Source organism: Schistosoma mansoni, chromosome 1 (genome assembly GCF_000237925.1).
Source record: "Schistosoma mansoni strain Puerto Rico chromosome 1, complete genome".
NCBI classification, from domain to species: Eukaryota; Metazoa; Platyhelminthes; class Trematoda; order Strigeidida; family Schistosomatidae; genus Schistosoma; species Schistosoma mansoni.
Window position 1 is genome coordinate 41,648,543 of NC_031495.1, and position 72,089 is coordinate 41,720,631.

Here is a 72,089-nt window from a genome sequence, read left to right on the forward strand (position 1 = left end):
CCAGACGATTGCGCTTCATTTCCGTTCTTTTCTCATCGGTCTTCTGCCAAAATACATTCTATGTCTGACCCACACCATATACTACTTATATGGATATAAGTAGACCACACCACACTCGTCCCCCCTTTAAAGCATTCGTTCATGCGGTGGTTCTGCTCGCCATGCCACTATCTTCTTTCACCGCAGTCTGTGCCAAACTCTCCGTCAGAATGTCGAGTCTGCGGCGCGCTGACCTCCATAGCTCCGTCGACCTGCCGGGGCACCAACATCCGCATCCACCCGGCATCTGGGACGTTCAACACCCGTACTCCACCGGCCTGCTGAGCCATCTACATCCGATGTCCGCCCAGCAGCCGCACGTCCCATTGCTCCTCTCCGTCGACAGCACCCGCTACAGCCAACGCCGCCCCGCCAGAACACTCCACTCGACGCCAACTCTCCGCACCAGACTGCCCCAACTAGCACCTCAACTCCAGACCCGCAGCGGCGTCCGCAGAACAGCACCCTTCCTCCTCCTGGTTGGCAGCGATACCAAATGTTGTGAATGAGAACACAGGTGAGGACAACCAACTACATATTTAGCACAAATTACAACGTTACTTGGTAAAATACGAAAAACCATGCTATGATACACTATTTGCAAAATGTTCTTCAATTGCTTCAGGCTTCATTGTTCCTGGATTTCCACACAAATTGCTTTTTATTTCTGTTCTTCTCTTCTTGATCTTCTCAATCTTCTGCTGTCAGATATTCTATTCCTTACTCACCATATATACTACTTATGTCGATATCAGTAGCTCATACCACAACCACTTTATCTACATACATTCATCCAGTCATGTAAAGATTCAAAAACAGTTTATTCAGATTATAATAGTAAATTGTTATCATTTACCCATCATTCATTCAGGAAAAAAGTTTACTTACCGTTTGATAGTGGTTTCATTCTCAATTATTATTACAAACAACAGTGCATTAATTTACTGGTTCAGTAGATTCATGTTTCTTCATATTTTTCATTGATTGATATGAAAACGTTCTTATCATGTGTAGTGATCCAACTTCTAGATCTTTTACCTTTCATAAAACTTATCAAGATTATGTTGTTTGTAAAGGCTACAAAGACTTCACACCTGAACCATCCAGTTACGAGATAAAAACATTTTTTAAAAATACTTAGTTTTTTTTTATTATTTATATATTGGATTTGATCACTTTAAAATGAAGCAAGTGCTTACAGCTCATCAATCGGTGGTAATTTCAATACTTTGGAGTTAATGCTACTCAAACTTACTCTATGAAGAAAGATATAGAACATTATTAATAGCGTTCTGGTATGAGACAGCTATAGTTAATATAGGTCACTGACTATTTGGGATTGATTGTTTATGCTACAAGAAAATTTCGATCCTTCGAGCGTTACTGGCCAATTTATCTTCGAGGAAATATGCTTGCCAATCTCTAATCAGGTTAGAATCAGTCATAAATTTTCTTATGTTTATTGTGAGTTAGTTTGTAGGAAAGATAAGAGTATCAGTATCGTTTTTTCTACAAACAATGGATATTCATTTTAATAATATCACCGTTATACATCATTAATTCGTAGGAAGCCCAACTGTTTTTTATTCAGAACTTGATCAGATAAGATAACAGTTCAGTTTAACAGCTAAATACACATTAACTTACAAAATATACGATTACTATTAAAACTAATTAAATACCTATGAAAAATGCAACTCATTTGATTAGAAAAGAAAGTATAGAATAATTTTGTCAATCCAAAGCTCAGTAAAATTTTATTTAAAAAATCTAAATATCAATGAATATTATCTTAGAAAATAAAATTTCTACTGTGCACGAGATCAATAGGTCCTGAGTTCGAATTCCGCGGGCTGGGATCGTGGATGTGAACTGTTGAGGAATCCTACACTAGGACAAAACGGCCATCCAGTGTTTCCAGGTTTTCCATGGTGGTCTACCTTCAATTGACTCATGAACTCAACTATTAAAATACATTTTCAATTGTTCTAATATTTAAATTATACAAAATTAAGAGATATTTATCACTTACCTTGATTCTGTATTATAAAAGATTGTAATAGATGAGGAAATATACTCCAAACTAAGATTTTGAACCATAACATTACTTGTTTGTTTAACCTATTCAGTTTAAAATAAATTAGTTTTACAAGAAACTAATAACATTATAACTGTTAATAAATAAATATTAATTTAATCTGATTGGTTAAATTTTCATTTTTTAGGAAATAAAAACAAAACTTTTTCAATAATACTGGCTTTTTTAAAAAAAAAATGAAATATTTATCTGTATTTATGTATAGACTGAGTATTATGTAATATCTCAATGTAATTTATTTACTGTGTTGATTGAATTTAAAACAAAAACACGTTTTCTGTAAACGAACAAGGAGAAAGAAACAAAACAAACAAACATAAATTTTGTTTTTTAATCAAAAATGATTTATCATTAGTTCAATTAATAAATCATTTTTGGGGGGTGAGGGTTTGTAGCTTATTTAGTCTACTTTAAATATGTTTGCTGACAAACATATGAATATAAATTGATTAATATAGTAAAGTATAACGTAATCATTTATATGATGACATTTGTGCTAAATTAAAGGTTTTGTTTTTTTTCAACACGACTAAGCTTGGGTATATAATATATTCTAATTGGTGATTGATTTGAGCCTCGTTTAAAATCTAATTTTTCGAAAATTCTTTGAAGAAACTAGAGTTTTCACTCTGAACATTAAGACTAAGCCAAGAAATATAACAAGAAATAAGTGAGGCAGAAAGACACTTGACTCGGTAAATTAAGGATCTTTCTCAGCTCATCACAAAATAACAAAGGGCTTTAAGGAAGCTGAGAGCTATTGAAAACTCAGTCATAATTTCAGCTGAAAAAAGGAGCTCTAGAGTAAATCTGTATTGAAAATATAACATTCAGAAGTTTGTGAAGTTACTTGAACATAAAAAATCACTAAACCAGAGAAAAGGAAATCTTATTCAAAAACTAGATAACCGAACAATAGGACCCATCAGTTTCGTCGCAGTTAGATAATTAATTTAAGAGAATCAATGGCGAACAAAGTCTAACTGGCCTGTTTTTTCTAGGTTTTATAGTAGATTGAAAATGAACAAACCTTTTAATTGGTTTGATTTGGTCAATGCTAAATTGGTAAAATTATTTCTACAGTATCAAATATTTGGCAGCAAACATATGTGTTAACTTAGTATTATTGATATGCCACATGTATGATGCAAGTTTATCAACCATATTCTTAACATGAGATATTGAAATAGACTCGAATAATCAAATTAAATGAAATAGTCTATAAAACCCGTCAATTTTAAGGAGACATTACTTTTCTAGTATGAAATAAATTGTGTGAATGTTCACTGACAATAATGATAAAAATGGGATTTATAGATATTCTTCCGTTTGAAGTGAGCGTTTAGCACATACTGATATCATTTAGAAATTTAAGGGTTACTGACCTCTCCGCCTGTAGCTCTTCTAGGGTAACTGTCGATTTCAAGCCCGAGTAAAAGAGTAGGGTTGGACACTGGATCAGCAACCCCATCCCGCAGAAAAAACCGTGATAAAAAACGCTAACCGAGATAAACAATTAAACTACTTAAACTTTGCCTAGGGAGTTAAAGGTTATTTATTAAGGAGAACTAGAAGAGTCTCATGGTGAAAGCCGAGAATCTTCGAACGTCTCAGGATCGATCCCTCTTCTGACAACCACAGCAAAAATTTTTATATGTACATGAAATGTCCGGACAATATGGGAAACCGGAAGGACCAGCGAAATAGCAACGGAAATAAGGAGATACGACACAGCGGTTCTCGAAACCAGAGAAACCGATTGGACCCAAGCTGCACGGCAAAGGTTAGGTACGGGAGAGATGCTGCTGTACTCTGATCACGAGGAAGAAAATGCTCCGCACACGCAGGAAGTTGCTATGATGCTGTCCACAGAGGCACGAAATGCACTTATAGGATGGGAATCTCATGGATCCAGGATCATCAAAGCGTTCCTAAAAACAAAGAAGGAGGGTATCACAATGAATGTTACCCAGTGTTATGCGTTCATCAATGACAACAATGAAGATCAGTTTTACGAGAGACTGCAACCCATCATAACGAAGTTATCAGGAAATGATTTGACCATCCTGATGGGAGATCTAGACGCCAAAATCGGAACGTACAACACCGGGTATCAAGATATCATGGGACGACATGGATTGTCTGGGAGAGAGGAACTAGAATGGTGACAGGTTAACAAATTGAAGTGCAGTCGACAAAATAGTTGGAGGCGGCACTGTATTCTCACGCAGAAGCATACCCAAAGCTACATGGGTCTCACCGGATCACACTACTCAGAACGAGATCGATCATATTCGCATCACCAAACATTAAGGTCAACGAAAGACGTGAGAACCAGAGGAGGAGGAGCTGAAACTGCTCTAGACCGATACCTGATGGTTGCTAAGACAAAAATGAAGCTAAAGAAGAACTGAACAACTGGACAAACAGCATTACAAGGTTCAATACAGCTTTCCTTCGAGACATTGACAAACTCAACGAATTCAAGATAACTCTCAACAACAGGTTCCAAGCTTTACAGAATCTATTGAAAGAAGAAGAAATTACTATGAAGGACAACTGGAAATGAATCAAAGAAGCACTAATTTCAACATGCTGGGAGGTGCTTGGTCACAAGAAGCATCATTACAAGGAATGGATCTCTATAAAAACTTGGACAGAATTCATGAAAGGAAGAAGAAGAAGACATCAATTAACAGCAGCCGGACAAGAGCAGAGAAAGTGAAGGCACAAGCTGAGTACATAGAGAAGCAAACAAGCAAGTGAAGAGGAGCATTAAAGTCGACAAGCAGAAATATGTGGAAGAGCAAGCACCGACAGCGGAAAAAGCTGCAAGAGAAGGAAATACGAAACAACAATATGACACAACGAAGAAACAGGAGGGGAAATATAGTAATTCAGAGAAACCAGTCAAAAACACAGGAGACAAGACAGTTACAGAGATTCAAGAGCAGAGGAACAGACGGGCAGAACAGTTTAAGGAACTCTTAAATGGGTCCGTTGCACTGAATCCACCGGACATAGTAGCAGCATCTACAGAACTTCATATAGATGTCACTCGACCAACGATCGAAGATATCAAGATGGCCACCAGACAAATCAAGTGTGGGAAAGCAGCAGGACCTGACAATATACCAGCTGAAACACTGAAGTCAGACATAGAAGTAAGTGTAAACATGCCTCACCTTATATTCAAGGTTGGGTTCAACTAGACAATATGGATTTTGCAGATCACCTAACTCTCCTATCCCATGCATATCAGCGAATAGAGATGAAGACGACTAATGTCGCAGCAGCCTCTGCATCAATAGGCCTCAACGTACACATAGGAAAAAGCAAGATCCTCAAATACAACATGGAGAACATCGAACCAATAACACTTGATCGAGAAACTCTGTAGGATGTGGAAGCATTCACGTACCTGGTCAGTATCGTCGATGAACAAGGAAGATCTGATGAAGATGTAAAGCCGAAGGTTGGCAAATCAAGGGCAGCATTCTTACAGTTGAAGAACGTACGGAACTCAAAACAACAGCCAACCAATATCGAAGTCAGAATCTTCAATACAAACGTAGAGACAGTCAGTCCTACATTACGAAGCTGAAACGTGGAGAACTACTACAACCTTTATCAAGAAGGTACAAGTATTTATACACAGATGTCTACGCAAAATACTCAACATTCACCGGCCGGATACCATCAGCAACAACCTACTGTGGAAGAAAACAAGCCGACTTCCAGTTGAGGAAGAAGTTAGGAAAATATGTTGGAAGTGGATAGGACATACATTGAGAAAATCATTAAACTGCATCACAAGGCAAGACCTAACTTGGAATCCGGAAGGGAAGCGGAAGAGAAGAAGGTCAAAGAACACATCACGCCTGGAATTAGAAGCAGATATGAAAAGGATAGATAGCAACTGGAAAGGATTATCCAGGACAAAGTTGGATGGAGAATGCTGGTGACTAGCCTCTGCTCCTCCACGAGGGGTAACAGGCGTAAGTAAATTCTCTGATATGAAGAGTCTGTAATCTCTCTCGAAATGCTGTCATATGATCACGCGTATATAGCCACTATCAGGGAAGTCCTATTCATTACCTCCTCGCGGCGAGGTTTGTGTTTTTGAAATAAAGAAGTCGAGAAGCTGAAGCTCGAGTTGGTGGATACGAAGGATTCACCTAGGGGACCAGAGAGACCCTGATTTAAAACCAACAGTGAACATATGCTAAGTCTTTGTACACCGGAATGAATATGTAAGGCAAGCCTAAAAACTGTGAATAGCGGCCTGTCCTTTAGGTCGCTGTTTTCAGATGAGGGGTTTAATCAAAACAAATTAAACTCTTCAGGAACCTTTGACACAAAATGTCAGCGTTAGCATGGTTGGTTATGATCCCTTAAAACTACTAAGCTTTTGGAAATTCACTAACACTAATTAATCTTTTAAGCAATTAACAATTAAATTTTTATCATAACGAAAAAGGTCTGTCATAGTGTTTTACACTGAGTTCACTTAATATACGTTTTCGAACGCATTAATACATCATTTTCATTGTTGACAAAATGAGTTTCCTTTCCACAAGTTTGTTTACATATGATATTCATCTAGTTCATCAAGTGTAAGAGAAAGACAATGAAAAAAACAATGTTGGATTGAAGACAAGATCCCTGATACCAGTGAGGAATGGACAACCGCTGAGTAATTGTGTTACCATCTATCAATTTTATTTATTATGTATACTATACAAAAATACTCTAAAACTTTCAGCAAATATTCATTATACTTTGAACGAATTTTAATGTTTATTTGAAAAAAATTTTTGCACAAAACTAAATTAAATGAATAGCAGTGAATGTATATTTTTTCTGAATTTGTGTTCATTATTTACACAAGCAAATAATTAATAAATGTGATCACGTATAGTTTAAAGGCGATATGAAGACGACTAAAAAGTTAAAAACGGAAGAGAAAAATTGAGAGCAAAATATAAATAAATAATTTATGAGGATAAATAATAAGTGAGCAGTATCAATAATCATAGTTATCAGTATTATCATCACAATATTTATCTCATTATACACAACAACAACAAAAAAACAAGTCAAGTAGTGAACAAAGTAACTAAGAAAAAAAATACAGTGAACATCATCTTGTCCTTTTTTTAAAAGAAAGAAAAAAGAAACACCATCGTTAATAGTTCATATTTGTGCAAAATTATTTTAATACAGATAACTTTAAAGAACGAATGGGGAATTTTATTTAGTAGCAAAAGAGTAAACAATTATATATATATATATATATATATATATATATAAGTATAGGTAATTTTCATTAGCAGTCAACATTCGGTTAGTTAAAAAAGTACTACTTTTTATTTCCACGCATCATACCAGTACTGTATAGATTATGCCCAGCAGTCCCATTCATATTATAACTTGGTCGCATAGGTCTATTATTAAGGGCTGAATGATATGGATGATGTTGCATAGAATGTGGATTATTATACTGCATCATATTTGGATTATTCTGATTGATATTTCCACCAGAAGGCATCATCCAATGGCCCATATTCCCACTATTATTAATATCGATGGATGATGAACCAGGAGCAGAAGATGAAGAAGACGATGGTGCTACACCCATGTTACCATAATCCATATTCATCGGACCCCAATTCGATGGTGGTTTAAAATTTGGTGCTTTATTATGACGCTAGATAAAAAACAAACCAAAAATGATCTCATTTTAAAAACATATAACCTAAACTATTGTATTGAAGCTCAAAGAAATAAGTTTTCAGTAGAAAATAAAGAGGACAGAAATAACAACACATTTATGTCAAAAACTTAGGACATTACACCAAACTACTTAGATGGTATGTTTTGTTGCATTTTTAAAAAAAAAGGGTAGTATAAATTAAAATGATTAATTTAAAGGTCACTTATATGACGAGATTATATCAATCGAAGTTCTGCTGAAAAACAGAGCTATTTGCTAGCCTGTTAACAGATGATTCGTAAATTTCCCTCATACCATAACTTCTCTATATCTTTCTATTATCATTGAAAAATATACATAAATATTAGTTCAATAATATTAAAATCATTTACTGATTAAGATTAAATATCAACATGAAGTTAATAGATTACAAAATTTGTTGCAATTTACCAGATTAACAAAATATCTTTTGTATACAATTAGGGCTCAATGCTATTATATCATTAGGTTAGTAGATATTTTGAATTATAAGGAAAATCTATTAATATTGTAGTAAACATAAAAAAATGGTAACCTAGGCCATTCGTTTTTACTGCCTTGAACCATAATATTATTCTATAGAATGATGACACAACTGAACAGATAAATTCCACATACACAAGAAAACAAAAAAGAAAAACACCACAAATCAGGAAAAGTAAATTTTAATGATTTTCTTGATTACCAAATTTGATAGATTGAACATAAAAATAAACTAATCAATTAGTAGTAGTAAATATTAAGAATTTACATTTTAAATCAATCTAGCGAAGATATCCGTATAATCTTATGACATTCACGGTCGAGTGATTTTTTTTTCTTTTTTTTAGAAAAAAAACACAGATACACATAAAAATATTTATGATTACAGTGTAGAATAAAAAAAGAAGGCTATATACTAGAAATTGGGATTTCTACAAAAGATTTGTACTGAGAAAAACCCACAAATCACTACAGGACAAACAAATTATATATATATATATATATATATATACATATATATATATATGGTTGAGTTATATTAGCTGTGATTAGTAGTAAAAATATTTTGTTTTGGGTTATTTATTACTCACTTTGTTTTTGTGCCAATATTCCTAAAAGAGGATCATAAGATTATAATTATTTATTATTATGTATTATGTGCTAGTCTTATAATGGAGTGATAATTAAATGATTACTTAGTATAATTTCTTAACTAATAAGTTACATGTTTCTAAACACATCAGTCAGTCACAACGTAGAACTTTGTACGTACATACATCAGTTCAAGCTGCCATACCACATTAGCACAGAGATGAAGCTGTCGATTCAAATCCCATAGTGGTAGAAGTAGTAAGAGTATAAGCATTATGTGAAAGATAAGGGTTTGAAGATGTTATTGAAGGAGTATAATACAGTGAAATAAATTTGGAAAGAGAAAAAGAATAGGGACATACGGAATTCAGAGGATTAGAATTTGGTAGAACACAAAGAGTGGATGCACCTTCGCCATTGCAAACGATTTTGAGCCATGTCATTCTAAACACATAATCTATAGTCTACCAAAGTTTAGGTAATCCAGTAGTATCTATAACCCTTATAGAAGTTTAACATGAAGTTGAGAAAATATATTTGTACTTGGTTACTGAGTTGTACTTTATTACTACACTAGAATATATAACATAAAACTATCAAAAAGGATAAAACAAAAGAAAATTGAAAGTATATGGACACGTTTCATTGGATTCACACAATGAAATATATGAAATTCAGTGCAATTCTATAGACAAGTTAAGATTCAGAAATCCAGCTTTGAGCTAAACTTGTAGTGTAAAAGGACTAGAAATATAACTCATGATTTAATGGTTGAAACTCGTATACTTGAACTATCAAGACATTTGCCTATGGAAGAATAAATAGAAAAATGTTACCAAATTTACGGCTACATTTAATAACAAACCTCAACTCTATAGTACACCAATAAAATATACTTAAAACATCTAGGAATATCTTTTTGAATGTACTAAATAACAATAGATTGATAGAAACCAATATTTCCTTAACAATAACAGACATTTATATATGTACACGCGATAAGCTGTTAACTCCTTGAATGATCGTCAACCGATTTTATCATAAGATATGGCTATGACTATATGAATCTAACTATCAAACGTATGTGTTAACTAAAAGCAACGACTGTTCACACTAGTATTAAAAATATGAGCTTCTCAAACAACTTTTCCTTGTCAAAGTTAAAAACACTTATATACCCGTACACCCAGAAATATTAATTTCATTAGTTGGGTAACGAAAATAATACATTTTGTTGCCTTGGTTGGTTTAGATTACCTTAATAAATACAGTGCATTGTGAACACATACAAATTAATATGTGCTTGATAAAACGACAATTTTTCTATCCGAGTTTTGTTTCGTGCTGAACGAATCTGAGCTATGTGTGACACATGTGCATAATAGTTTGTTTGATCAGGATTTTACCATGATTACTTGACTACAGAGCAATCGATTCAAATTGTGAAGTTACTCATTTGAACAAGCTAGTAAGAACACATGGAACAGTTAAATGAAGCAGAACGATACCAAGTAAACAAGTGACAAACAGATGCATAATATTAAAATTTCCACTGAGCAACAGGATGAGCGGAATCCATTTGAGCAATACTAGAAGTAAGTACACTATCAATTTACGAAGATGTAATGTTGATTAGATCATACTAACTTTTTAAATAATCTTATCTTCGAATACACATAAATGGCCTACAACTATAACAATGTCAACAAAAGCTTATCCCTTAAGTGAATTAATTTTGTGCAATCTATCATCAATTGATTCGATTTTACAGAAAGAATTCGTTGAGTAACTAGGAAAGGCTTATTTGAAAATCATTGTTTTATGCACTTTGCTGCCAAACAAAACTTCTAATTGCTCTATAACCTTGATTTCCGAAATATTATCAAACTTCACTTATTTGCTTTTGACGGCATCAAAAGTACGGAGTTTTATATTTTAGTAACATCTGTCTTTTAGCAACTACAGTGTGTTGTCTTGTTTGTTACTTTTTTAAAACTTGACATATTTAGGAGTTCGAATATGAATACAGTAAGAGTAAAAAACCTCTTCACTGACACACACGAGTTAACAAGAGGCATTCAGTCTAACCAATAACTTGTGATCAAAACGCAACAACACAACATTTCAAGCCATCACAAGGAAGTAAATTTTGATTACTGAGAAAAGAAATGATGTTTCAACAGCGAATTACAAACACAGGAATGTACTTTTGAACAAATGTGTATTACTGCTGCAGCCTTGCTTCACAGAGTATAAACTACTCAAAATGGAGATTATAACAAACTCTTAGTATTGAAGATGATTTAACAAAAGAAATAGTGATAAAAACTGAATTTACTGGATTATTCATTCCGCCACGTGGGAGACGATTTGAATGACCATGTACGCCGCTAGAATGACTGTAACTGAAAATTATCAGAAATAAAAATAAAAAAAGGAAATTAGTCAATACAATTTTAATTGTATACGAAAATGAAGAATATTACACAACTACAACGGCAGATGGTTGAGTGATTGTAACGACAATTTGTAGATCAACAGGATATTTTGAAGACAATTTTTCGTGAATTTAGTAAACAAAGTATTGACTATTTTGAATGATAAGTTAGGACCAAATATGCAATTAAACAGTTTACATACAAATATAATAATTATTGCATGAAAACTGATGACAATTTTTAAACAAATTAAATATGTGCAAACAGAAAGCATAGACAAAGCACTTAGATACGAATTAAACAATATGGGGCTTTCTTTTTAATATTCTATGCAAATTCCTAAATAACGCTACCGAAGAAATTGTAAATCAAAGGTTAAGAAATGAGGTGCAGAAAACAGTTACTGCAGCCAAACTGAATGAGATTTTCTACAATCGTCCGACAATGAAAACTATCAACAAAGACAAGTTGCCTGAATTCGTTACATCTATGTGTATTTGTCAATTTAACTGCTCTTGCCGAGCCAGTTATATAAGAGCATATAATTCAGCAAGGCTATCGTCACATGTTGGAACACCATATATCCATCTTGGTTGAACAAAGGACAGGTAACAGTGATTAAGAGTTCTATTCTCGATCGCTTGGTGGACACAGGAGATTTAAGTGACTTGAATAATGCTTCTAAGATAATCCACTATATTCCATCAAATTTATTACAGGGCTTACGAGTTCGTCTTTTGCATACTGCTGAAGCGATCAGAATCCACTTTCACAAATCTAACCTTTGGATCCAGAAGAAGTCTGCACAAACACTCTTCCTACCTTGGCCATCAGTATAAGAGTGAGTTTTGATAAACAAACAATTTTCTAATTTCTTTCACTTTGTGTTTTTACGTAATCTCAACAACCGTCTCTCGATTCTCACATAGATACTATAATACTGACCTTTCATCAAAGAAATTTGCTAATTCTTTTGATATACTATGTAATGAAGCAACTAACTTTTCAAATAATTACTTCCGTTATTATAATCCTCTTTTTTTCCAATTACTCAACATTATTTTAGAATCACTGTAGCATTACATAATTATTACGTAACTTAATTACTTGATGAGGATTATTTTATTGTTGTAAATCATATAAATGTTAATCTAGAGGTACGAAGAAAAACTAATTGAAAAGGAATTTGTTCGTTCATCTTTTTTCTAAATTTTAAAATGGGAATTTTTATTGTTCTGTGCATTGATGGAGGGTTATTCAAAGTCTAAATCAAGCAAACTTGGATAGGCAGCCAACACTGTTCTTTGTGTAAGGAATTTACCATGAAATATAAAAAGGTCTGTATACTACTTATTACGTTCCACTTCATTTAACAAACCTTTAAAAAAACATTACAAACTGTTAGCGTTTAGCTTTCATACATATAATAACAGTATGGTTTAGTTCGATCCAGTGTCTAAGGATGGATGAGTGATCAAATATCTCTTTGGATCATATAAGGGAAACGGAATGAATCCCAAGCGTACGCTGTATGTTTAGAGAACAGTTGATCTAGTGCTTTAAAGCAGAACCTGCTTGATACTATAACATATAGTTTGACCGATAGCAATGTCCTGGTGAGCAAATAATTTAATAATGTTCACAAAAAATTATTGTTTCAAGAAACCTCAGATAATTTCTCAGATAAAAAGGAATTATAAATATATATCAAAAAGTTATTTCGAATTCACATCAAGCTGATATTGTCAGATATTTACTCAAAGTTTAACAAAATGACTAATAAATTTTTTAAGATTGTTTCGATATGATTTAATTTGCGTACGGGGAAATACAAATAATCATAATAAGGTCAGTCAGTCAGTCACAACATAGAACTTCGTACGTACGTACGTACATCAGTTCAAGTTGCCATACCACATCAACACAGAGATGTAGTTGCCGATTCAAATCCCATAGTGGTAGAAGTAGTAAGAGTATAAACAGTAATCCGAAAGATTAGGGTTTGAAGATGTTATTCACGGAGTATAATCCAGTGAAATAAATTTGAAGTGAGTAAAAAAAAAACTGGATTACTTATTTCAACACAAGAGAGCACAACTGAAAAGGAAGGCATTAGTAAGAACTATACGAGATGACAAATTAGAATACAGGAAAACAGAATTTAACCTTATGTACCAAAGGTCAGTGAATAGGTTTAACGGAACGCGACATCTACGTCTTCTCTCTCTCTCTCTCTCTCTCTCTCTCTCTATATATATATATATATATATATATATATATATATATATATATATGTCATGCAACTAAACCTTCTATTTTATGTAAAATGAAATTACAAAACATATAATAGGAAAAAATAATAATTTTCAAAAACAATGAAATTCCACAAAAACATTTACACTAACTTATCAGAATTGCTACGTTGAACAAGACCTCCATGCAACATCATTCCATTTACACCTCCGCCTAATCGAGAGTAACGCCCAGATCCAGTTTTCTTTTCGAAACGCAAAGAGCTATGTCGTACTATGTTAGGCTTCATATTAGTACCCGATACTGATCCAGTGGAATTGAGACACTTCATACTTGTAGGAGATATAGGGATAATCTTACTTGACACATTTGAATTAGATGTAGGCACCGTGGTTAACAATTCAGTAGGTGATGCTGGTGTATCAGTATTAGCTTTAATACACTAATTAAATGGAGAATAATAAACAAAAATGAATGAATCAAAGTCTGTCAGATATGTAACTTCTTATACAAAGACGCATCTATTAGATAGTAGTTATTTATTTTTGAAAGTTAGGAAGCAGACTAACGATTACATTGAGATCAATGTGTCATTTTTAATGATCTTTGACAAAATGGCACTAATAGTAAACACCACCAAATATCTATTTGACAGGTACACACACTACAACAAGTTTGACTATGAAATGTATCGGTGAAATTTCAACAATTGACAGAAGTACAGAAGAAAAAATTTAACAAACAGGGAGAAATTAAGATAAACACGAAATATTTAGAAAAACAGATGCACCCATGCAATTATAGTTGATCATAAGAATCTAAGGAACTTAAATAAAGATTTTTAGAATTATGAGCACCCCATACAGAAAGTTAACATTCGTCTAAACAGATCGAACCAATATTAGCAAACATCTTTCACTGACATTTTCTCATCGTAGTTAGTCTTCCAATCTTGGACTCAAAAGACGACTAAATCACTAACACTCGGCTTAAACCCTTGCATCTCAGTCAGTCATCTACGTTGTAGGATCAAGCACATATATCCATCGGTCCAAGTTGCCAGACTTCATTAGCACAACAACATGAACACCAAATTCATAGAAGTAGTTGATTCTATCGTGATAATATATAAAAGTGAGACTGCATATAAAAATATAGTACAGGAAGAAAGGAAGATATGAAGCAGTTTTAATTTCATAGTTTAAGCGAAGACAGAGATTGTATACACCTACGCCATTGTGATCGATTCTCAGCCATGTCACACAGAGTCTCCAACCATTGGTTACGATAGTCACGCGAACCTCAACCAAGTAGTTTGCATCTACCAATATGGCTCAGACTAGAAGTTAGTGACTTCAATGACTGGTGTCACATTTTGGTTTGGTCACCTCTAACTTTCCTTCGTCCGTCTTCAATACTAGTCAGCATTTTGCGTCGTGGTAATCGGTGTTCAGGCATACGTAACACGTGGCCTAACCATCTCAGTCGATGAAGACTTACAACCTCATCAACTGATTTTACAACATTTACTAATACCCCTCGTCTAACCTCACTACTACTTATCCGATGATCCCAGCAGATGTGAGCAATATTTCTGAGGCATCCATGGTCAAATACTAGTAACTTACAAGTATCTTCTCCTAATGGCCACGTTAACAGCTGTAAAGTAGAACAGAACAAACTTCTGCACAGTATACTCGTCTCCTAATTGATAGACGGATATCTCGCTTTCGTCATAGATGACGTAAGTCAGCAAATCAGAACGAGTTTTCTGAATCTGTGCACACACTTCGTCAGACACCAACACATTAGGGTTGATCAGACTTCCAAGATAAGTAAAGCTGTTAACGCGTTAGACTACTTCACTCCCTATTCTTAGTTCAGGTGTTGACGCCGGCCAGTCCTGAAGCAACAATTTTCATTTAGAGGAGGAGAAACGCATCCCAAATATCCTTGCATTGTTGCTCAGTGCTACCAAAACACTTTGCATTTTGTCAGCGTCTTCACCAAGCAGGATAATGTTATCCGTGTATTCTAAATCGATAAGTAGACCTCTTGGAAAGAGATCAGTTCCTAAAAATTCAGTCAACGAGAACATTATTTCCAGCAGTAGGTCTATGATGAAGTTAGACAAAAATGGAGATAGTGGACAGCCTTATCGGACACTATTTGAGGTTGCGAAATCAGTTGACAGCTCTCCATAAGCTCTCACTCGATTGGTAGTGCTCGAGTAAATAGCCTTCAGAAGGTTTATGTACTTCTGAGTTACACCTTTCAATGACAGACAACTGCCATAGAACCTCTCTTTGCTTCTAGCTTTAAAATAGCCCAGTAAATGTTTTGATCATACATTAGCATTAATTTGAAAACAAATTTTACCGGATAGTAATCTTTATGTACGAAATAATTACTTATTCGATAGAACACGAGCTCTTAACTAGAAATTGTATGCCTATCTAGGGTTGATTGTTAAGATATTTTAACAATATTCTGATCAAAAATGACCCTCTGATCAGAGCGATTGAAGAAGAGTTATTGTTCGTTTATATTAATGAATAATAACATCTATTTATAACTCTAACGTGCAAAACCAATACAACAGTATTTACAGTAAGAGTGTAAATGTTCAATATTACATATAAGAACTCTCGTCTAAATTAGAACGAATAGTTTCACAGTATTTATTACAGTTTTTAAAATTTTATCAGATGAACCTCCCAAACTGGGATGTTACAGAAAACTAATCACTCGTAACTTTCTATTCATCTGCGCTATATGTTATATTTTCTATCAACTGAAAAAAGCGCTTTTTATGGAATTCTTAGTAATACACGCAAAATAATTATTGCAAAACTAAACAACAAACCTCAAATTGTTGTTTGCCTTGTTTCCTTTCTGAATCTGAGATAGACTGAGTATTCGAATGAATCATTGGAGCACCTGAATTACTTGAGGATATATTTCTTTCATCTTTATCATACACTGGTTCTTTATTTCCACTGGTCCATACAGATTCTTCATTATTTTCAATCGATGTACTCAAATCCACTTCAGAATCTGATCTACATATATTGTTCTGACCATTTTCTGATTGGTGCGGTGTCGGTGTCCCACTGAACAAAAGTTAATCCGAAAGTAATTATTCCAGATAATAAAAAACATGTAGTGCGAAAAATGAAACCAACAGAAGAATAGGATTGTAGAGGATTGATTATTATATGGGGTAGTTCAAATAGTAAAGATGACTCAATAATCTAGATACACATTTTTCGACTGGCTTCTGGGTTTGAGTCCACTTCATTTGCTTTAAATAAAGTAAATCAATCATACAACAGGCTTTGCTCATTAGGTGAGCTTTAAATTATGAAGTACGAAGTTACATATTCGTGTTGAATTTTACTAGTTTAGCTACATTAGAAAATAAAGTTTCGTCAATGATGTTAAGCAATAGGACCCTCAAAAATGCACTAGTACAAGTGAGTGCAAGGAGGGACTACGATACCTTTCTATGTATCAACGTCTTTGTATTCTCTTATAAAAAAAGTACTCACCATAACTTCCGATTCGGCAGGGGTATTATAGAGCAAGTATGAACAAAAAATGAACATCTGTTGCCTAAACTGTGTTGGTTGATGAAGAGGTTTTATTTGGATGTGTTGAAGAACAGTGATATCAAAAACCATTATTGTATATAGGCTCTAAGCTTGTAAAGAAATCGGTAGAGTATCGACCACCTTCTATCGCCGAAATGCATTTAGTGACGTTACTCGATGGCTTTCCAGTTTAGATCAACAAGTTAAAGGGATGGAAGGCAGTTCTCTAAGGAAGCAATCTGTTTCCGTTTAGGCATTCGCGCAGTATCGTACAACTCATGACAACAACAATAAAAAGCCGTTAAGAGGAAAAAACAAAGATGTCTTTGATATTCATATGGAATACAAAGAGTCCAAGAATTACACTTTTTGGATTAGTTAGTTGAGAGTGAAAATATAAAAAAATAATGCTAGCTTCGTTATGTTGATTATTACCATGAGAAAATCGAATAAAATTGTACACTTTTATCATAAAAAGGAAAAAAACCTGAAGATTGAAAATGAGATCACTTTCTATTGCATTATTTGTCATAAGATAGGGAACGGTTGATCGTGAATGCTTAAGTGGCCAACACATAGTGTCATATTTTTTCACCAACTAAACATGAAGTATGGATAACAACACACTTCAATCTAATGCTATTTACATACATTAGTTTGGATAGTATCACTTCCAAGTATACTCTAATATTCTCTAGTCAGTTGCAGCTGTCCAAACATACTTTCTTGCTTTTGAGGCCTACATATTCCCTCGCGTACACCTTGCCGGAATACTTCTCATCAAACTATATTCCTATTGTTTAGTCTTTTTGTCATTACCATAGATACGATTATTCAAGCTTCTTTGGTTAATTTCATCTCAACATGTTGATTTGAATTGCAGCAAATTTAGTCGACGCATATTTGTGCGATGATCAATGATTTTCATAATTGAGTGATTGATTATTTATTAACATTATTCCCTTAAAAAATATGTTGAGCATAATCTGAAAAATGATTGTAAATGTCAATAAAATACTGTTTAGACACACGAAACGAGAAAACTTGATGAGAAAGATTCGTTAGAGAGAAAAATAAAGTTAGGATTACGAGGTACTATATATATATATATATATATATATATATATATATATATATATATATATTTAAAAATATAAAACTGACCTTGGACAGAATTTCTCGAAAATATTGTCTCTCCATTGGTCTTGAAATTCATCATTTTTTTTAGTTATACTGCGGACACAGCTTGGATTATCAGAGAGCATTGGATTTATTGTAGAATCTTTAACTTCATATGAAGTGATTGCTGTTGTGTCGGAACTTCCGATATTAGACGAATCACTGATAATTGTTGAAGTAGATGAAGATATGCTAGTCGTAGATTTTGCCCGTAATTTATCAACAATATCACTGATACTTTTCACTGAAGATTTACGGGGAAACTGCTGTTGCTGTTGTGACGATTGTGAACATTGTACTGAAACAGACGAATTGGACTGTAGTGAAATTGGATGAAGAATGGATTGTGAAAAGTTTTCAGTATTAGGGGCTGTATAGCCTGAAACTGAATCGGACGGGAATAAAGAATTGTCATCAGTATTATTTGCCACACCATTGACATTTGCACTGTACACAGCTACATTTATTGTATCTACGCCTTCTAAATTGGGATCGTTAGAACTTGGATACAAATTTTCAACAATAGCTAAACTGGATTCATCAGATTTTTCTGGAGATTGAGAATCTGGTGTATCCCTGTATGATGAAATGCTTTCTTGTATTTGCTGAAGTGTGGTAGACAGCATTCCAACTGACTTGTCCCCACTTGCGTCCGATAAAGGTATACTTGGTAAACAGCCTGTGGTTGTACTTTTCTTTTTAGGGATCTTGTAGCCTTTAATTAAACCGGATGAAGAACTAACAACACTTACAGAAGCTGGATTTGCAGTGCATACTGAACTGGAGGATATATAATTGAGAGTGTTACTTTGTTGAACAGGTTGAGATTTACTTGTGGGAATATGTGAAACACGAGGTAAATTAGGTGCTGTGTGCAATGATGGACAAGGTGTTTTACGTGATGTGTTACTGTTGGTGGGTGGATCTGAACTAGTAGGAGGAAGTAGGGGGGAAGGTATAAATGCAGGATCACTTGAGGTACCTGAATTAGAATAAGCAGACTGAGAGTTATTAGACTGCTTCGAAGTTTCTGGATTGCGTTTGCGCTTGTCACCGCTTACTAAGGGTGAAGTCGATGTAGAAAACAACCTCTTGGAAACAATCATATCATCACTCCCGGAACCAATTCCAACACCAGTCCCAAGCGGATTAGAATTAAGTGCAGAAACCTTCTTTTTTGATGATGAGTTGGGGGACATCGAAATACAGTTACTATACAAATTGGGAGTTGTACCTGATCCCGTTTGATTATCTTTCGGTACATCAGAAGATGGTGGTCGGGAAACACGGTTTATTTTCATCAGCTTCGGTATATTTGAAGTGTCAGCTGTTTCTTGTACCTGGTTGTAAGTATTACTATTTGGAATGAAGGAAAAATGAGTCTTCTCTGTGAAGCCATGACCTAGACGGCGCTTACGTTCTTTTTTCACTAAGACAGAACCATGGCCAACTAATTTATTCGTACTTTTGATTTGTTTTAAACCAGAGTTGTTAAGTACAAGAGGAGTAATTGCTGACTGATTAGGAACTCCAGAAGCCCCAGTAGTAACACTAGTAGTGGTAATTGAGGCGTCAGAACCACTTATTGAAGAGTTGGCAAGCTGAAGCATTTGTAACATGTATGCTGATGGTTTGCCCTCTACGGAACGTTTTTTACGTTTTTTAACGGATGACAAAGATTGAGTTGGGGGAACTGTACCTCCAGAGTCCGACGTATTAATAGGGGTCGAATTCGATTGGACAGATTGGATTTTGTTGTAATTATCTACTTCATTCTGACTAAAGTTTACTCTTGCTTTAGGAGTTGAGCTTCCAAAAGAACTATCTTACATGATAATTGGTGAGATACATACTAGTTATGCGTTCGATAGCTCGTTCTAAATTCGAGTTTGATGATATCATTGTTGTCACAGGAAAATTCGAAACTGGATTGGTATTAGTAACTGCCAGGCTACCAGACTGCAATAGGTTTACAGACACTCCAGATTTAGGACTTGTTAATGAAGAACCGCTTGAAAACGACAAGGAATTGGAGGACGATATATTACCGACCGGGACATCGAACATTGAACCGGGGTTATCGTCGAAGTCATAAACTGACTTACTGGGATTAGGAGTTTGCATGCTGATACTTTGCACTGTAGATGCTACCGTACTCTGTTGGACATATGGCAGTGAACTAGAAGAGAAATTTGAATTTGCTTGATTAAAAGTAGGGCGCTGGTAGGCTCCTGATAATGAGATACTGGTAGTCGGTAAAACGGTGTCAACACGTTGGTGCTTTGTAGTGGGATAGTTAGAATATACACTGGGAACAGGTGTATTACCTTTTTGACTACTAATGCATCGGAAACTACCTTCTACCGTCCCCCGACGCCTTTTACGAGGTTTTTTAGGATTACTTGTGGGGTTAACAGTTACACTAGTTTGACTGTTCTTTAAGCTTGCATGTTTGGTACGGCCAGTATTGGGTGTGATTAAACTGGAGTTACGAACGGAAGGGTATTGGGAACTATTTGGAGTAAGGTTTGGTGCATCTGAACTAGGGGGTTGAGAGTTATTGGATAACATCATGCCAGGAAGTCGACTATTAGAAACGTTTATAATGCCCGCAGCGGAAGTAAGGGGACTATTTTGAAGATTTGTTAAAGAATGACTGGTATTGTAGTGGTGACGATCTGTCATACTAGATGGAGACACCAAAGGAATGGAAGTAGAAAGTGAATCTTCGTTTAAAAGATTAACAAGCATAGATCCGCTTGTTGATGGAGCTCTGGAGTTATCACTAACCGGTGAGGCTAACAGTAAGAAAAAACAACATTTTGTTATCAGCAGTGTGAATATAGAGATAAAAACTAGAAACTCCAAACCAACCTCGATCAAAACTTGATATTAAGTGAAAAATCACTGGGAGTAAATAAAATATGAACTACCTCATTGTCGATCCAATTTATTTGAGAGGTACGAAAACATAACCACTTCAAAATTTAAAAGTAGGATCTTTCAAGATCAAAGATGAGCCCATTGACCACTCAGTTATCTAGTTCGATTCTGGTGGGGGACAAATTGAACGTTAAATATAGTGTTGATGTGGTACGGCGATTCAAGCTAACGTATATTTCTGGCAAACTCTACATTGATTATGACTGGACTAACTGACCAAGTACTTAGTAACATAATGGGAAATACCACCTTAAGTCACAATGTTCACCATCGCTGACAAAAAATAAGTTTTAAAAGACAAGCTGCAATTATGTCAACAACTGATGCCCAATGACAACTAATCTCAAACTAACGAATTAAGAACTCTATGTTTTAACTGATAAGCGGCAAATGGGGTTATTGTTCATTTTGCGAGTATCTGCAGCACAACTACTAAGCTATATGCAACTGAATGTTCAATGGAAATTATATTTACATTTTAAAAAATACGCTATTAATTGGTGAATACTTTGAAAACTACATTATCGACAAAGGAACGCACACTTATATAATTCAAACTAAAAAATCCGGTTGATTTAAATGGACAGTCAATTTATTAATGCCCTTGTTAACGATTCAAACTAATGATTCATAAGCTTCTAAATTGTAATTGATTGCCAGTCAGTGTTAGTAACCACAACAGTTTCAGTGAGATCTATTTAATTTTGACTAAACATGTTTTAGTAAAGAAATAGACTTTTAAATGTACTGTTAATTAGAAACTTACCAGTAAAACTTTTGGATTTGGTTACAGCAGATGAACTTGTAGCCTCTGAACCGGAAGCACTAATAGACATAGAAGGCATATTGTAAAAATTTGAAGGGATACTATTTGACCCGGATAAAACAGATGATCCATATTTATGTGAGGAATGAATAGTAGGTAATGAAAGATGATTTGATGTAGAAATGTTGGGGTTAATCATATCAGAATACGCTTCCTTCACATCCGACAAAGAGGCAGTATGTGTCCCAGGAATAGGCGATACATAGCTTGGCAACGAGTGGGAAAAAGAAATGGGGGGTGCATTACGTTGCTGGTTATGTTGCTGTAACTGTTGTTGTGTTTGAAATGTACTATCAACTAATAAGTCATCCAGCCTTAATCCACGAGATGGATTAGTTGAGACAACTGGTAAACTGGAACTGGAATGCATATCACGTAATTTGCCTTGAGAGTTCACAGGTCTCAACGATGATATAATGCCAAAGTCACCTGTTAAGGATGTGTTTAATGGGGAAAATATTTTAAATATAATTATACAGAAACATCTAGAGAAATATTTTTGACAATGCATAGCAAAGCCTTAAGTTTAATGATCAAAATATAGGCAATCAGCAACTGAAACTCCTTTAATGCTAGAGATACAAAGAATATAGTACCAGTAAACCATGGATAGAGTTGCAATTTATACAATAGATTGAAGCTGATACGTCAATTTTGACTCAAACTTTTCTGTTATTATTTTCTCACCAGGATCCTGAGAGAACTTGTAACATTTTGTCCTTGGATAAAAAAAGGAGTTTTCAACAACCCTGTTACGATCGAAGGGGGAAGAATATAAGAATAATCCATTTCATAAACCCTAGTTACTTTGTTATAATCAAACTAATATGACATCATTTCGTGTCTCTATGGTGTTTGGTTTCCATGCAATTTATATTTTACCTCGTCTTAATTTATTCTTTATCTTAAATAAAAGCCCATTTCTTCTGGAAGTTTCGTTTAAACAGTTAAAAGTTATCGAATATTTGTTTAATGTACTGAAATATCGAATGAAGTAGCTGATGAAACAACTTATAGAGCACAAGGATCGTCACTTTTAATGTTTTTACTGTAATGAAAATTGGACAAAAGGTAGATTTAGCTGCAGTATATAACCAGTTCATCTTTGTTTCTGAAACTTGGCCTCTATCAACTAAGAATATTTGAGGACTCATTGTACTTAACCTTCTTTATACTTGAAGAACTGTCTACATAAGAAAGCGACACTGCATTATTAATATTAAAGTCTACAAACTTGTGGTTAGGTACAGTGAAGATCGCAATACAATAAGTGATGTCAACTTGAATTAATCACTTTGATGCTTTGGTATTTATTATAATATGGTTGCACGGATTCCTTTTAAATCCGAAAAATAACTGGAAGTGTTTTTTATTAAATGCAAACCACCGTTTTCTCTTACAACTTCTCTAGTGAATAGCCTCTAAAAGAACGAAACAAAGCTACATCAAGATCCACCCATTGTGAGAATATATATATTAATGTAAATGGCGATTATGAGGAACATGTTGAAATATTTTATGTTGGGAATCTCCTATTCTATTAAACACAACTGTATTTGATAAACGGAACTTGTTTCCGTTACCATAATTACCGTTTTTAAACCCACAAAAAACAATGACAACAACATACTTGAGCTTGTATCCAAATGAGTAAACGCAGGAGGAGGTGTAGCCATGACACCTGGAGGTAAAGGAGGTATCTTTTTAGCACTGTTCAAATAGCTCGGTGTATTTAAAGCAAATACTTGCGCTGCAGCGAATGATGAGGAAGATTCAAAATCCAATGAAACTTTTCGATCGCCACCACAAAGTACACCACCAGTACCGTTAGCCCCACGGATTATAATAGATGATTTAACACGATTAAGCATTGTCCTTAAAGAAGTCAACTGCTTTTGATTAACTGATGAACAGCTTTCTTTATTCTCAGTACTATTATATGAATTGGTTACAGGTAACTTCATGCTTACCAACTGTTTATGAACAGGACATTGGAGTTGAGTTAGTAACCACACAAAACCAATCGGTAATGTATGTGTTTTTGTGAGAATTTTGCTGAAGTTAGCTTTGAGATTACCTCCAGACTCTATATCCAGCTTAGTCAGTGGCATGACATCTACTTCTTTGTCATTACTTGGACAGTTACTATTTAAGCGATCATGTGCATTGGGAAAATAATTTAATTCCAGACACTGGACATCGAACGGACGCACATGTAAGGAAGCTAAGAAGTAAATAAGACAGTGGTTGATTACATCATAAGACCAAATTATTGAAACAAAATCAATTATACAGTACTTAACTCATGACATATAGAGTAACCAATAAGATGTTAGTTTAATTCGTAACTTTAAAAATTAACGTTTGTAAAGATATCATTTCTGACAATTTCTCAATAGTCGTTAAAGGAGAAACTAAAGTCAGTATGTGTTCGAATTAAACATTACACTTAGGTTTGACTATGCAATTCAAAAAATAACTTCATTGGTATAGTTCTTCGAGGAGGTTTAATCAGCAAAAACCGTTTGTATTATCTCTAATTGTGCTATTTATTTCTTGCAGTTCTGAATTTTTGTTTTCCAGACAAAATTCTCCCCGTCAGGGATTCTTCATGTCGTCACATCTAAAGATGATGGTTAGTTGCTGTTTGAATGTCAAATATAAACCTAAAAGGGTAAGTAAACTCACTTTTTCCTTCTTTAAGATCCTTAGTGTCTAATTCTTATTTTTTATTCCACAAACCCATATTTTCTCCTAGAATCACACCCTCTATGACTAATCTTTTCTATCACTACTGATACTGTTACTAATTCTACTACTCTGAGATATTCTTTGACTAATTTACCTTACTATGTTAATGAGGTATTGTAACTTGAATCAATTTATATATATCAAGTTCGATGTTCTATATAATTGACTGACTGAAGAGCATTATAAATGTATTCATGTTCAATCAAAGCTAATCTACTCGTATCTTTTAAGTTTTCAAAAAAATCTAACCTTTTAAGTTCGAATTTTGAATATTTCGGGGGTGGTTAAAAAAAAGGATATGAAATTGACTATGCACGTAATAGTAGAGCTCGAATTTACTGCCGCATTTTCAACACGTATCAATTTTAACTGATATCCAGATGAAGAAAATCTATTTATTTTACCGTAAATTTAGTGATGAATTTTGTAAAATTTTAATCCCCACTTTTCTGAAAATTTGCACAGTGCACTCGTAAAAACTAGGCACTGAGTACATTACACCCTGAATTCCTATTGATATATTTATTGTGTTTTACATTTGTGGTACGTTACCACTGTCTTTAAAGAACTACTTACCATGAATTTTCGCTCCAACACGATTAGGATCATCAAACTCTAGTGAAATCATCTGGCTACCCATGATTTTAATATCGAACGAGAACGTTAAAGAGTCATCTGGAAGGAACAAAAATAAGCATTACTATGCACATTAAGGGTTTAGATACTAAGATAACTAAATGTAATAAGGGTTCAAACTGCTAACTATTTATTCGCTGACTACCCCAACATGTAATCCAGACTGACATAGGAGTAGGTTGGAGAAAAGATAGGATTGCGCAAATCGAGATATGATTTGAGCTATGTCGGAAGGTAAAAACTTCGCTGGGTCACAACCAATAATCAAAATCATGGGTTAAAGAAGTTTGATGCCATCTATAAATCGATCATAGCAACAAAGTCGCATTCCTTTTCTCTTTCACTTGTCTTGGAAGTCTGATCAACCCTAATGTGTTGGTGTCTGACGAAGTGTGTGCACAGATTCAGAAAACTCGTTCTGATTTGCTGACTTACGTCATCTATGACGAAAGCGAGATATCCGTCTATCAATTAGGAGACGAGTATACTGTGCAGAAGTTTGTTCTGTTCTACTTTACAGCTGTTAACGTGGCCATTAGGAGAAGATACTTGTAAGTTACTAGTATTTGACCATGGATGCCTCAGAAATATTGCTCACATCTGCTGGGATCATCGGATAAGTAGAAGTGAGGTTAGACGAGGGGTATTAGTAAATGTTGTAAAATCAGTTGATGAGGTTGTAAGTCTTCATCGACTGAGATGGTTAGGCCACGTGTTACGTATGCCTGAACACCGATTACCACGACATGCAATGCTGACTATTATTGAAGACAGACGGAAGAAAGTTAGGGGTGGCCAAACGAAAGCGTGGCATCAGTGCTTGAATTCACTAACTTCTATTCTGAGCCATGTTGGCAGATGCAGACTACTTGGTTGGGGTTCGCGTGACTATCGTAACCAATGATTGGAGACTCTGTGTGACATGGCTCAGAATCGATCACAATGGAGTAGGTGCATACACTCTCTGTTTTCTCTTAAACCGTGAGATTAAAGTTGCTTCATACCTTTCTTTCTACCAACTAATTTTTACTTCCTGTATTATATACTTACGTTTAATTTTTCTTTTATATATTATCACGATAGAATCAACTACTTCTATGAATTTGGTGCTCATGTTGTTGTGCTAATGAGGTCTGGCAACTTGGACCGATGGATATATGTGCTTGGTCCTACAATGTAGATGACTAACTGACTGATTCGTTTTCTGTAGCCAAATATGGAGTTAAGTGTCATTTCTTAAATCTTCATCTTTCGATTGCAATTATTCCACTTGAACTTTATTTTCAATTGTTTTCGGTATTATTTCTCATCCTATGCTTCTTGCCCTTTCGATTTCCTTTCGTTATGCTGATGTGAGATGTAACAACTTAGACCAGAATAAACTCATGCTACATCCTACGTTGATAAAGGCTAACTGACTGACAAACTATTTTAAGATATGTTACCCAAAGTAGTAGAACCAGTGATTCTGAAATTTTAAAGACCTTATTCAGGAGATTCAAATACCTATATATAAAACAAACTAACACTCAGAGGTTTAACATTTTTACTCCATGGACGTTTGCTTCATAGTTTCCAAACAAACACCAGTTGACTTGTAATCCCGATTATTTTAATGCACATTTATTCACATATGGTAGTCACAATTTAAAATTCAATAGTCATTACATTCAGAAAATTATTTAGAATCTAAAGTTGGGTTGAGTACGATAAAAAATTGCGTGAACCCACCTTTTTCAACTGGTTTATCAGGATGAACAATAAATGTCTCATAAAATGCCAAAGCTGATGCTTGTTTACGAAGAATAGAAATAATTTCACCAATTTGATCTGAACATGTAAATGGAACTGAGCTGACAAGATAGGCTTTGACATCACTCTTAATTTGATAACTATGTTGTGTAATATTAGGGTTTTGCTAGATAAAATCAAACAATGAAAAAATAAAATTAGAGTTGATATACTGAACTGAAAATAGAACAATATACATTAATTATTATATGTGTACAAAGCTCTATCAATACCAAGGATCTCAACTTATAGTCGAAATAAATGTTATCTAACATGGTTTTCATAAGTGTACCAAATATAAAGTCGTCATGTGTATATAGTTTAAGTTACTTTATTTCATGTCTCACTGTAAAATCAGCTGAATAAAAATGTTAATGGGTCCTCATAACTAACCAAGAGGAAGCACAAAATAAAATAGATGTAGTTACGTTTCAAACATTTGACCCGATGTTTGAAAGCTAAACCTTTTCGACGATTAAGTTACACTGTTGAATAATGATAGATATCAATATCTCCTATGAAAATAGAAGAGCCATTCAAATGACAAGAAAATTAAATAAAAGTTGGACACTTGTGATTATAATAGTGACTAAATTGATTATAGTTTTGAGTTCTTTTATTGATTTATTTCAGGTATCAAATCATTACCAAGTTTAATTAGGTACTTTTTCTACGTACAACTTGGTTTACAAGCATATTTTAATACTAAATGATCAAGGAAATTATTAATTTACAAACAATTCTTATTTTGATTTCAGTATTTTAAAAAAAATTTATGTATTATTTAATTGAACTATTTATTTTATTGTCATATAGATAATAAACAGGAAAAGTATATACATTGAATATATTCGAAAAATTTACATAAACATCCACTCACTAAATGTGTATTTATTCCATACAAATGTTCTTGTTTATGTTTCCGTAAAATTAATAAAACTATATCTTCTTCTTTTTGATCTATGATCTCTGTATTGCTTAAACCTTTACATTATAAAAATGAAAGAAAAAAAATACAACTAATAACAATTGAAAAGTATGATAGATACTAAAAGTCAAGATAATTATATATTATTAACAAATCTCTTAGAATATAGTATGAAGTGATATTAGTTAATAATGGAAATTCATAAAACTACCCAGTTTATCATGTATATTATGGATACTGTTTTTGAACAAATAAAAACAATAAACTTGTAAATTATGATGATTTTCACATTTAATGTTAAGTTTGAAAAATGATTCAAAATAAGTATACTATCATAAAAATGATAATGAACAGTTGTCAGTCAGGTTTTTATTGGTATACACATAAATTCCTAAATATATTTAGCAAACGAAACTGATAAACAAAATCTCACTATTTCATTATATCAATGAGACATAAGTTTATTTTAAAGTGCAACTTAAACATATCATTTTAGTAGCTATCTTTTTTTTTATTCATGATATTATATAACATTGAATCCTTTCACAAATCTAATCTCATTTAGCAATATTCAATATGAATCAATGTATCAATTACGAGAATTTATTTACATCAGTACATTAAGACATCACAATAAAAGTACTTAGCTCGAGTCCCAGAGTGAACATCAACTCTGAGATGCAAGTACATCCAGCTGACGAGCCACAAATAGGACGAAACGCGCGTCCTGGATTCCACTGCTAGCCATTATCCATCTTTGCTTACAAAGTTCAATTTAGTTATACATAGCTAAAATGCAAACACCGGTTGAAAATAATAGAGTATATGCATAAGATTCTTAGACATTTACTATACGGTCTACAGGTTTATTGTGATTCAAGTTCATAGGTTACTATCTTCAAATAATAGATGAATGCAGTACGGGACAGAAAATTATAAATTTAAATAGTATTAATCACCAAAATAGTATAACTTTTACACCTATAACGTAAAATATCAATTCTAGACTGTGACAAAATACAGAATCTTTTAAAAGTGAAGTGGAAAGAATATATCACGTTTCAAAAGAAATTAGTTATTTTGATAAACGGTTGTGATTCTATCAACAACAAAAAAATGATTTCGCTTATCGATTTAAACAGTGGAATTATGGATACTTACTTGAACTTTCACAACATAACATTAACTGTAAACACTGTTTGATCCTACATAACAATTTTAAATATTATTTTGTAACATGATAGTTTTCAAAATTACACTGTCGATTCTCCGAGAAGTTAATTGACACTTTTTTTTTAATGAAAATAGTATAGGCACTTAAGGGGAGAAGAGATTTACCTGTAGTACGCTCAAGTTGTTGAATTGCGTCTGTTGAGATTGGTAAAGGAGGATCTAGATGTAGTACGAATTCAGCTTCAATTGATATACACTTGATTTCGTCTGGTTGAGCAAAATGAGGGACACTAAAGAAAAAATAGCAGAGAAATAATATGTATGAATATATAGGGATAAAAAATACACAAATTTAATAGTAGATGAAGCTTTCAAACCATACATGCAAATCTATCATATTAAAATAGTGTGGACTCAAAACCAAAGAACATCCACACAAATCTCATGTTGTAGTGTAATTTTGTCACGATATAAAAAAAACTATCCATAAATCGCGAGTAAAATTCCAGTTTCTGGGAGCAAGCGAAACAAACAACTGACTCTCAAGCGAAGAACACGAATATAAATTCAGACGATTTTGAAGTATTTTGTAGTAACGGGACTCCGTGGAAAGAAATACGGTTTTAAAATGAACTTAAGATAATAAATGACCGGACCCTTTTCCACTTTAGCTTCACACTAAGAGAAGAAAAGAGCTACTTCGTTTCCATCCAACACTAGATAGATAAAAATACGGGAATTATTGATACCATAGAACGGGTTATCGTATCTTACAGATTGACCTAATGGATACGAAGTATTCAAATCCTGAAAATATTATTAGATTTGGATTTTATGAAAAGCCAGAAGTCGATGTTTTTTATTCATTACTCACAAATTTGTGTTTGTGGAAGCAAAAATCACTTTCTCTTCAAACACGTTATCAATTTTTTTTGTCAAAAAACGGAAAGTAAGGATTATCATAGTTAATTGCTCACCTTATACCATAAGCATCTTTCTGTAGTGTTACTAAAGGCATAAATGGAAGTCGTTGAACTGCAGACTGGACAACTACAGAAGTATCCTCCACATACGACAATCTAGGGCAAAGTCCGATGCGTGCCATATAACCTCCAATAAGACCATCACGAGATCCGCACCCAATACTAGTTGAATATGTACTTTTTGAATTCATTTGTAAATTATTCTTCATTACTCCAGTTGCATTACTGATCATAGCCTGTGCAGATGTGACTAGGTAAGTAAGTCTAGCTAGCCGGCCTCCTGTACGTCCAACAAAGTGTCCAACGAGTGAACGATTTACTAGGTTACGCATACTAAACACATCGTGTTTCTGATTTGGTGCTCGCCTAAATGTACTTATAGCATCGATATTATTTTCCAAGTCGGTTCTCATTGCCTGGGTCAGCATACTCAAGTCTTTCTCAAGAGCCTGTAAACATAAGTAGGTTCGAGCACGATCAATCCTTAAAAAGAAATAGAAAATAAATATAGACCTTTCAAGTGACAAGAAAACCAAGGTCGCTGAACTGATAATACAGGATTGGCTGATTCAACTTAGTTATCATTTAAAACTTTGCAGAATTTATTTTAACTACACGTACTTGACTAAATTTTTATGTGTAACACTGACAATTCAATTTTAAGGAGTTATAAGTTAGAACACAAATATAGCATAAATCAATAATATAACTAAAAATAAATATTTGTCTACGGAAGACAAACCAAACACAGAGATCTATCAAATAAGTAATAGGTAACATTTATAGTAATAATTAATGGATAATACAGCCTCATTAACTAGTGATTCAAACATAAAAGTGAAGGAGAATGCTCAGGAAGTAGGGGTTTAACAGTAGAATACAATTAAGTAAATCCGTTAATCACTAAAAAAAACTGACTAGGCTATGGTACACTGTTTTAAGCCATTCCATTTGTATGTGTACTAAATAAGTAAATTGAAACTGAACCTGAGATCCAGTCAACAGAAGTTGCATACTGAGATAAGTGAGATAAAATCTTATGCTATGAATGTTTAAAATCACAAGATAGGTATTAAGAAATATATATATTCCTAATCATTTACACGAATCAGTCACTCAGATAAACAACAGATATCAATTTACAACAAAACTGTATGAAATAAAAATTAATCCTATTTTAATAGGAAATGGATTTGCAAAATATGGCTTAGATTATCGGTTGAATTAGGGCATTACAATCTTCTGCATTTAAATAAACATGGAAGTCAAACAGATAAACTGAAAAACATCGGAGGCTAATTTTCCTAATTCACTGAAATCTCACAAATTTATTATTACCGCTAAAAACAATTCTCATTGTTTATAGTTAACTGCTTAAATGAATTGCGGGTGGGGAAAACTCATTTCCTTCACTTTAAGCCGACTTTCTGTAATCAGTATTTTACTTAACTACTGATTTTGCAAGGAAAGTTAGAGACATGGAAGGGACAAAGTCGATTATATATATACCACTGTCATAACTGCGGAGACTATAATATCAAAGGATTTCGGAATTCTCAAAAGAAATCTATCTTCATTCACTAACCGACGACGACAATCCCCACAACACTACCTAGTAACGTAAATTTCCGAGAGAAATGGTATGTTGGTCAGAAGTATATTACAATGAGATATCCATTGTGGTGCACACCGAAGTAACAAGACGAGTCACAATTACGACAACTCGACTGTAGAAAATGAAGTGAAACTAATGCAATACCTCACACAAAACGATAAGAAAAACTAGTGATTCAACAAGGAACCAGTTCATTCATTTCAAATCTAGTTCACACATTAGTTATGTACTAAATTACATACGGCTCCATGTACCAAATAAGGATTTGACGTATTATTACAGATAAAACAACTTACTTGTCACCCGGAACTGCATATATCGTCAGAAGATTATCTACGTGCTGTAGTAATGAACTGTATTTGCCCATACTGAGATCAGTGGCCAGCTCCGGACAAGGCTTTATGAATGAAATAAACATTTAAGAAATCTATACGGCGAACAGTAAGATATACTTTGATAAAAAATTAAACGTTTGAGATTTATATCCCTATATCTGATGGGTAGATTTTGAAGCATAGTTCTAAATGCAGTTAACAAAATGCTGTGTTGAACCCGGTACGTGTACATCGGTTGACGTTGCTATACCTTAGTGGTAATAAAAAAGATTAGGCATCGAAGATACGATTCAAGAAAATAGAAATTAGTGAAATAAAAAGATTATGACGAATTTAGAAACTCACGGTCTAAGGAAATATAAAGAGTGGATGTACATGCACCATGTTATTCAAAGCGTCTAATCATTGGTTACGATAATTCCGTGGATCCCGACATGTTAATGTACATCTGTTAACATGACCCAGCTCATTTGTCGGTAACTTCATGAACTGATGCTATACTTTGGTTTAGCCGCCCCTAGCTTTCATCCAGCCTAATCTCATACCAGACATCACCCGAGGTATGTGGTGGGTAGAGAGATGTAGCACATGTCTCAGCCACCTCAATTAATGGAGACTTAATCGATTTCCCGTCCTTACCTAGTGCCTTATCCTTAACCCAAACATTGCTTACTTGGTGGTCCTAAGATACATGAGCAATGATACGAGGAAATCTGTGATCAACTACTGGTAACCTACGAATAACCTCTATTCTAAATGGCTATGTTCCATAAGCATAAAGTGGAAAAAATTGAACTGTTGCTCAGTAAACTCGTCATTTAGTTGGCAGATGGATATCTCAACGTCACGAGCAACGCGATTTGGTAAGAGAGAGCCGAACTTTCTGAATCCATGTCGAATTTCCACAGACACCAGCTTATCAGGACTGATGAGATTCCCAAGATAAGTGGGCGATACGCCCAACTAATTCAACTCCTATCATTAATTCAGGCAACGAGACAGGCCAGGCGAGGATTATTTATTATTTTTTTTATTTAAACACATAAATATTGGTGCAAGGAAGCACCAGATAAATATGCGCCTCACAAATCTCATTCGATTTGTGTGAGGGCTGTGATACTGCCCAGGTGCCCAGACTGAAGCAGGTGGTTTTCTTAGGGGACCACACCCGGAGCCTTTGCCCTAAAGGTCTAGTCCACAAAGCAGTGGAGCATCGTAAGGAGATGCAGTCCCATGGTAGCCGGTGACCAACAGTTGGTTCATACGCCATTTGTTCCATTAGGATACTGGAGCCCATGTGCACCATTGGTTTGGAATCAGGGTTTTCCAACTTCCTTAGGTGGACCCTCCGTGTCCACCAACCCGGTTAAAGCGCTGGATATTCGCTTTTCGTCCTCTCACTTTCGTAAACAACAGTAATGCCACGAGAAGGCAGTGAGTAGGACTTCCCTGGCAGAGGCTATATATTCGCGTGGCCATATGAGAGCATTTCGAGAGGGAGAGCAGACTCTCCCCACTCTCGGCCGTACCAGGGCATTTGGGGGCCAGGCGAGGAGCAACATTTTGCACTTAGGGGGAGAGAATCGATGTCTAAATACACTCCTGAAGGGATGACTCCCCCTCTTATGAAATGCAATAAACTACACAAAACGTAGTAGCTGTTATTCTAGTAATTCTCCATTACATTACCAATGTATAAGATTCTATTCACTTATTCATGGATGTAGGATCTGACACTATTATATCGACCTGAACGATTAATATTAAGTTTATGACTTTATTGATTCATCTTACATATACGCTTAATTTTCCTCAACGTTATTAAATGCTGGTGCTTCTAAGTGTAATGCATTCGGACAGGTGATAGCTGGGCCCCAGACAAACAGTCAGTCAGTCAGTTACAACGTAGAACTTCGTACGTACGTACATCAGTTCGAGTTGCCATACCACATTAGCACAGAGATGAAGTTGTCGATTCAAATCCCATATTCGTAGAAGTAGTAAGAGTATAAGTATTATGTGAAAGATAAGGGTTTGAAGATGTTATTGAAGGAGTATAATACGGTGAAATAAATTTGGAAAGGGAAAAAGGATACGGACATGAAGAATTCAGAAGATTAGAATTTGGCAGAACACAAAGAGTGTATGCACCTTCGCCATTGCAAACGATTTTGAGCCATGTCATTCAAGGTCTCTAACCATCGGTTGCTATCATCTCGCGAGTCCCAACCAGGTAGTCTACACTTACCAACACGGCACAGTCCACTTGTCAGCGACTTCATGGATTTATGCCATGTTTTGGTCTGGCCGCCCCTAGCTTTCTTCCAACCTGCTCCTACACCATAAAGCATTGCACGTCGGGGCAGTCGGTGGTTGGGCATACGTAACACATGTCCCAGCCATCTCAACTGATGAAGTTTCAGTACTTCATCAATCGATTTGCCATCCTTACCTAGTACCCGTTTCCTAACATCTGCATTACTTACCCGGTGGTCCCAGGATATACGAGCAATGCGTCGAAGACACCTATGATCGAATACTAGTAGCCTACGAATATCCTCTACTCTTATCGGCCATGTTTCACTGCCATAAAGTAGGACGGAACGAACTGCTGCACAGTAAACTCGTCCTTTTGTTGCTAGACGGATATCTCGCCTACGCCATAAATGACGCAAGTTGGTGAAAGCTAGACGAGCCTTCTGTATCCGTGCTGAGATTTCGTCATACACCAGACCACAAGGGCTGATGAGACTCCAAAGATAAGTGAAGCTGTCAACACGCTCAACTACTTCACTCCCTATCAATAGTTTAGGTGTCGATGCAACCCAATCCTGAAGTAACATTTTGCACTTCGAGGGAGAGAATCGCATCCCGAACATGCCTGCATTGTTGCTTATAGTGGTCAGAAGACTCTGCATTTTGTCAGCGTCTTCACCGAATAAAACTATGTCGTCGGCGTATTCTAAGTCAACAAGTGGATCTCCCGGTAAAAGTTCAACTCCAGGAGATTGAGATGATGAAAGTGATATCTCTAAAAGCATGTCAACGACAAAGTTAAACAAGAATGGGGAGAGTGGACAGCCCTGACGAACACCACTTGAGGTAACCAATTCTGATGACAGTTCGCCATAGGCTCTAACTCGACCAGTTGTGTTCGAGTAGAGAGCTTTTATGAGGTTAATGTACTTCTTTAGTACTCCTTTCACTGACAAACACTGTCATAGAACCTCACGATCAACAGAGTCAAATGCCGCCTTAAGGTCAAGAAATACTACTATTGTGGGACGTCTGAATGTATGTCTATGTTCTAGGACCTGACGTAGAGTGAATATCTGGTCTATGCAACCACGTCCAGGTCGAAAACCAGCCTGGTTTTTTCTAGTCTGCTCTTCACGAGCTTTGAATAGGCGCCTAAGTATTATTGAAGCTAATATTCTAGACACTATATTAGTCAAACTGATTCCTCTGTGATTGTCACAGGAGGACTTTTGTCCTTTCTTATAGACTGGCACAATCAGTGATTGGGACCAGTCAGATGGAATTACGTCCAGTTCCCAGATTCTACCTAAGACCTCAGTCAATCTCGCTGCTAGTACTGGACCACCATCCTTAAAAATCTCAGGGGTAGACCTGTCAGGGCCTGCGGCTCTCCCTCGCTTTAGATTTCCTATAGCTTTTTCAACCTCGTAGAGAGTTGGAGGACTTACCTCAATTTGCCATTCAGGACTACTGGGGATCGTGGGTAACTGAAGTGTGGCTGAAGGCCAGTTGAACTGATCCCTAAAGTGTTCTGCCCATCGATCCAATCTCCTGGATTGAGAATGAATGATATGCCCATCTTTGTCTGAGATAGTTTCGCTAATAGTTGGGTTCCTAATGCCGGTTTCTTTAATAAGTCTGAATAGCTGTCTGCTGTTACCTATTGCCGCTGCCTTTTCCATCTCTCTTGCTTTCGCTACCCACCACTGTTCACGATCATTGCGTAGGCTTCTTATTAGCCTTCGCTTAAGATGACTCCGCTCTTCGTTATGTTCAGAGCCAGGTGGGATGAGTTTTCGAGCATCTATCAGTGTGGTAGATGCTGTCGAGATCCATTGTTTCTCCCTGACCTTATGGCTTACCTTGCTAGCGGATATCACTGCTGTTTCCACAGCTTTACGGATGTCATTCCACGCTGCTTCGGGGTGGGCACAACTTACATGTCTGTTTAACTGTTTTTCCAGTTGTTCCTGAAATATATTCTTAGCTTGCTTATCATTAAGTAGAACCCTTAGAGGCTTCCCTGCAGTGTCTTTCCTACGTCCAGTAAGACGCAGACAGATACGTGCTCGCACTAGAGCATGATCTGAGTCTAAACATGTGCTCCAGAATGAGCGACAGTCTTCTATCGAGCCCCTCCATCGGTGGCTGATAGCGATGTGATCTAATTGGGTCCAACGTTGGGACGAATTCGGGGGTCGCCATGTCAAAAGATGTTTTTCCTTATGCTTAAAGTTAGTATTTGCAAGAAATAGGCGGTTATCTGAGCACAGCTGCAACAGACGGTCACCATTATCTGTTCTTTTAGCCACGACACCATAAGATCCTCCCAGGTGTCTTTCCCTTTCACTTAGTTTACCTACTTGAGCATTAAAGTCACCAGCCACTATTACTACATCAGAACGCCTAGCTTTTCGGAGAAGGTCAGAAAGTTTCCTGTAAAACTCATATTTTATATCGTCTGAGCTGCAGTCAGTGGGAGAGTAGGCAGAGACAACGAAGAGTTTCCCTATCTTTCCGAGTCCTTACTGATCCGTTTAGTCGGACAGCGCATAGACGACTGTCTACTGGGATCCAGTCTAAAAGAGCTAGTTCTGCCCTAGGACTTAATGCTATACCTACTCCAGCGAGGCCACGGGAAGCAGCATCAGGGCTTCCAGATACATGAAGCGTGTATCGAGATGGTTTATTTTTGCCCCCAAATGCCCTGGTACGGCCGAGAGTGGGGAGAGTCTACTCTCCCTCTCGAAATGCTCTCACATGGCCACGCGAATATATAGCCTCTGCCAGGGAAGTCCTACTCACTGCCTTCTCGTGGCATTACTGTTGTTTACGAAAGTGAGAGGACGAAAAGCGAATATCCAGCGCTTTAACCGGGTTGGTGGACACGGAGGGTCCACCTAGGGGAGTTGGAAAACCCTGATTCCAAACCAATGGTGCACATGGGCTCCAGTATCCTGATGGAACGAATGGCGGACGAACCTGTCATTGGTCAACGGCTACCATGGGACTGCATCTCCTCACGATGCTCCACTGCCTTGTGGATCAGACCTTTTGGTCAAAGGCTCGGGGTGTGGCCCCCTAAGAAAACCACCTGCTTCGGTTTGGGCACCCGGGCAGTATCACAGCCCACACACAAATAAATGAAATGATGAACTCTATTGACGATACTATCCCTGCTCATACTAAAAGCAAGACAATTTACATTATTATTATTATTACCTTTATTATTATTATTATTATTATTATTATTATTATTTACCATATCGCTAACTCACCCCCTTTTATCCCCAATTTGTGTAACCTTACTTTTCAACTTATGCAGCAGCTCGCCCATGGTGGAAAATCTGTCCTATCTAAACGATCTCCAGTCACTGTCTGGTTGAAAGTGAATGCTTCCACCGATTATGAATACTGAAGCAGTCTTTCTGAAACCACGTACGCCGTTCAAGCTGGCTTCCTTCAACGTTCGCACACTAATGCATATCAGACAACAGATAAGGCTGGCTATGTCTTTGGAAGGTCTTAATGTTGATGTTTGTTGTCTATCCGAGACCCGTATTCAAGACTCTAGTGAAGTACTACAAATCCGCTCTCCATCTGTCGCCTCGAAAAGCTTGTTCCACGTGCGCTTATCCAGGGACCCTGTGGCATCTTCGTCTGGTCTTGCTGGCGTTGGTGTCGCACTAAGCGCTAGGGCTGAGGCAGCACTAATCGATTGGATCCCCATTAACAGTCGGTTATGTGCTGTTAGATTAGAAAGTTCCATCAAAGTGAGAAGAAATCGGCGTGAGAAACGGTGTCTTTTCGTCATCTCCGCCTATGCCCCGACAGATTGCAGCCCGGATGCAATCAAGGATGAGTTTTACCATCAGTTAACTGTTCTCCAGAAAGCGCGTTCGACAGATATTGTAGTACTAGCCGGAGACTTGAATGCACAGGTCGGGCGTCTAGGCACAGAAGAGAGTCGTTTAGGTGGCCGATGGGGACTTGTTGGTCGCAGGACAGATAACGGGGACCGTTTGCTGCAACTGTGCACAGACCACAACCTGTTTCTGGCCAGCACTAACTTCCGGCACAGTCATCGCCGGTGTGCCACCTGGCGTCCTCCCTCTGCATCCCAAGCCTGGACTCAGATTGATCACATCGCGATCAGCTACCGCTGGCGTGGTTGTGTACAAGACTGCCGCTCCTTTTGGAGTACCTATCTGGAGTCTGATCATGCCCTGGTCTGCGCCAATCTCACCTTACTTTTCAGTGGCCGAAGGATTGACCACCACCAACGGATTGATGTTAGTAAACTGGCTGCAACATCTGTTGCAAGTAAGTATGGAGCGGAGTTAGCCTCTAGGCTAGCTACCATCCCACCGAAAAGTATAGATGAGCATTGGTTGCTTCTTCACGACGCCATGAAAATGGCGAGTAAAGCCGCTTGCGGCTTCGCGAAACGTCCCGCTTACAAGCACTGGGTTTCTTCTGGCTCCTTACAACTGATCGAAGCCCGTCGGTCTACTCCGGGTGACCGTGAGTTTGACCACAAACGAAGGCTGTTACGTAATGAAATCGGGCAAAGCTTGCGTAAGGACCGGGAAGCCTGGTGGTCGGAGCGTGCTAATGAGATGGAAGAAGCAGCTGCATCTGGTAACTACCGGAAGCTCTTCCAACTCATCCGAGCCACTGGCAGCAAGAAGTCTGGTGTGAGTGAAACAATCTACGAGGATGATGGGATGCCAATCACTAACATCTCTCGACGTCTTGAACGATGGGCGGAATTCTTCGAAGGGCAGTTCAACTGGCCTGCTGCTCCTGCAACATCAACCAGTTTGTCCTGCCCCCCATGGCCGGTGACGACTGATCCACCAAACGAGGCGGAAGTCCGCAAGGAACTCCAACTCTTGAAACGTTACAAATCACCGGGCCCAGATGACTTACCTCCGGCTCTTTTTAAAGATGGTGGTGACCTTCTGACTAAGGAATTGACTGTGTTGTTTGGAAAGGTTTGGGAGCAAGAAAGTGTTCCAACATCATGGAATGAGTCGATAGTCGTCAATATCTTTAAAAAGGGTTCACGTTGTTCCTGCAATAACTATCAGGGGATAAGTCTACTTTCGATTGCGTCCAAACTATTGGCTTCTATCATTCTTCGTAGGTTGTTTAAAACCCGAGAACGATCGACTCGCGAGGAGCAGGCTGGTTTTCGTTCTGGTCGAGGATGCATTGATCACATCTTCACCCTCCGCCAAATGTTAGAAAACCGTCATACTTATCGCAGGCCAACAATCGTAGTGTTTCTTGATATCAGGGCGGCCTTCGATTCGTTGGACAGGACTGTTCTCTGGGATTGTCTATTGAAGAAGGGTGTGCCTGAGAAGTTCATTAACATCTTAAAGGCCCTGTATACGAACACCTCAGGCAGAGTGAGGGCATACAACCACCTTTCTCCCTTGTTCCATTCGAGCAGTGGGGTTAGGTAGGGTTGCCCGATCTCACCATTCCTCTTCAACTTTGCTATCGACGACATCCTGGAAACAGCTCTGATGGATGTAAGTAATGGCGGTGTGGATATGTTGCCTGGAGAACGACTTCTCGACCTCGAATATGCGGATGATATTGTCTTACTGTGCGATAATGCCCAAGGCATGCAATCCGCACTTAATCAGTTGGCAATCAGTGTCCGCAGGTACGGCATGTGCTTTGCACCCTCCAAGTGCAAAGTACTCCTACAAGACTGGCAGGATTCTCATCCTGTACTCACCCTGGATGGTGAGCAGATTGAAGTAGTTGAGAAGTTCGTGTATCTAGGTAGCTACATAAGTGCTGGTGGTGGCGTGAGTGATGAGATTGATGCACGTATAATGAAAGCCAGAGCGGCTTATGCCAATCTGGGCCATCTTTGGCGCCTTCGTGATGTTAGTCTGGCTGTAAAAGGTCGGATCTACAACGCGTCGGTGAGAGCAGTTTTGCTCTATGCTTGTGAAACCTGGCCTCTCCGAGCTGAGGATGTTAGACGACTCTCTGTGTTCAATCATCGTTGTCTCCGAAGGATTGCTGACATCCAGTGGCAACACCATGTTAGTAATTCAGAGGTTTGGCATCGTGTGTTCGGGCGCAGAGATGATAATTCAATTGGTGTCACTATCTTAAAACACCGACTTTGGTGGCTTGGGCATGTTTTACGAATGTTGTCCCAGAGACTTCCACGTCGTGCATTATTTGCCGACCCTGGGACTGGTTGGAAAAAGCGGAGAGGAGGTCAGTGTATGACATGGTGTCGTGGCATGAAAGAAAGCTGCAAAGGGCTAGCTTCTGTTGGTCCTTCACGACTCCCTGGCTGGGGTCCGAGAGATGGTGCAACACAGTGGCTAGAGACGTTATCAGATATGGCTCAGAATAGAAGCCAGTGGCGATCCTGCTGCAACCTTCTTTTACTTTCTACATAAAGAATGGTTCTAACTTTCTTAACTGAGAGAGCTCTTCTGGTTGTACATTTCAGTCCGCCTTATCTTTTCATCCCTTCTCTTCCTACTTTCATTATTTTGTGTGGCGCATATGTACCTGGTGCCCTTTTGTACCAATATATATATGTTTAAATAAATAAAAAAAATAATCGAGATGGTTCTTTATTTTGATTAGGTGAGGTCAAATAAATGACGCTACTCGGACCTTGTATGCGCGTTTCGGAGACGCAGCACACATCGATGGTGTAAGATTCTAGAGTCCTAGCTAAGGAAGCCTGTTGTCCTATTTGGCACAATGTTCGGACATTAAAAGTTCATATATGTAGTTTAGAGCGTGGTTTCAGGAGACCAGGAATAACGTTCACTGTACTCGAATCGTTTGCCCTAGCGGTGAGAGGTGATAAAAGGACGTGGGAGGGGTTAGTCGTGGAGATAAGAGAGTTATTAGGAGTAGGAAGGATTTGAAAGTGACCAACTTGGTCTCGTGTGTTGTTACGGGTATGAGGGCTAATATCACTTCCCGGCTGCTCACACCGTGGAAGGGTATTTCTTGAGGGACCTGAAAAAGAAGTCGGATTAGTGTTGGTCTTAACAACCTGGGAGCGTGATAAACACTAACGAAGGACTATCCGGGATCAGTTAAGAAACGGTATTTGTTCATTTTGGGACACAAATTAAAAGACTGTACATTATCTGCAATCTGAGTAGAACTCACATGATTAATACTGGGTGACAGTGGTGCAGATACATTCACCCCACAATTCACTTTAAATTATGCGTATGGCATTATTCTACCTTTCGAAATCCTTTACTTGATTAGTTTAAAACACTCTTTACATTTTATGCTTTCACATTTTACTCTTTACATCATTAGATCTCAACTAATGTTAGTGTGATTAATTTTACTTCCTTAGGGTTCCTCTTGTTGATTCCTTTTTAAAGTATTAGTAGACTGTGAAGATGTGGATAGTTACACGTTTGTGAATTCTACATCGTTTATTGTCTATCCAGCTATCGTAACTCTTATGAAGCTAATTTAATGAATACAAAATTGCCTGGAATAGTTACACATATCCTTGTTTTTATATGAATAGACATGGGGTGCCGGAGGCACGCGTCAAAAGCACCTGACCACGGCCCAACTAGACGTGGGTTAGGATTAGGAATAAGTTGGACTGAGCAGTCTATGAAGGTCTAAACTACCTGGTTGGGATCCGCAAATGATCATTGTTAGTGGTTGGAGTCTTCAAGTGAAACGGATCAATGTCGACCAAAGCGATGCAGATGTATTTACTTAATCTGCCCCTGACTCATGAGCCTTTTATTATTTTATGCTCTTTAGTGATCAAAGTTGTCCTTTTTTTCAAATCTTATTCTCCAATTTTTAATCTTTCTATTGTTAATAGTAATGAGATAAAGAGCTATCGACTATACGTTTCATTTGTCGACTGATACTCGTGATGTAAGTTTCTTCGACGGAATTTTTCATTTTGAAAAATACTCAACTGCAATCAAATATTTTAGAGTGCAGTAAATTTTAGCCTTGGAATAAACTGTTAAGGAAATGATGAGCATTGAGACCAATACCAATTAAGGTGGCAAATATGATCCTGCAAATTCCTACGAGTAAATAAGTTGTTCATAAAAATCTCTTATCTCAACCATAATCTGAAGGCCTAATTCTCGGAAACTAGTATGTCTACACTAAATCAGTGAGCAGAATGCCGTTTCAATTTACGGCTTTAACGCGGCTTAATGAGGCGCGCAGGCTTTCGTTGGTCTAGCCATCACCAATTAGATGAAACTTTGTGACCAACCACAAGAAATTGATCCAACCTATGTAGAGAAATTAACATATGACTTCAAGTAGTAAATACTTCATGATCATCTTACGAGCGGAAATCAAGCAATTATGAGAAGAAACCGCTTTACAACCCATGAATTCGAGACCCTGCGCTTGTTTAAAATAAACAGCTTTATAAACAGACACCCTTAATCTCTAAAACCTGATAATGGTATTATAAATGGAAGTTTTGATACGACTACATAATATACTCACCACAGCTTTGTCATGATTAAACTCAAAATAGACCGCGGCAATAGAGATAAGATCTGTCAGTTCTGGTGAGTTATTATAAGTCGGATCAGAAGTTGTGATAGAGTTGTTAGTTGCAGCAACTACTACTGCAAAGCACTCAGATGTTAATCTCCACACTAGTGCTCCAGCAGATGTCCCGCCTCCCGAGCATGGACCTGAGGACAATTGAAGACCACAGTGTATAGCAATTCTTTGTAAGTGGTTGAGGAATGTGGAATACCGTATCAAATATGGTCCTGTGCGCGTATTGTTTGACCCTAAGTGAATTTGATCTGCACGAACGGTTGCGAGCAAATCCAGAAATTTTAAATTGTCTGAACACTTGGCGATGTCATGCATTGGCAATAAAATATATCCCAAACAATGGTGATATCTTAAATAATAACTAGGAAAACCATATGAAGACACAGATTTCAGGAAGTGCGCCTCAACAATGCATTAGTCTCAATGTTTAGTCAAAATGTCATTATTGTTTTTGAAGTTCACAGTTCAAAAACTATGTTCTCTACCTTCAAGAATGCTTTTGTAGGTTTTCTATTTTATTGACAGGCCATGCTGAAGTCTTTGATGAGAATAAGTTTCTATTCAGAGCATATGGTTCTCGATCGTTTCTCCATGTATAATCAATCTCAATGCAAAATAAGAGTAGGCTTTAATTGACGATTAGGATGTCTGCTATAGGTGTAATGTTTGTAGGTATCAATATAAGTGACTGATAAGGTCTCATACCTGAGTCTGAGTGAATTCATCGTACAGTTAGAGATTGAATAGCTGACTACACTATCAGGTGGCAAATTGTTGGGTTAAATAGTTCCTCAAAATCATGAGAATCTGTGGACATCAAAACTCTCAAAGAGTACCTCCAAGGGCCTATGTTCTTAAATTTCATGTACATGATCTACCCATCCGATTTTCTGATGACGGAAGTGTGGTCACATGTGAGGAATGATGACGATAGGACACGATTATGAGAATGACTAAGATGGTTTGCTGCGTAAACTAGCAGGTGAGCGTTGTGAGTGAATTGCAGCAAAGCTTTAATTATGTCAAACTGTTCCCATCATGTTTTGCACAACCACGCCATAAATATAATGTCGAAGATGCCACATGTATTCAGAGTTTGGTAATGCTTTAACAAGTAGCGCCTTCTATTGTGAATCTTACCCACCAAGTGAAATAAAAAGACAGAAACGAGAAGGTTCGAAGATATATTTGATGGGTTATCAATATATAGTGGATCGACTGATCTAATCTGGCTAGCGATCGCAGGAGAAGTTGAGCACTGCGTGCGGATGCATGGCCGGGCGCCTTCAGCTAGGAGAGTCCATTAAAACTGATTTGGTCAGCATCCAACGTCAAACACTTACATAACTATTTACTTTGTAGATTCATGATCCAGTCAGTCACCAGGAGAAAGAGAAAGGGTGAGAGTAAGCAACCTTGCCTAACACCGATCTTTACCTCGAATGAGTCAGTGAGTTGTCCTCCATGCACAATTTGGCAGTTTAATCCATCATAGAAATTCCGTATGATATTGACTATCTTCTCAGACAGGCACGCCGTAGTGTCGGAGAAGCCTCCATAGTGTTGTCCTGTCCACACAATCAAATGCTTTCTCGTAGTCAATGAAGTCGATGTGGAGTGATGAATTCCATTCAATTGATTATTCCACAATGATCTGTAATGTTGCGATTTTGTCAGTACACAATCGCTTCTTACGGAATCCAGCCTTTTGGTCTCGAAGTTAGGCGTCTACGAAGTCCTTCATTCTGTCTGATAATACCGTGTTGAAGACTCTTCCTGGTATTGAGAGAAGTGTGATTCCTCTGTAGTTATCACACTTGCTGAGATCGCGTTTCTTTGGTATTTTGATCAGATGTCTTTCTTTCCAGTCTGTTGGTACCTGTTCTTCATCTCAAATCTTACTGAAGAGAATGTGCAGTTACTGCTACATCTGCTTTCAGTGCTTTTGCTGGAATGTTTTCTGGTCCCGCTACTTTGCCGCTCTTGATTTGTCTGATGGCCATCAGGTCCGTGAATGCTACCTCAATGTTGAGTAGATTCAAGAGTTCTTTGAAGTGCTCTACCCACCTGTTTCGCTGTTCTTCAGTGTTGATGATTACCTTACCTTCCTTGCTTCTCACTGGTCGTTCTGATTTACGGTAATTTTCGTCAAGCTTCTTTGGTGTATCATACAACTGTCTCATGTTTTCTTCTCTTGCAGCTATTTCCGCCGTCAATGCTAAATCTTCAACATATTTGCGTTTATCGGTTGTGATGCTCGTCTTTACTTGCTTGTTTTTCCTGTGTATTCAGCTTTTACCTTGACTTTTTCTGCTCTTGTTCGGCTAGTATTGATTGCTGCCTTCTTGTTATTCTCTTTTTGAATCTTATCCAGATAGGTACATGGAATGTCCTGACAATTTGGGAGACCGCAAATACCGGTCAAATAACAACGGGAATAAGGAGATACAACTTAGCGGTTCTCGGAACCAGAGAAACTAATTGGACTCAAGCTGGATGGCAAAGGTTAGGTATGGGAGGGATTCCGCTAGACTGTTATCACGGTATTTTAAGCGAACAACATTACCAAACAAATGAATACACGGAGCTACTTGGGTCTAACCGTATCTCATTACACAGAACCAGATCGGTCATATTCGCATCACCAAATATTAATAAGGTCAAATTGAAGTGAAGTCGACAAAATAGTTAGACGAGGCACTGTATTCTCACGCAGAAGCATACCCAAAGCTACATGGGTCTCACCGGATCACACTACTCAGAACGAGATCGATCATATTTGCATCACCAAACATTAAGAAGGTCAACGAAAGACGTGCGAAACATAGGAGGAGGAGCTGAAACTGCTCTAGACCGATACCTGATGGTTGTCAAGACGAAAATGAAGCTAAAGAAGAACCGAACAACTGGACAAACAGCATTACAAGGTTCAATACAGCTTTCCTTCGAGACATTGACAAACTCAACGAATTCAAGATAACTCTCAACAACAGGTTCCAAGCTTTACAGAATCTATTGAAAGAAGAAGAAATTACTATGAAGGACAACTGGAAATGAATCAAAGAAGCACTAATTTCAACATGTTGGGAGGTGCTTGGTCACAAGAAGCATCATTACAAGGAATGGATCTCTATAAAAACTTGGACAGAATTCATGAAAGGAAGAAGAAGAAGACATCAATTAACAGCAGCCGAACAAGAGCAGAGAAAGTGAAGGCACAAGCTGAGTACATAGAGAAGCAAACAAGCAAGTGAAGAGGAGCATTAAAGTCGACAAGCAGAAATATGTGGAAGAGCAAGCACCGACAGCGGAAAAAGCTGCAAGAGAAGGAAATACGAAACAACAATATGACACAACGAAGAAACAGGAGGGGAAATATAGTAATTCAGAGAAACCAGTCAAAAACACAGGAGACAAGACAGTTACAGAGATTCAAGAGCAGAGGAACAGACGGGCAGGACAGTTTAAGGAACTCTTAAATGGGTCCGTTGCTTTGAATCCACCGGATATAGTAGCAGCATCTACAGAACTTCATATAGATGTCACTCGACCAACGATCGAAGATATCAAGATGGCCACCAGACAAATCAAGTGTGGGAAAGCAGCAGGACCTAACGATATACCAGCTGAAACACTGAAGTCAGATATAGAAGTAAGTGTAAACATGCCTCACCTTATATTTAAGAAGATTTGGGAGAAGGGACATGTGTCGATGGACTAGAAAGAAGGATACCTCATCAAGATACCGAAGAAAGGAGATCTGAGCAAATGTGAGAACTACAGAGACATCACGCTGCTTTCAGTACCAGAAAAAGTATTCAACACAGTGTTATTGAACGGAATGAGAGACACAGTAGATGTCCAACTTCGAGATAAACAAACCGGATTTCGTGAGAATCGATGGTGCACAGATCAAATCGAGACATTATGGATCATCGTTGAACAATCAATGGAGTGTTATTCGTCACTATTTATCATTATGACGTGTTTGACAGTGTGGATAATAGAACATTATGGAAACGTCTTCAACACTATGGTTTACCTGAGAAGATCGTCAACATTATACGGAATTCATGCGATGGACTACACTGCAAAGTCGTCCATGGAGGTCGGCTGACAGATGCGTTCCAATTTAGGAAGGGAGTCAGACAAGACTGCCTACTTTCCCCCCTTATCTTTCTTCTGGTGATTGACTGGATTATAAAGACCTCCACATCTGAGGGGAAGCACGGAATACAATGGGCAGGTTGGATTCAACTAACTAATATGGATTTTGCAGATCATCTAACTCTCCTATCCCATACGCATTAACAAATGCAGGTCAAGGCAACCAGTGTAGAGGAAGCCTCTGCGTCAGTGGGCCTCAACATGCACAAGGACAGATGCAACATCCTCAAACACAACATGGAGAACATCGAACCAATTACAATTGATGAAGAAAATCTGTAAGATGTGGAAACATTCACGTATTTGGTCAGCGTCATTGATGAACAAGGACGATCTGGTGCAGATGTAAATGTTATGGCTGGCAAATCAAGGGCAGCATTCTTACAGTTGAAGAACGTATGAATTCAAAACAACTATCAACCAATATCAAAGTGAGAATCTTCAGTAAGAATATCGAGGCAGTCCTACATTACGGAGCTGAAACGTAGAGAACTACCACAACCGTCGTCAAAAATGTGAAAGTATTTGTAAACAGTTGTCTACACGAGATTCCTAATGTCCTTTGGCTGGATACCGTCAGCAACAGCCTACTGTGGAAGAGAACAAACTGATTTACAGTCGAGGAAGTAGCTAGAAAAAGATGTTGGAAGTGAATAGGACATAGATTGTGGAAATCATCAGACTGCATGACAAGACAAACGTTAACTTGAAATCCTGAAAAGGAATGAAAAAGAGGAAAAACGAAGAACATACTGAGCAAAAATTTGGATGCAGACATGAAAAGGGTGAACAGAAACTAGAAAGAACTCGAAAGGGTTGCCCAGGACATGGTGGGATGGGAAGTGCTGGTGGGTGGCGTATGCTTCTCCACGAGGTGTGACAGGCGTAAGTCTTCATCTGACTTTACAGGCTTTCAGACCCTGTATGCAATTTATAATATTACAACCGACGTTTAGGAGAACACAATCAGAATATAAGACTCAGGTGGTAATCCCTCGTCTGAAGTGTGAAGTGGACATTCTTGAGCCAGTTTAATAAGTTGAAGTAAAAAGGGCTTTCCAAACTTGTTGTTTAAAAATGACTGAGATACCTCAACACATTGATGCTATCTGACATTAGGTCTACAAGTTATCTAATATTGGCTTATAATGAACTAACCTGTGACTTTCGTATCAATTTCTTGCCGACTGTTTCCTCCTAGGACTGATAATTTGAATGTGCGGTCCTATTAAGTTCAGAAGCAAGATCGAAAAGTTCGCTCCAGGAAATTTGTTTGTTTCTTCCAGTCGCAAATTGCTAAATTCTTTTTCAAAGTTCTCAGCAACATCATCTATTAATACGTCCAAGTCGAGATCGGATCTTTATTGAACTAAAAATCCCCAGCATCAATATAGGTCGTTCGACTTTCTTTTCTTAGAAAACGTCTCTAGAATAACTAAGATGGCTGCTACATGGCAGTCATCTAGTCGTATGTTAACATCATTAAATTAAAGTGGCATAGGACCTTTCATTTAAAATTTATGTGAGGCGGATAAGTTTTCATGTACAATAGCACTGGACCGTTTTGTCTCCCAGTTGGGACCTCAATATATGAAAGTGAGAAAAAATGGCTGAACGCCAATATATTAGCTTTCTGTATATTAAAATTTGTCAGTATGCTGATTAGACGAACTAAAGTACTTTATGAATTGAGCTAACTTTCTGTTCAAGAAGTACAAGAGACTGTTACTGAATTACGTCATCTATCTTGGTGGAAGACCACTCCAAGTATTAAGGAGGACTGCTGAGTATCCTGCTACATTTCATAGGTCAAAAACTGAAGTACTGCATCCCTACCAGAACTTATACTTGGGACTACGGCTATCTTCCGTTTCTTATTGGAGTGTTGGATGATGGCATATGCTATAAACTCAGAGGGATTCCCATAATTATTGAAAGTATTCAAATTAATGTGCTAACAAAGAGTCCCCAAAATAGTGAAATTTAAGGCAAATAGAAATAGATGAGCGCAAATGAATGTATTATGTTTCAAAATCGTGGTCAGCGGACAACTAAGTATATAGTAATCATCAGTTACTACAAATATCACAGTTTACAGCTTTAAACATAGTAGTACATGAAACCATGTTCGATAAGGATTCCCTGTCAGCGTTTTCACTTTTAAACTGAGGTCGGCCTCCCAGCCTTCCTAACAAAACGTTTTTTCGAGTGTTGTGAGTAACTAGGTGTCCTAATTTACAACGGCTGTAGTTGATAGGGTAAGAAATTCAGTTTACAAGTGAACTGTAACCCCCAGAGTTTTTGTTGACTTCTCAAGGTAAATGAACTTTTTAGAAACCATCAGTTAATACAAATAGGGGAGGAAAAAGGCTGAATACTATCCCAATGAGTTGCTGCCTTATGATGATTAGAAGTGTTCGAATTATTGCACTAACTAGGAATTCCCAAACTAATGCAGTTTACAGAAAGTAGGACTAGATTAACACAAACGAACGTATTGTATTTGGAATTTGAAATCAGCGGATCATGAAGTACGAAAGAATTATTAATTCGTACAAATACAACATGTCTGTATGCATCCAGATGACCCTAATGGTTTTAAAAACTTGAAAACATAAATCTTTATCGAATTGAATCTTCAGTATAGGGCTTGAGTAACGGAAATAAAGAGCTTTACAGACATTTGATAATGGTTCTTGGTGGTACAGCCTAGTTGCGGCACTTCAGTTTATTCGGATAGTCAATTCATTAACCTCATATACCCTTATCTATATTTTTATTCGAATATACTCTCTCTTCCAACTCTTAAGATCTCGCATATTTGTTATCTTGACAACACAGCTTAAATGTTACGGTGGCAGCACCACCCAAATCTCCCAATGCAAAATCCAGAACTAGGGGGATTTCAGTGTATTTTTGTGATAAAGTGTCCAAACGTAAAAAAGGTATGCAAGAGTTACTATTAAAAGAAAGGTTAATACAAATTAAACTAAATATACCTGAACAATATTTTTTCATCAGGCACAGACAGTGAGCACAATAACATTTAGCAAATCCAAACTATCACAATAGGGAAAATTTCCCCATCAGCCAAGGGACATTATCCTGAAAGTTTGACCTAAGTGAATCAAAACTGAAACTTTGAAGGATCTAGCATAAAACTAGCATCATGGAAGCATACAAAAATCTTGAAGTAGAATTCCTCATCCATGCTGACGTTTAATGCTTGAGCTATAAATCCATTTTGATGAAACTTAACAACCTCAGTTCCTAAAATAATCTGACTAATGACCTGAAATAATGAGGGTGAAAAAGTCATTCTGTATCGTTGGAATTCACATCTGAATATTAATAATGGGTTTGTAGATCACTAACGTAGATGATCTATGTTAAAGTTAGATGGTTATGGTGTGACCAACAGCTAACTTTGAAGTCACACCTCGTGGTCAGCATCCAACGTGATTTACCCCTTCATCATATCAAGGTACTATGGATGCTTTGAAGACCGTATAACACAAAGGACGTTACTACATAAATATATTAGTTAGAAAAGGTACAAACGAAAGTGTAGCCACCACCACATGGACCAGTCCATGGAGTATAATTAACAATCCTCATTGATTGTACTTGATCTTGACAAGAATCGGTTAACTGTTCGGTATTCACTGATTCGACTGCCGGACGATTTGGCTAGGGTTCAGTGACATTTCACTGGTCCTACAGGTTAATTATTGAGGTCAGTTAATCGGAGATCTGTAGAATTCTCAGATATTCTTCTTTACCGCCAATTCTAATGAAATGATTTAGCCCTCTTAATTCGTGTGACATATTTAAATTTTCTAGGGTGTTGCAAATTCTACAATTGATAAAGAAATGATTGATGAAATATGATGATTCAAATAGTGATTGTAAATACTAGTTTAGTTATCACATTACTGACCTCAATTGAAAAAAAACCTTTAAAACTAGGGAGCAATAGATATCTGTTTCATCTTCATTTGCGACGCACTCATGACCTCACTAGGAGTTAGATCAAGAGCATTTAGGTTCTGTAAAAAAAAAACATCATAAGATATAATTACTTAACTAAATAAAAAAAGTTCAGGAATAATAGTAGATAATAAGGAATACACTTTTAAATCAAAATATAAAAGCGGGTAAACAATTTATCCTACTTAAAAACATGAGTGTTAAAATTTACGACAAATAAATTAAATATTTTAGTTAGTATTGAAACTTTAACTTTGAAAATGTATACTATTTGATTAATTGTCTTTTTTAAAGTAGAATAAAATGTAAGTTAAGACATTTTTTCCTACCATCTGGTAGTAAACACAGCAGGAGATAATCAAATTGGTAGGATAAACTTAATTGTCCTATGTTTTAATTTTCACTGCTTCATTTTACAATATCACTATCACTAGAGTCAACAGAAAACTGACAACAATACAAAACAATAAAGTTGATAACAACATTTTTTTGGATGTAAACAGTTACCTTGTATTATAATGTAATTTGCTACTAAGTTATTTGATGTTTCCAATGTTTCTTACTTTTTACAAAATTAACATGTGATTTGAGCATATTAAGGATGAGGAAAGTAGGACAGATACTCGTCTACTATTTTAATTTATTATTATTGTAGATTTGCACCCAACTGTGAATAAGTAATAATTCTTTTAATGCTAAAGAAAGTACTAAGTTGGTTATTGGGACTTTTACTTGATTTATTGAAATTGTTTGGTATTTCTTCTTCCGTTTAAGTTTGTTATTCATTAGGCAAAATAGAGAATAGTTTATGAGTCGTAGACAAATGGTCGTGACGACCAAACCATCCAGCTCAGAGAACAAACCTACATCAAAATAAAGCCATGAATTCATGCGGGTTTTTACTATCATATTTATTTGTGTGTAATTGTAGTTTAAAACTTTATTGATGTGCACCATAGCAGAGTATATATGCGTGTTTGAATTTGTTCACCTGAATAAAATCATAAAAAATAATGATAAATATTGACTGTAAGTTAATTAGTTGTTCAAAAACCTCTTTTAAGATCACTTAAACAAGGCTTATTGTTGACTTGTTTTGACCAGTATGTTTCGTAGTATTAATTCCATGTTATAAACAACGGTGACAACCAAATTGTAAATTACTACTGGCGTAACTATCAGTAACCTCGGTTACACTATAGATTCAACTGAAGGTACAATTCTATTTTATATGGAATCAAATGTGTAAATGTGAGACAACTATTCATTGTTTCTTCAGCTCTTAACAATCATTGATTAAAGAAATACTTTCAGTTTGATAAAGTAAAGTGAAACTCAAATATTAGAACAGCACTTTAAAGATTTTCTGATATATATACAAGGTACTTCGAACTTATAGCAACATAAATTCACTTAGTATTACTTGTTTGAATCTTCCTATTGATGTTTAGGACTGCAACTGGTCAGTCTCTTATTGGCATATATAAATACTGTGCGTATTGTCTCGATATAACCTTATTTCTCAAGCATTGTAAGCAAAGATGAATAGTGGCTAGCAGTGGGATCCAGGACGCGCGTTTCGACGCAGGTACATGCAGCTGACGAGTCCCAAATAGGACGAAACGCGCGTCCTGGATTCCACTGCTAGCCACTATCCATCTTTGCTTATGGCAACATAGTTTTATTTTTTATTCTTTAAAAGGGAAATTAAGCATATTTCTGGAAATTTCGATTAACGAATCAGTACTCGTTAGTACCTGAAAAACTTAAATTAAGACTTAAAATTCATTAGAAGTCTATAGACAAATAAATAAAACTTAGATTGAGTTGATCAAAAATTTTTGGAAATTAAATAAATAATATCCACCATCTTACTAAGTTTTTTTGGTAAATAAATTATTATCAGAAGGGGTTTTGTGGAGATTTCAGTATTTGCATAGTTGAAATCATGAGTCAATTGAAGCTAGACCACCAAGGAAAACCTGGAAGCACTGGACGGCCGTTTCATCCTGTTGTGGAACTCCCCAGCAGTGCGCATCCACGATCCAGCACTCGCGAGATTCGAACCCAGGACCTACCACACTCGCACCAGTCTAGCTTCAATTGACTCATGATTTCAACTATGCAAATAAATTATTAGAATAAATCAATGAAAATGAATAGAATTTTTATGACATTTGTTACCACTTGTGATTTTCTAATCAGATTTGTTATAATCGATTAAAATGTGATTATTACTTGCCAAATAAGCATATCATTAATAAGACATTCATCTTCTTATTAAGTATTGGATAATATATCCAAGTGTTACATTCATTTCTGATAATTTTGTTCGTTAGAATACCTAAGTTTTGAAACTGAAGGTATAGACTCTGACAAAAATACACCACGACTGAAATAAAGTAGATTTAAATGTATGATCTAAAATAAATGATTTACTGAAAAGTAATGTGCATTTTAATCAACAAAACTAGTTCATATCTCTATATAAAATACAGTCAGTTCATTATGAATGACACCCACCTGACTTAGACACAAAAGAAATTTCCATAAAAATGATGAATCAACAAATCAGAATAAACCATAATTTTTATTACTGTCTTTTGAGGTAAATAAAATATAGTTGATTAACTTAATTAGAAAGACAAGTTAAAGAATTATTTCAATACATCATAGAAGTGATCATGTTTAGTTAGGTCTCATCATTAAATCTTATCGTAGTACGTATTTTAGATTCGTCCTTTTGTTTAAGTCTTTGACATTCATAATCCTTTGTTAACAAAGTTTTATTCAAACTTTAATAAAGGAAATTAGGACAAAAATTTATTGAAAATTAACGAAAAATTCATTTCTTAATATCAATTGGATAAAAAAAAGAAACTAGTTCTTACGCGCTTTATTTAAAAAAAACATACTAGAATTACTTCAACATAAATTTAATATCATGTTTACGCTAAATGGTCTCATATCTAAGTTTAATAAAGTCACTAATCATCACAGAAATTTCATTGAAATCCCAAATTGATCTAAGTTGGACAACTATTGAAAACCTGGAAGCACTAGATGACCGTTTTGTTCTAGCATAGGACCTCTCAGCAGTGTGTATCTAGGATTGTTCAATTGGGATTCAAACCTAAAACCTTCGGTTTTAAAAGCGAATGTTTAGCCTCCAGATCACTGATCTGAGATCAGGTGATAAACAAATTTAATTTCAAATAATGGAGGATATTCAATTGAATTTAACCTTTGAATTTTCTTCATAAATTTTTCAAACTCTATACCAACTTCCTAATAGCGCTTACTGTGAGCTTTTTTTATTGTTGAGTACTTGTACTTTTATTATGTATGAAGTTAATTGTATTTTTAATTGTTGAATTGGTGAGTCACTTGAAGCCAGATCACCATGGAAAACCTGGAAACACTGGAAGACCGTTTTGTCCCAGCAAGGGACTTCTCAATAGTGCGCATCCACAATCCCGCACGCGGGACTCGTACCCAAGATTTCCAGTCTCGCGCGTGGGCGCTTAACCTGTAGACCACTGAGCCGGTATCCAACAATGGTAATGCCTAACGTCAACCAATCCACGAAAATGAGCCACCATCCACCATCGTCTTCAGTGAGTTACTATCTCACAACAGACCAGGCTGAGCTCCACTAGTCACATGATTACACGCTATTAAATTATGATTATCACACCTTCCGCTTTGATTCAGTTCATGTTTATAGACTGCCACTTAACCAGTAGAAAGTTCTTGTAAATTCAGTAAATTTTATTCTTTACTAGGCAGGTGACTATGTCAAAAGGTAACAATACAATTGTGGATTGTTTCGAAAGCATAACTAATCAAAGATTTTCGTCCACTGACGAAGTTATTTAGATATCATACACTTTTATTGAACTTGGCTAACTGAATTACAGGTATATTTTACGATCATAATACTTTGGTAGATTGAAATTTGAATAATTGCAAAACATGAGTAGTTTATTCCGAAACAGCAGCTAAGTTTTAATAAATAGACAAAGCCACTTTTCACTGTGGTCTTGATGAGTATTAGCTTTATCAATAATAGTAACAGTACTACTACCAATAATAGTCAAACTTTTTCTAACATATATCACAAAAATTTAACCCAATTATTAGTTACAAGTTACTATTGTATACATTCACCTAACAAATATTTTTATGTTTCATTTAAAACTCCTAGCAGTAATGTACCACTTAATTGTTGTTATTCGAAAATATTGTTTGAATTAGTACATGATTAAGATATCTGGATCTTTTGAACTCTTCGTGCCTCAATTATGATCATCTGAGGTTTGAAAGATTGTTTTATTACTTTATGGATCAAATAATAAGTCAGTCTAATGAACTTTGTTAACGAATTACTATTCTACGTATAAAGCTGAAGTTTCAAACATTGAGTTTTGGTACAAGTACCAAGAGAATGAAACTTTCTTTTCAAAGCTTCAATTTAAATAATAAAAAAATAAAATATCATTTGAATATTATTTATTTTATACGTATTCACAACTTGGTTGGATCTCCAACATGTAGTTAATAATTGAAAAGTATATGACAATTTGTTTGCACTACAAATTGAGTAATCTGATTTCAATGTTTTGAATATACTTGTGAAATACTGCTTGATAAAACGTTCATTACCTATATCTATTGTCAAAAATCTTCTAAATTATTCTTTTGGTTTTTCATAAATATAGTGTTTTTTGTTTAGATATACAGTATTTAAAGTTTCACGGACAAGTTAATAACTCATTGGTGGTGTCTCAAAATATGGAGCTGAATAATACCTGTTCGAATTTAATTGTAAGCATCAGTTATCTCAAGATCTCAGGTATACCGTTCTGAGGGGATGAATCTTCATGATTACTAAACATATATCTGTGGTATCTTGGAAACTACCTCCAACCGCCTAACAGATAAGTGTTTATCGTCAACATGAAGTAACAGGAGCAGTAAACAATCGTCATCAGTTTAAAAATCAATGTGACTTGATTTTCAAAACCTTTTTCAACGTAGTAATGCACCATCCATATGATTCATTAGCATGTTCCATTTGGTGTCTGGTTATAAGTGGCCTGAGATTTTGTTGGAATTGGTCAACTATCCATAAACCGTTTTTAATATTTAGTAAACTGTTAATTTTTTTTCTATTTTATATCAGTCTCTTTCCTGAATTCCTCAAAACATATACTCTTCGAGTTTACTGTACTGTCTAAATGTTCTCCACTTATTTTACATAGTTTCTCACTTGGAGAATTATCCATTTACCAATAAATAAGTTGGAAAGAGATTTACAAAGCTTCATGCATTTGGAAAAAGTAGTTAAGTCGAGAATTTCTCTTAACTTTATCATCAGTTTTTAAGACTATCAACAAATGACATTTTATTTAGGTGAATAAATCAGAGAGAACATTTCCAAATCCTTCCATGGAAACAAGTACATTCGCACTAAATCTTTTTCTTTAACTAATGAGCACAAGAAAAACTGTGCTTAGCATAAGAATACTCTACAAATTTGTCAAAAATCCCTCCATATTGCACTAATACGTTTCAAAAATGATGAAACGTTTCTGTAAATTGAGAAAAATCTTATAGTACAAAATTGTATTGTATTATAATACACATCAACGACACGTTAAACTTAAGAATTTACATAGAGTTATTTTAAACTCTTCATATATTAGACCTCAACGTTTAGCAGTAGTACACCGAGTAGTCACTGAATTGTATTAAACATTTTATTACTGAATCAATTCTATTAATTATTAAATGTAACTTTTCCGAGGCGCTGAACGATGTATTTTAAAATCTCTGCAGAATCAGTAAACACTCTAAGACCAAAGACATGAATATCAAATAGTTCAAATGCATCCTCTTGAATGCCTCAACACAACTAACATATGACGATACTTAGTTTGACCTTAATATTAATTCTATCTATAATTTTAAAAAGTAGGTGTATGAAATTAATTCAAAAACGCTCAATATTTATTCATATTCTCTTTTACTTTGCTAAATGTTAATGAGAATTTTAGACTTAATGCTTATGTATCTAACATTTCAGGATTCATATCTTTAACTCGAACAAGGAAATATTCAGAAACACGAGTGAACATCGAACAACAGGGTTTTTGTATTAAATGAACAAAACGGAACTTGTAACTATATATATATATATATATATATATATATATGCGCCTTGTTATATTCTTTTTTTCTCTGTGAATTTCACTAGAACAATCTATATCTGCGGATATAGACTTGAATATATCTTACATCATACGTTGCATGTATGTGTATGTTTGTCTTACAGCATACATTTACAAATATCTAATTTTCTCAGTGAAATAAGTTTACTCAATTTTTGTTCGAAATGAAATTATTTTTTTATGTGTCCCTAGCCAAACAAAAAGGAATTGAGATGAATTCATTGTCAAAATAAGATCAACTAAGGGAAGATTTATTTTAGTATAAATTCGTTCACTGCAAGAAAATCATTTATACAAATGTAAATGCAGACACAAAGTGAACAGATTCATATAAACACAATCACATCAACTATCACCTACAGGTATACTGATAAACGTTACGTAACGGTAGATAAAACAATGAAGGATAGGTAATAGCAACAGCTGAGCATAGGAAAAAATGTATTGAATAAAATGAAGTATGAATAAAACAACAGAGAAGTGAAGTGTGAAAAAAGGAACGAAATGGAAAGAGACGAGAAAGAAATAGGATTTTAATTTCCGTTTAATTGAGTGTACAAAAAATGAGGAGAGAGAGAGAGAGAGAGAGAAAGAAGGATAGGAATTCAAAAGTAAAAAAACAATTTTATGTTAATTTATTTTTTGACCATGTTACAGTTATGTACACATTTTTCTCTATTTTGCCTCTTGTGTGAAATACAAATAGAAAGAATTTTTGGATAAGAACTCGAATAATCATTTTGAATATTTTCAGTTGAATTAATTCTTATGGTTAAGTATTAGTAATGGTTATGAGTTTAATAATAATCTGTGATTGAAATGAAGTAGTCTTACGTTATTAATTGAGTAGATCTATGTACCTAAGTTTCATTTGTTCCATTGATTTAACGATATGATGTTTCATTCAACTACAATCATCATCACAAAATAATAGTAGATCAAATATTTCAGAGTATTAAACATTGCCGACTAAAGTAACTGTATGCTGGAAGATATGATTAATCTCATGTGTTTTTAAAAGCTCAGTCATATTTTTATTCTGATATTAGTTGGTTGAAGGAATTAGTCCGTAGGCTCTAGGCCTAAATTTCATAGTTCTTGGCACTTCGAAGCGAGATTTATTCATGATCTCCAAGAAACTGACTCTCACTTGAGTTCTAACCGGAGTCTCTTGATGGTGATACTACTGAGCTTTCAAGCAGAAAGAGCTAAAGTACTAGTACTTCTTCCCATTAAAGAATGACCGGAAAGAACTTCATCTCAATCAACTTTACACAGTCATATAGTCTAGTGACTATACAGGAACTTGACGGCTAAATATGAAGAGACTTACTAACTAGACAACATCATATTTATCATTACCCAACGAATAATCAATATGCCTATTATATCCCTTTAGTTTTCATTTCTTACTTATTTACTTACTCCTGTTACCCCCAATGGCGTTTGAAGCAAACGGTACTGGGCTCGAGTCCCAGAGTGAACATCAACTCTGAGATGCAGGTACATCCAGCTGACGAGTCCCAAATAGGACGAAACGAGCGTCCACTGTTAGCCACTATCCATCTTTGCTTAGAATTTGAATAATATTTTTATTTATCGTTCACGATAAAGAAACAACAGATAGTTAGACATTGTTGAACTATTTGCAGTTACTTTATAGTAGCAATTCAAAATAATAATAATAGTAATGATGATAAGTGGATTAAGTACACCAAACAAATTTCTGAATGATATATTCAGAGATTTGAGTAGATTTTTTTTATATGATTTTCGTAAAATGTCAATGTCCACTAAATAGTCACGTAAAATTAAAAAAATTGTTACAGAATTATATTGTTCTGTTAAGAAAAATCGCTACAACAAACTCTCTACTATTCAGCTTATAATGAAATGATGAGCTCCTAGTCCTGATAGCAATTAATTTAACCCTTAATTTATTTGATCTTTCATTGAAGTATATAACTGGTAGTAGGAGTCCGTTTTTCAAGGTAGATATTTATCAACTATAAATTTTTCTGATTATTTAGCTACGTATTTATGTTTATATCAATACATATTCTGACTCTTTAGGTACTTGATAACCTAAGGTACAAATGTATACTAATTCTAAAGATAAATTGTGTAAAATATCAACAGCCAGTTCATTTAGAATATTAAAAAAATCAGTCAATAAAGAGAAAAACTCAGATGGAAATTCAATAAAAATTAAAACGACTTGTAATACTATGAAGCGATCGTCAAAGGTTTTGAGCTCTTCAGTGGACCTGTTTCAATGTTTAGTAGTAGGTTATCACTAACATTTTCATCAAAAGAGGTGGTTCAAAGCCGAATACATAAATTGGTATTAGGTTACAAACTTGATTTTATCAGTTAACTTACAATACTCTACCACACAAAATCTTATGCATTAAAAAATGTAAAAGATGAGGTTACAAGGAAAATATTGAGTTTATAATTTTGAAAATTCTTGTCGTCAGAAATTCTTCAGATGAAGAAGATCGATGAAAAAAATCACCCATCAACGACTTTATTGATAAAAAAAGTCCCAAGAAGTTGTTAAGTAACGAAGATTGATTCTTAACAATCTGTTTAATATTTTTTTTAATGTTCAAACATCAACGACAAGCAGAAACTCAATTTTCTCTAATCTGAATTAGTTTTTTCTTCTAACTTATTCGTCCTGTAATAAAAAAATCTTTGAAATTGGTGAAATCTTTAAAACTATTGATATTAATGTAAAAATCATTTAATTAATAAAAGTTTTATTATATTCTAACCCCCCCCCCTATTGAACTTGTGTAAATTTCAGATAATAAATAATTAATGACAATTTTATAAACTGCCGAATGCTTTACCTCTATTATTAAAGTCAAATATATGTAGGAATATTAAATTATCTATGTATATACCTTTTCAAAAACAAAAATCTATTAATTAATACTGAACTGGATTTATATTATTTTAAATATGGTAATATCATTAAGGGGACATGATAGGTGAAAATAACTTTCTAACAATTAACATGTACTACTAATTAAACATTTAAAAATGTCATAAAATTAACCAAATCATTTGAACAAAAAAATAGTAATTGAATATATGGACCAGGTATTAACTCTCTCTTTCTCTCTCTCTCTTCCCTTTAAACAAATCATAACTACAGCATGTTTATTTATTGTTAAGAAACTGAAATTTCGAAAGAACAATTAGAACTAACTTTATCACACCTTAAGAAAAAATAAATAACACAGATAGAAGTTATTAGGTTTATGATCAGATTTATCCAAGTAGCCACGTACATATGTGTATCCGCTGAGTAGAATTTTAGTCAGAAATCATTTTATGTACATTTTTGATCACAAAAATTACATCTGGTTTCTTGATTTGAAAACAAAAACTATTATTGATAACATTATCAAGGTGTAATTATATTTTATTTATTGTCTTATATAGATTAGTATTAGGTGAAATGGATTTTACAGGTGTCTGTCATATTTTGGAAAAAAAGTTTTATATGCTTAAAGATCTTAAATTTGTCGTTTTCGTAAAACGTTCCGTTATTATTATTATTATTTGTTTAACATGTATTTCGGTTGAAAATATTAATGACATTCTACAGTTAGGTGTACAATATTTTAAAACCGTTCATTCAGTATTTTTATTCAGCTAAACTGTCCAATTCCTTCAAAAAATTAATTTATATCTCTGACTGACTAATATCATTTAGAAGCATCCTTGTTAGGAACTTCTCAGTATTATGTACCCTTATCCTAATTGAGGCTTTCACAGCAACCTCAATACCAATGACCAATAATATAGAAATCCATTCTTAACTTAATATACCTTCATAGGATATTTGATTGACTGATTATTTTAATTACTATGCATTCTTATTATTGAATAGTTAAGATTTATGTCAAAATTTGAGCTTTGATTGATTTCGTGCTTCTCTCTTCTTTCTTTACTATTTTTTTTCCAGTTTATACTGATGTAATAACAATATGAATGGTTATCTACTCCCCAATAAGTAACATGTATTATTTCATTTACTTATCGTTTAAAGTATCGTTTAAAGTCAAGGTACATAAGTAAATTTAAACACTATTTTTCACTTATCATAATATAATTCTCATCGTCAATGCTCAGACGTTCAAACATTCATGGTGAAAAATTCCATTCAAAGATTGCAAAAGGTGGATTGTCATAGATAAAGACAATTGGTAATCCATTTTAACTCCATCTTAATTGTCCTTATAATATTATTTGGATTCATGTAAGTGCTTTAACTACTTGTAAATTGTTTTTTGCTTCATGCAACTATTTTTTCTATTTCTACATACTACTTAATATCGTTTAGAGACTAACATAGAAAAAAAAACCAAAGCATTTATACAAGTAGCCTCTATTTCAAAAACAAAGTACTTGTCATTTCAATACCTTAAATGATTGAGTTAAACATCTATACGTTAAAAACAAATGTCATTAGAATTGAATAAAAACTCTATCTAACTCAATCTAACTCAATCTAATTATATAAATAACTATATACAAATGAATATATAAATATGTATTCCCTTGAATTTAGATGAAGTGCTATTCAAATTTAGTTCAATATACTCATTACATAAGTTCCTTTTTTTGTTTATATAAATAATAAACTCAGATTAATATATAAATTAGTAAATTTTAAATAAATATTCTTTCATAAAAATAAGGAAGATTTATCAAATTAGTAAATTATATACATATACTCAGGAAATAAGTTTTTCATATGCTGAGAAAAAATATATATTCCCCCCCCCCGATTATATGTTTATGTATTTATAAATATGAACGTAGAAGAAAAGTGGGCAATTCATTTCCGTTTAATTTCATCACAACAAAAAAAACAACAACAACTGGACATCCAGCTGCTCGTTTATGAAAATACACAGCAGGAGATAGAGATCATATATATATATATATATATATATATATATATATAATGGTAAGAATAATTTCGATGAACAAGTTAGCAAAGTTTTATCAATTATTTTTCTTTCATTCTTTTTTTATTCAAGTCTAGTTTATTTTATGTATCATAGTTAGTTATCTTTAGTTTTTACTAAAAACAGATCGATTTTTTAATGTAATATATTCTTTTTGACAAGAGACAGAAGACACTGGGCTTGAATCCGGCGTACAGGATCGTGGACACGAACCGCTGAAGAGACCAGGACTATGACGAAACGACCGTCCAATGTTTCCAGGTTTTTAATGGTGGTCTAACACTAAATGATTCATGATTTCAATGAAAATTAACATTCTCCACAATAACAAACTGAAAATACGGTTATAGTAAAAAGTGGATGATTGATTACATGTTGAATAAGTGAAGCTTGTCTATACTATTTATAAATTTCTTGGTGGTTTTTCAACTATTAAAAGTTTATCATGATGATGTTGAATACAGATGTAATATTTTTTAACTAATCAGAAAACTATCTCGTTTCCCCACAAAAATACGTGAGATTTATAGAGTCTACTTAGAACTGACTAATTTTCGGGTAATTTCTCGAGTCGAAAAATGTATAAATCTCAGGTAGTTATTTTTTTAGAAACTAATATCAAATCGTGGTCTTTGTACCAGTAACAAAGTTTCTTCACTTAAAAACTTGTCACCATAGCTCACTTTGTTGTTGGGCTAGTAACTTTTTAACGAATCTCCAAATCACTTAGCTATTTATAACTCTCTGTAATAGGCAATCAGATCTATCATCTAGTGATTTTAAAACATTCCTTAGAAAGAAACAACTCTATCAAAAACTTTTGAGAAGACTGATAAGGAATACCAACGTTATTTAAACCTTTTGTGTACTCACTTGTGACTATCGTTTAAAAGAATTTTTCGAATATCCTAATGAAATCTCATCGTCTATTACAATCAGCCAGGTTGACAGTCATATAGATGGTTTAATGGTATATTAATAATTTCATCGTTTGAATTTTCTTTCTATTCGATCCTAAGTTCATTCATTTATGAAGATATGCTAGTGAAAACTGACGAAATAAGACAGGAGAGGGACAGTTATCCAATGTTTATTACTTTCTAATAACTTTTATTCAATCTAACCTCATAATGAAAATTACCTCAAGGGTTGTCAGCTTCTAAAATTTATAACCCTTCATTAACTCCTTATGCCTCAATTATGTTATTATTCTTTTGTGCATGATATATATATATATATATATATATATATATATATATATATATACATGTTGTTACAGAACGTAATATTCTCAGCATTAAATTATCGAAGTTTATAAGTCAGTTAAAACAATAAAGAATACACTAACATACAATTACATTAATAAACAAAAAGTATGTATACATTTGCATATCGTTTATTATCTATGACTGTCACTAATAACCAAAATATTATATATCTCTTAACCATAATATAATTTCTCAAATAAGAATTATTCTTTCTAATAATTATTTAAGATTTCTCTATGACATTAATTAGGTCAGTTTTCTTCCTTTTCTTTTCTTTTTTTCTTTTCTAAATCTTCATTCAGAGAATTTTTCCATATAACTACTAAACTACTTCAACAGATAGTTTTATCCCAACTACTTTTGTTTGTTTTTTTCAAAATAAATAATAGTCAGGTTAACATAGATAATATTCTTCATTTGAATAGCATAGAATAGGAAATAATTTTGGGCGTTTTATAAAAAAAGGAAAAAAAGAGGGAAAAGAATTACATCTGTTATTCTTATGTGTGAGTAAAAAATTTTTAACAATCTTCTATGAATAATTTTCATCGTTGAAATCATGAGTCAATTGAAACTAGAGCATCATGGAAAACCTGGAAGCACTGGACAGTCGTTTCGTCCTATTGTGGGATAAGTTATGTAAGTGAAATTCACATGTATAATTATTTATTAATAAGATATTTTTTCACTTTAATTATATTTAATTTGTATAGACAATAAATAATTCATTGTCAATTAACTGATGTCCTTAAATAGTGATAATATTATAACACAAATAAATGAAATAAAGAAAAAATGTTAAATCTTAAATTTTCCCAGTGATTTCTTTTTTTAAATTAGTCAACTTGTTGAAAGTGTTCTTCATCGTAGGTTGTATTAAGCTGAAAAAATAATTAAATACCAAAAGTTATTAGGGACCAATATAGTTCCATCTTAACTATATTGGAAATGAAAGAGTTATCTCTTATAATGTCAAGTTATATATATATATATATATATTTCAACATAGACCATTGAGTTCCTGGCTAATGGTTGGGTCAAGATCTGTGGTTCCTTGTTTTAAAACAGTTACTTTTTTGGTAGTATCCGTCAATAGATTTGAATAGCTCCAAACCGAGATGATTTTTATAAACCATTCAATCAAGAAAATATATTTCAGTTGCATTCGTCACAGATTAATCTTATTCAGAGTTGGCATTAAAAACCGGAGAGAAATAGATAACTAATTCATTCTTTTGTGGGAATCCTCAGCGGTTCGCTGTGAAACACGGAGGTTCTTTGTTTAATCCATGGTTGAATTGTGAGTAGACATTGGTGAGGAGCTTCACACTAGGAATAACCATCTGTACAGTGCCCCCTAGTTCTTAGTGCCATCCTAACTGAGATAAATACTTAAAGAATGTAACCTACAAATCAAATCAATCTCTAAAAATCCCCTTTGACCAAAGACAGAATCTCTTTAAGAATAATTTGTCAAATATAGTAAGCTGTGTAGTTAGTTTGTCCTACTCACAAATATATATCTTATTCTGAGATTGTTTCATGAATACAAATTAAAAATAAAATCAATATAAGAATGAATTTTTCTGTAAGAACTCCAACCTCTATGGATTTTGTCAGATGGTTGCTTTTCCAAAAAAGTATTTATATTCATACATAGGTAAGATTACATTGTACTAAATTTATTATTTAGAATGCTCTTCCTATGTACAAATATCAAACCATCACTAATATTCAATACCGAATAAATATGTTCCCATAAAATTTTACAAACAAGAAGTTTGATAAAGACCGGTGATAATTATGTTTCTACAAAATAAATATGTGCCAAACAAAATTTTAAGAAAACAAACATACAAGAAATGAAACAAACTAGTTATTAGTTGAGAATATCGTGTATTAGACGATGGTTTACACACATAAACATACACATATCTATGCTCGAAGAAAGCGAAGAGTAGGAAGGAATCAAACAAAACAACAAATTCGACGATTCACAATATTAAAAAATAAAGCATGAAAATGGAAAGAAACCGACATTTCTCAACAATATCAACCTTTTTCTCTCTCTTTTACTTCTTAGTTAAAAGTTATCTAACTAATTAAACCTTGTAAATGATATAATCAGTATGTTGTAAGTTAAATATATATATGTAATTGCTAAGAAAAATTCATGATTATGAAACATGCTGAACATTCACTCATTAAATAAGACTTTTCTTTTTTTTAAAAAAAAAATAGATGAACATATAAATGTTAACGATAGTTTTATTTCCCTCCTTTCATTGTATGTGTGAATATACCTTATGTATTATACATGCCACTGATAAAAAGAAATTTTAAAAAAGAGAAACGAAAACAAATACCTGTGTACGTAAATAGACAAGGAAACATAAGTATAATATATAAACTCGGCATGTTATTTATCAAATAAGAAAAAAAATGAGACATTAAACTCATTTAATTAAGAAACAAATGAATATCTTGTTGAAAAAGAAAAAACAACATCAACTTACGAATTCTCATCTTGTTATAATAAAAAAAATTACAGCAGAATAAAGAAGTAACAATTAGAAAAACAAAAACAAATCGACAATAAAGACAACAGAGAAAAAATAAACCACGAGTGAAATGAAAATCTCAATGGTGGAGAAGATTTGTAGCTCAGGTGGGTGATTTTGATGTAGGAACAAAGAACAAACCTACATGAAAATCTCAATGATAATTATATGAAATTACTTCATAAAAATAATAAAAAAGAAACTTTACTGATTTTCATCATTTATATTCTATTGTTTATAGTGAAATTATGTATGTTGATTTATTTAATTGATCTTCAGTCTATCGGTTAAGTGCTCTGGCGCGAGACTGGTAAATCCTGGGTTCGAACCTCGCGAGTGCGGGGTCATGGATGCACACTGCTGACGAGTCCCATAATAGGACGAAACGGCCGTCCAGTGCTTCCAGGTTTTCCATGGTGATCTAGCTTCAATTGACTCATAATTTCAACTATGAAAAATACTAAAATCTCCACAAAAACCCCTTCTGATTTATTTAAATGATTCGAATTATTTATATAGAACAATATTTACATAATTATTTTGTTTTTTTAGACAGATTTCATAGTTTCGTAGTTGAATTAGTTTAATTTCTATGGGGATAAATCTTACAACAAATAAGGGACAAGTATAGTGCACAGCAGTTCGCTCTGTTCTACTTTACCGCTGTGAAACGTGGCCGTTAGGAGTAGAGGATACTCGTAAGTTACTAGTATTTGACCGCAGATGCCTCAGAAATATTGCTCACATCTGCTGGGGTCACCGGGTAAGTAATAGTGAGATTAGATGTAGAGTATCAGAGAATGATGGTAAATCAGTTGATGAGGTGATGAATCTTCATCGACTGAGATGATTGGACGATGTGTTACGTATGCCTGAACACCGATTACCACGACGCGCAATGCTGACTAGTATTACGGTTGGTTGAAAAAGAGTTAAGGGCGGCCAAACGAAAACGTGCCATCAGTCATTGAAGTCACTAACTTGTAGTCTGAGCCATGTTGGTAGATGCAAACTACTTGGTTGGGGTTCGCGTAACTATCGTAATGAATGGTTGGAGACTCTGTGTGACATGGCTCAGAATCGATCACAATGGAGTAGGTGTATACACTCTCTGTCTTCGCTTAAACTATGAGATTAAAGTTGCTTCATATCTTCCTTTCTTCCTGTACTATATTTTTATATGCAATCCCACTTTTATATATTATCACGATAGAATCAACTACTTCTATGAATTTGGTGTTCATGTTGTTGTGCTGATGAAGTCTGGCAACTTGGACCGATGCATATATGTGCGTGGTCCTACGTTGTAGAAGACTAAGATTGATAAATCTTATAAAATATCTTCAAACATTTTTTTCAACAAAACATCTCAGTTGTATGGGTTAAAAAGAGTTGCTATACGGGAAATGTAAAATTTGAGAAGCTGATCTCTGGTGATACAGATTATATGCTTATCTAAATAGTTGTTATATATCATTTTCATATCCTTTTGGCCGTAAGCTATATTTTGATTCCTTTATTGTTGCTATGTACTTAACTGGTCATAGTTATATACTTACTGAAATGAACGGTAATCTTTCATTTTACTTGAATAATCACATAATTTTTGAGTTTAAGGAACTAGATATGAGTGTTCAATTATTTAACTCTTTTACATATCAGCTGTAGGTTTGAGAACATGGTAATTGTGTAATGAACAGAATACAAATTGGTCAGATTTATTGTTAGTGAAGTCAACTAGACAATATCATTAAGAACAATGAATTCCTAAAAGTAATTACAGAGGATGAGTACCGATATCATCTGAATGTACCCACAACTTGTCGATTGTAAATGACCAGTTGTTTTGTAATAAACAATATATCCATGTTTCCGTTTATAATTTCGTTTTGTTATTTATTGTCATCTGTATGCAATTTATTCATCTCAGTAATAAGAATATAATTTACTTTACTAATGTTTGTATATTGATTATATTCTTCCAAGATTGTTCTACAGTTATAACATGTAAATTACTTTCTAGTTATCATAAATAGATGTTAAATGCTCATTTGGTTGTTATCATTCAATGATAGAGTCGTGTACAGACCAGATCGCAACACTACAAATCATTGTTGAGTAATCAGTTGGACGTGATTCGTTACTATACATCAACTTCTTTCACTATGAGAAGGCGTTTGACATTGTGGATAGGAGAACATTATGGAACCTTTTTCAACACTATGGTTTACCTGAGAAGATCGTCAACATTATACGGAATTCATACGACGAACTACACTGAAAAGTGGTGCATGGAGGACAGCTGACAGATGCATTACAAGTGAGGACCGGAGTCAAATAAGGCTGCCTACTCTCCCCCCTTCTCTTTCTTATGGTGATTTACTGGATTATAAAGACCTCCACATCTGAGGGGAAGCACGGTATACAATGGACATGTTGGGTTCAACTAGACGATGTAAATTTTGCAGATCATCTAACTCTCCTATCCCATACGCATCAAGAAATGCAGGTCAAGACAACCAGTGTAGACGAAGCTTCTGCATCAGTGGGCCTCAACATGCACAAGGGCAAATGTGACATCCTCAAATATAACATGGAGAACACCAACCAAGTTACATTAGATGGAGAGAATCTGTAAGATGTGGAAACATTCACGTACCTGGTCAGTGTCGTCGATGTAAAGGCGAAGGGCAGCATTCTTACAGTTGAAGAACGTACGGACAACTGTCAACTAATATCGAAGTCAGAATCTTCAATACGAATATCGAAACAGTCCTGCTAAACGGAGCCGAAACGTGGAGAACTAACACAACCATCATCAAAAATGTGCAAGTATTTGTAAACAGTTGTCTACACGAGATACTTAATATCCTTTGGCTGGATATCATCAGCAACAGCCTACTGTGGAAAAGAACAAATCAGCTTCCAGCTGAAGGGAAAATTAGGAAAAGACGCTGAAAGTGGATATAATATAGATTGGAGAATGGTGATAGGTCTCCTATGTTCCTACACGAGGTTTAACAGGCGTAAGTAAGCAAATAAGTCAGTGATAGCACATTAAAACTAACAGAAAAATTAGTTAGTAAACTTCAGAATGTAATTGGTATATAAAAGGCATAGAATAATAATGAATATATCTTAGTTCTATTGTGATTGATTTTGAGCCAAGTAATGAGATCAAGTGTTTTATTTTGCTGGTATGAATATTTCATACATCTTAACCGATTTATTAGAATCCACAAACAAACAAATGAAGCTCACACTCAATATATATATTGTGTGAAGGTAGCATTTCTCCTTCTTTACAATTTAATTTACTTTTGAATGATTTTTAGCTTCCAATAATTTATCCTTTGTATAATTCATTTTAAACAAACTTTGGCGTTATTGAATGGATCAAAATGATGTCCAACTAAAAAAAGACAATCCACAGGAATTCGATTACCATGAAATATATTTATAGATTGAGTTATATTTCACCTGATGTTCATTGATTAATTATTTCTTCTTTTATATATATAGAGAGAGCTCTATATAAATTTGATCAAGAATTGGAGTGTGATTCAGAATATATTTAGTGAAAAAGTTGGCTTTTTTATTGCCTGAAGTTATTAACTCAGCAGGCAATGATGAATAGAATGATTATTTATATTTAATATGTCATATGTTATTATTCTACTGACTTCATTTTACGGTTGTCTTCTACATTTCCATTGTTCTTTTTTCGTGGCAGTTTTACAAAAGAAAATGTTCATTTGTTAATTGCTTATATATTTTTGTTATAATTTATAATGTATGTAAAAGATTCCATTTAAAAATTGTTGCGTTTTTTTTCTTTTCATTGACGAGATGATACGATGAATACAAGAGCAAATCAATTACTAAGTATAAAGATTAACTTAGCTAATTTAAGTGTGAATTCTTATGGTCACTTTTAAGGACTTTTATTGATATATATGTCAAAATAATAGAAGCTTTGAATGAACAGTATACTTCTTTCAGATGAATGATGAGTTTGACATACAACTACTGAGTAGCAATCAAAATCAAGAATTCTTTATCGTTTGAGTTGCGAAGTAACTGCTGACTTAAGTGACTTGATAACAGAGGCTAAACAAATTTATGATAAATTCCTTGACTTTAATACTTGAGAACATAAGTTCCCTTCAGTTTACAGACACACAATGTTGATAAGTAACAATTAGCACAAAATTTTGATTAAATGCTTACTGTTAATCATCTAACGTGAACAAAAGACGATGTTGTCGAATGCTTGCACAAAAAAGCATACAAGACAGTCCTTATCATATATCAGCATGACATATAATATTCTAACAACACACATCGGATTCAATATTAGAACAGTTTTGTAATAAGTTATTTTATTATCATTTAAATAAGAGAATGGTTCTTTTTTAACGTAGTAAATTAACTAGGGAGATTGACAAATAAGTTTAATATTCCCATTATTCAAACTTATATCATAAATCGTTTGACATATCTGAACATAATTAACTTTAAAAATTAAGTCGTTCTTCTGTGTCAACTGTTACTAGCAGAGAATTAACTTCTCAACCACATAAGCTGTTTAACTTATATTCTCGTTCACTTATATGACCAGCTTATTGTAGGTGTTCATTATATCGAGTTTATTAATTGGTAAAAAAACAAAGTAGTCAAATACAGTTTGCATATATTTTTGTGTTCACTACAATATGGTCGTGGGATTAAGCTGTTTACAAACAATATGCGACAGTTAGGTTATAATACTAATAGTAATAATTATATATATATTCACTGTTACAGAAGCCAAACTAAAGTACTTAACTTCCACATTTTCTTTCAGGCTTGAAGACATAGTCCCAAGACTAACTGTACAAAAGACACTAGTGAATATCTGTATGTTAGATATGTAATAAAAGATTCTTTCTAATACGCAGTATACTTAAACAACATTTTATCAATACATTATCTTTGGTAATTAAATTAGGCTTTTATATCAGATGATGGGTAGACTGAATGACTTGAAATTAATTTTCACCACAGCCTGACATCAACTGAAAATACCAAGGAGCCCTGAAAGGTTGTTTTTTAGCATGGGAATACTAAACAGTACACAGGGACTACCTCACAATAGTTTCTAGCTAGGGCATTCAAATTTCAGTGTGATCGTGTTGACTTTGCACATCATAGCAACCAATGGTTTAGATTAGCGAGATGGCTCAACAATCATCCAATGGATTTTGTATGTAATTCCTTCACTCCTGACATAACTGAACTCCATCAGTTAAACCTTTTTAATAAAAGTTCATTAATTCATTTCCAATTCAATCACTGTTGAACACACTATCAATGTTTTCTCAAAATATAAAGTGATTAATTTTAATTGAAGTTATATTTTACAGAATGGAGGGTCATGGAGATTACAGTAATTTAATAGTTGGATTCATAAGTCGATTTAAGCTAGACCATCATTGAAAACCTAGAAACACTGGACGACCATTTCGTCTCAGCACGGGACTCCCCAGCAGTGCGCATCCACAATCCCGCAAATGGGACTCGAACCCAAGACCTTCAGTCTCGTTTACGAACGCCTAACCTGTAGATCACTGGGCCGGCATCCAATGGTG

At 35.0% G+C, this 72,089-nt stretch overlaps 1 protein-coding gene across 1 annotated transcript; it reads right to left on the reverse strand.

Annotated features, from left to right (window-relative positions):
- Positions 1-11,209: 11,209 nt before the first annotated feature.
- On the reverse strand, positions 11,210-43,564 carry Smp_144520 (hypothetical protein; the record flags this gene model as incomplete). The annotated part of the gene is given in 14 exon segments (XM_018794462.1): positions 11,210-11,371; positions 13,810-14,099; positions 16,524-16,770; positions 18,415-20,249; positions 20,254-21,227; positions 22,139-22,627; positions 23,829-24,422; positions 25,526-25,624; positions 27,317-27,503; positions 28,257-28,360; positions 29,643-29,767; positions 30,455-30,943; positions 32,372-32,472; positions 43,187-43,564. Coding segments are annotated over 14 exon segments (6,060 nt in total). The 3' UTR covers positions 11,210-11,223.
- Between the last annotated feature and the right edge of the window lie 28,525 nt (positions 43,565-72,089).